This window comes from Pelodiscus sinensis, chromosome 30 (genome assembly GCF_049634645.1).
Source record: "Pelodiscus sinensis isolate JC-2024 chromosome 30, ASM4963464v1, whole genome shotgun sequence".
In the NCBI taxonomy this organism is placed as follows: domain Eukaryota; kingdom Metazoa; phylum Chordata; order Testudines; family Trionychidae; genus Pelodiscus; species Pelodiscus sinensis.
The window spans coordinates 296,431-365,091 of record NC_134740.1 but is presented as its reverse complement, the minus strand read 5'-3'; the positions used below and the strand labels follow the sequence as shown (position 1 = coordinate 365,091).

Genomic DNA, 68,661 nt, shown 5'->3' with positions numbered 1-68,661 from the left:
GCGCGCACACACACACTCACTGCAGAGCAGCATGGGCCAGTAGGAGTCACCCACAGCCCAACACTACAACCAGTGACTGCAAAACCAAAGTGGGCCCAGGGCCATGGCACATGGCCACCTGCTGGTGGCTATATAAAGCAGGTTGTCACTGGGAACCCCTCTATGCTCTAGTGATCTTCCCCAACACTGTGGCTGAGGGCAAACGCAGCAGAGGCAAGAGGCAAATAATGTACAAGACTCATTCTTTCGAGGGTCCTGCTGCGTGTTTCCAAGGAAGGTCACAGATTCGGGCCTCACCGCGCTGCATTTTCCTTGTGGTTACCCCCCAGATATTTTTGGGAATTGAACTCACACGCCTTCTCCATCCCGATGACCCCCGGGGGGGGGGGGGGGCTCAAGAAATATCAAGAGCCCCGTAGAAATTAGAACGCCCCTCTATCTTGTGCACCTAAGGAAACTGAGGCACAACGGATTAACCCTAGTCATACACACACCTTCTGCGGCACAGCCGGATTCGGACCCTAGATCAGACCCTGTCCCTGATGCCCAACCTCCTCCCCCATTCGCGTTTCCTGAATCTGGGGGGGACCCTCAAACTCCTCCCTCGGCTTCCTGTGAATTTCCTCCAGGTGCCGCCGCTCGCACAGGGGGCAGGTTGAATCTCGCTAGTCTGAGAAGAGACGATGGAGCCGCGGTTCATTCTCAGCCTTTGGGTGTTCCAGCTGCTAGGTAACTGGGCTGGTCGGGGGAGGGGAGATTGGTTCTGCAAGGGGATGGGCGCAGGCGGGTACCGAGCAGGGGAAAGAGGGGCGCCCGACTGGGCAATTTACCTCATCTGTTCACCACCCTGTGGTCCCGTTGCAGGTTCCGCGCTGGGCGACTCCATCCACTCCAAGGTCCCCGCCGTGTCGGGCTCGGCTGGCGGGTCTGTGACTCTCAGCTGCGACTACACCACCAGCGATAGCTCCGTGTATCTCTACTGGTACCGGCAGTACCCGAACGGGGCCCCGCAGTACCTGCTCTGGCGAGGAGCCAGGACCTACAGCCAGCTCAGCGACACGGCGGGGTTCGCCCAGAGCAGATTCGCGTCCCAGGCAGATGACAACGCCACAGCGTTAACCATCACTGAGCTGGAGCTGGCGGACACCGCGGTGTATTTCTGCGCCCTGCAGCGCGCACAGTGACTGAGTCGCGTAGCAGCGCCGCGCAAAAACCCGCCTTCTCTCTCCTCCCCCCGACGGTTTCTGCTGTGGGATGCCTCCTTCGTGGTCGCACCAAGTCGATGAATTATGAAGAGAAAATAAGAAAACGGAGTTTTCAGTCTGGACAAGACTTGACTAAGGAGGAGGGACAGGAAAGAGGCCTATAAAACCATGTCTGGTGTGGAGAAAGTAAAAAAAAAGAAGCTTTATTTAGTCCTTTTCATCAGGCAAGAACTAGAGGCCTCCCCACGAAATTAATAAGCCACGGGTTTAAAAGAAACAAAAGGCAGGATCTCTTCACACAACGGTAACGGACAACCCGTGGAACTCCTTGCCAGAGGATGTTTTGAAGACCAGAATGGGGGATTTAATTATTCCCTTTTCTGTTTATTCCAAGAAAGAAAGAACGAAAGGAAGAAATATCCTTACTTCCTGGTACAGGAAAACAACATAAGTACAAATGGATACATAAAATAATGGTATTAAAATAGTAATTTTCAGTGAAACGTGGCAAAACGTGGGGGGAAATATACAGTTCCATAGGGTGGTATAGGCGAGTGCTGTGTGAAAGACCTACACTTTTGACTCTGATTGAGACATATGGCTATCCACATTTAAGAGAAAAAACTCAGTTCTGACCGATTTTTGTACAAGGAGACCATTAGATCCTTTGTGTTAACATAACAGAAGGTGAAAGGAACCGGCTCTGTGCGGGGTGTGCGCTAAAGTAATGGCAAAGGAGCCCCCTGCCGGTGAAAAGTGTAAATACACATCGTCGTTGCCCACGGCCTGCACTAGCCAACCTGGAGAAGCCTCGGTCCGTGGTGGGCCAATGAGCCATGGACTGCTTCAGTGTCTGGAGCAGATTCTGGTGGGCCACTCACAGGGCTGGAGCAGCCCCTTGCTCACAGAAGGGAGGGAGCTGCTCCAGCCTCCACCAGCCAACCAGTTACGCATTCACTTCCCTACAGGGAACTTCTTGCCCCTTCAGAAGCAGCAATGGAGCCAGACTCCTGTTGAGAGCAATAGCAAAGGCTGCCATAGGATGTAACCAGACTACCTTGGCCTGCCCCACCGGTCCTAGTGGAGGGTTGCCTCATTAGGAAGGCAGGATAAGGGAGGCCCTCAAGGGAGCGAGGTGGGGTGGGTTCTGGATTGTCCAAGGGAAAGGGGCATTGAGCAAGGGATCCTAGGATTGTGGATTTGAGCCCCGCCCACCCAGGGAGCGACAACACTTCCTGCCCAATTAGGAAGGCCAGATAAGGGACACCGTGAAGGTATTCTGAGGGCTGAAGAAGAGGGCACAGGAAGAGAGGTGCCCTAGTGCACAATTCTTCCCAGAAATGGGACGGACACTTTTTTCATTATTATCTTTGGGAAAACTCAGCTCTAAGTCCGGAGAGACGTTTCCGCGTCCTGTCCCGAAACGCAAAACCATTGTCCAGGGGCTCAGTGCGGCTGTATTAACGCCTCACGTGTGGGGCACGGAGATCGCATGTCACAGCCGGGGAACCCAACGAGCAGAAGTCAGGGAGGCCGGTGGAAATTGAAACACTCCCCTTCCCTTCCCCCAGACCAGAGCCTCCATCGCAAACCTCTTCCTACAAGCCCAGCCCAGATTTACCCGAATCCAGCCTATTTCCGGAACCTGTGCGGAGTCACTCCCCCCGCGCCGCCTCTCCGCTAGCCTCGAACAACTTCCCTCCGCTGTAGCTTCCTGCAGAGACGTGGAGTGGGTCCCGCTTCGCAGCCGGCTCCGAGAGGCTCAGAGCTGGTGCGGGCGGCGACACCATGCGGACGCGCTGGGCGCTCACCCTTTGGCTGTTCCATCTCCTGAGTGAGCGCGGCGGGAGCTTTGGGCTGTTCGGGGTCAGGCTGCAATGGCCCCTGAGGCTCGTTCTTTTCCTCACCCTCCTACTCACCTTCACTCTGCCCCCGACCCCGACCGGGGCCGCTAATCCTCCTCCTAGCGGCGAGCGCGAATTGCGACCTGAGCCGTGAACCCGAGCCCTGCCCCTACTTCTAAACCCAACCGGGTCCGATTCCCTTTCCAGCGAGCAGCCTCGATCCGCAGGTTCCTTTCTCCCCTCAGTGCGCCTCGCTCCGCGCCCAGGGCCAGGCGCAGCTGGGATCTGTCCTTACCGGAGACTCTCTTCTTGCAGGGGCTGGGCTGGGGGACTCGGTCGAGCCCCGCGAACTCCAAGTGCCTGGAGTAGAAGGAGCCTCGGTGACACTCTCCTGCCGGTACCGCACGGACTATACTGGCGGGGTCTATCTCTACTGGTACCGGCAGCACCCGAACCGGGCCCCGCAGTACCTGCTCTGGCGAGAAGCCAGGTCCTTCAGCCAGCTCAGCGACACGTCAGAGTTCGCCAAGGGCAGGTTCGAATCACAGGCGGATGGGAACTCCACAGCGTTAACCATCACTGCGCTGGAGCTGGCGGACACCGCGGTGTATTTCTGCGCCCTGCAGCGCGCACAGTGACTGAGCCGCGTAGCAGCGCCGCACAAAAACTTTCCCTTCCTTGATGCAGGGGAAACTCGGCAGGATGAGGCCGGAAACAGCGAACCCGGGGAGAATTGTTGGACTGTAACAATTTGCTCCTTTGCTGGCAAGGCGCTGGTGCCAAACTAACCCTCCTTCGTCAAACCAAATGTTTGTAGTATCAACGTTGAGTCAGAAAATGGGCGTGATGTTAGTCTGTTATGATCCCAGAATTTTGTTTTATTGTCATACGCCAGGACAGTTTGCACTGAAAAGAAAACCTGGAGTAAAAACACCTTTAACAAAAAAGGTCTGTTGCAATCTTGACCTTCAATTATTGAAATGAAAAGTGTCTATTTCTGTGTGGGCGTGGTAGATTTAGATGATCGGTGGCCAGTCTGCGATAGTCACAAACTATAAAGCACCTTCTGGAAACCGTAATCCTAAAGCTAACTCTGTACCCGAACCCTAAATTTAAATCCAAAATCGAAGGGCACATTCCAGTCATTTGGATATGTCTGCACAGCAAAGTTATTTCTGGATACCAGATATATCCCAAAATAGTTTCACGGTGTCCTTTGAACTCATCCGCCCGCTATTTTGAAATGTAACAGATGCGCTATTTTGGCATCCCTGTAAACCTCATTTTTAGGCTTAGACTACAAGTTTTTGCCCAAAAAAGGTACACAAAATGTGCTCTGCATTTTTTGAACCTTTTTGGATTAGTTTGTCAGAAGAGATTTTTCCGACATTTGTCCTGACTAGACTAGGCCAAATGTCAGAAAAAGAACCTCTTTCAAAACCCCCTTTCTTCCTTGAGGAATACAGGGGCTTCCAAGGCTACATTTACACTGCACGGTTTCTGGGAAAGAAGGCTTTTGCAGAGGAGTTCTTACACAAAAATGTCTTGTGCAAAAACACACCCACACCTCAAAGCACATTGCAAAAGCTATGCACTTTCGTGCAAGAGAGCATCCACACTACATGGATGCTCTTGCACAAAAAAACCCTCAGGAGTGTCCATGCTTGAGTTTTTGCAATAGCTGTAGCAAAAGGTAGTTATGCCTCATAGAAGGAGGTTTACCTACACCAGCAAAAGCCCTCTGTTCTGCCGTTTTACTGCTGTTTTACTTGTGCAAAAATGCATTTGAGGTGTGGATGCTTTGTAGGTTTTTGCGTAAAAACCTTGCTGTGTAGACATAGCCAAAGAGCGCATTTGTTCTTCTGAAAAAAAGTGGAAGAGCAAACTCTTTCCCTGGACAGGGCTGGTTTTTTCAGGATACAGCCAGTATCCTGAACCTCCCTCCCTCCCTCCCTCCACTGTCTAGCCCTCCCTCTTAGGAGGAGTAAGGGATGGCTTGAAATAGTGCTTTATTTCAAAATTTGGCACTGTGTAAACACTGCCAAATTACAAATAAGCTATTTCAAAATAGACTCATATAATGAATGAATGAGAAGACCAGGAAAGAAGAAATTTATGCAACAGCGCCACCTTGCTACGAATCTTCATAACAACACTACCTACGTTCAGAACTGCCTCCTTCTCTGATCGTTTGATGCTTAAATGCCTCTCTCTGGGATCTTATTGGTTGCTGCTCTTTGGCTCTGATGCTGGTGTTGAATTGAGAAGCTCTCTTGTCAGGATAACGTAAGTTTAAGCATAAACAGAGCTCACCGTCTTCTTTCTCCCTTTCCTCCTTCCCCCTCCAAAAAAGATGAAGTAAGCCATATTGATATGAAGGATATTTTGATTTGTCATAATTTCGATCTCCATTCTCTGTGCATATTCTTGTGAATTATTCCTCTCACCTGGTGTTGGAAGATACTGTATTGTGAGAAAAAAGGAGCAATTTGTGCAATGCAATGACATTTAAGGAGTTAAAGGAATGGAAATAAAATCTATCCCCTATCTCTCTCTCTCTCTCTCTCTCTCTCTCTCTCTCCACACACCCCCTCTATATCTATCTAATCTATCTATCTATCTATCAATCATATTTTCTTCTTCACTTTTATGTCTTCAGTGCCTGATTATATTTAGCTCACTGGGGTAGATGTTATTAACACGTTTCCAGTGGCGCAACCTGCGGGTAGAATCTGCCTTCTTGACTTCTGCCTTTTCTCAGGGAAACTTGGCCCTCTCCATGGGACGCCCCTTCCCCGCCGCTGCTCAGAAAAGGTGGCTTCCGGTCTCCTTTTCTCCTTGGGCAGGCGCTGAGACTGACTCTAAAGCCAGCTCTACACTAGGGCGAAAAGCCAACGTGGAGATACGCAACTACAGCTGCAAGACTAACCTAACTGGGGTTGACATTTCCGCGCTGTTCCCACTGTGGGAGGTCTTTGGGAGAACCCCTCCCATCGATTTCTGTTACTCCTGCCAAACCTCTGGAATAATGGGATCGGCGGGGCACCAAGAGAAGCCAAGTCCTTACTAGCCTGAGCCAGCCCAAGACCACGCAGGATAATTTATGAAGTGCCTCCCCTACAAAACTCTCCCCTACCTCATGCAAGGCCGTGGGAGGTAGAGAACAGTAAATGTTTGGGCTCGTCTGGGACTTGAACCCAGGACCTCTCACACCCGAAGCGAGAATCATACCCCTAGACCAACGAGCCAGACAGTCAATGGCTCTCATTTTACCGTATTTCTGCTATGGGGAGCCCAATCGTTTTTGTTGGACTAAATGTCTCTTGTTATCACGTGTGTGTTATCCCACCAAGTAAAGGTAGAGATTTGTTCTTTTCCTTCCTCTTCCTCTTCGCATTGTCTCAGAACTGGAGCCTCGCAGCCAGATCTAGCAAACGCACTGAAATGTTTCATTCCCTCTCACGTCATGGGGCTTGTCTCCCTACCTTTGAGGCTGTCCACTGATATAATCGCAATACACGTGACCACCAAGCAGCCGCCTGCGGCAGCCCAGCCGCCCTCCGGCTGCAGAGGATGGCGGGGCCCTTAGATCAGCAACGGCTTGTGATGTGCTCAAATGCCTCCCTTCTTTGACTGTCCCCTTCCCCCCTCCCCTACTTCCTGCCTTCGCAGCTGAGCTGCCAGGCGCCCTTGGCAGATAAGGGGAGAGGCGGGGAGGGGCTGTTTGCTCGGGTTATCTCCCTGCCGCCAGCGCGCGAGGAGGCCGCGGGGCGCCATGGCGGGGCGCAGGTGGCTTTTCCTGCCTCTGCTGTGTGAGTAACCCCGCGCACGGCCTGTTTTCGGGCCCCGTTGTCTCTGCCAGGAGCCGGGTAGGTTGGGTTGCAGAGAGCGGCTGTCCCGGCCCGCAATAGATACAGACAAGCTATTTCCCCAGCGTTACAGAGAGATGCGGGAAGAGCAGAACTGAGAGCTGACAAGGGCCAAATTCCTGCTGTTCTTAATGGGAACTGGGTGTCTAAATCCTTTAGCTGCCGGCTGTTCCCGCTTAGAGGCGGTGCTGACCGGCAGCAGGTGGGTTAGGAGCAGGTCTCGAAATCAAAGCCAGTGTCTTGTGCCTGGGTTCAAGACTCGCTTTGTCCTCCACCCTGCAAGCTCATCGACCGATCGCTCCTGTTGCGCTACGCGTCTTTCGCCCACATTGACTGTCTATTGCTCCATGTAACACTTTCTCTCTCTCTCTCCCCCCCCCAACCCTTCCCTGTCTCTCCCTCCTCCCTTCCCTGTCTGTCTCGGTCTCTCTTCTTCCTTCTTTCCCTTCCCACTCTCTCTCTTCCCTCTGTATCATTCTTTCCCTTGCTCTCTTCCTACCTCCTTCCTTTCTTTGTCTCTTTCTCCCTCCTTCCTCTCTGCCTCTCTCCTTCCCTCCCTCCCCTTTCTTTCTCTTTTACCTGACTCTCTTTCCTCCTCTCTCCTTCCTTCCCTCCCCCTTCTTCCTTCCCTTCCTCTCTCCGTCCCTCCCTCCTTCTCTCCCTCCCTCCTGTCCTCTGTCTTCCTCTTCCCTCTCTCTCCCCCACCCAGGTGGTACCTGCCTGTCCGAAATCACCCAGCCCCCCGGCCAGAGTGGGGCGCAGGGCTCGGATGCTACGATCCCATGCGCGCATGATGTTGCCGATGGGATTTACGACTCCGTTTACTGGTACCGCCGCGAGGCCGGCAGGGCACTGACCTACCTCGGCCACAGCTACCGCGGGGAGCAGAAGTCGGGGCGCTTCGGGGTCTACGTGGACCGCGCCAACCGCTCCAGCCTTCTGACCATTCGCGCTTTAGAGCCGGGGGACCGGGCGGTCTACTACTGCGCCCTGCAAGGCACGGCGCTCCCCCTGCACTGGCCCGCCCTACAAGAACTGCCTGTGAAGGAGACTCGCTCCAGAGACCCCCGGGAGGACACAGAAGTTGGAGTCAGCGGCGCGATGTTTTCCTGTCTCCCCCCCTCTCCATCCGGGGCGGCCTCACCCCAAGCCCCGCTACGTGGGCGCAAGAGGCCAGCCCGGTCCAGGGAGCTTTGACTCAGGCCGCAGGGAGGAGCCACCTTCCATCCGCAGAGGGCAAAGCACCAATTTCCGGCGCGAGGTTCACACACCACAGGGCAGCGAGACACACACGCGGGGGCTCAGCATGTCCGCGCTGCTCCTGGTCCTCACCCTCGCCCTGAGCTGGCCCGGTGAGTGTCTGCGCCCCACGAGGCTCGATTCCGGCTTCTCTTTCTCTCCTTGCGGGACGGTTGCTGTCACGAGCCAGACCCGCGCGTACTGGGGGGAAGGGCCGGCGCTGACTCCTCTGTTCCTTGGCTGTGTTTACAGGGCTCTCCCAAGCGCAGTCGGTCAGCCAGCCGGCGGGAGAAACCAAGGTGAAGGAAGGGGGGAATGTGACCCTGGAGTGCGGCTACGATTCCGGCTTCCCGACGCTGCTGTGGTACAGGCAGGAGCCCCAAGGATCCCCACAGTTCATCCTGCACGAGGGCTCCAGGCCACAGGATTTGGGAGCGAAGTTCAGGAACCGTTTCGCAGCCAGGATTAATAAAACCAGCAGGGTTTTCCCTTTGGACATAACGTCGGTTCAGCTGTCTGACTCCGCCACCTATTACTGTGTGTTGAGGGACACCGCGAGGCAAACCATAGGGCTTGCTTTACAAAATCCCTCCGCCCAGCAAAGTACAAAGATCCAGCACTCAGAACCAGTGCGAAACTCTGTCTTGTCTACACGGGGAAATGAATGCGGATTAAGGGAGGGTGTGCATTTAAAGTGCATTAGAAATGCCTGAAATATCAATGCGTGGGCACCCTTATTCCAGAATAAAGATGCTTTGTTGTAACCTACTTTCAAAGTGCGTTGGGGCACCCGTGTATTTGTCCTGAAAAACTCTTTGACACTGAAAAAACAGCAAACCCTGTAATGCCTTATGTCACGTAGTGGGGGAGGGGGGTACCTTGCTGGTTGCTGTGCTGGGCAGTGGGTTGTGAGTGACCTCCACTGGTTGCTGGCTGCAGCAGGGCAGGGGATGAGTCATTATGCAAGGGGGCTCCAAACCTGTCTGACGAGTTATCTCCCAGGGAGCAGAACAATGGGAAGAAGGGGAATGGAGGCCTGGCTGGGGGCAGGGCTGGAAGTGAGTTCGTTAGGTTTCTGTCTGGGAAGCAGGGGACAAGGAGCTAGGGAGAGGGGCTGGGGTTCTAGGGCCCAGCCACCCCCCATTTCAAGGGGGATCACTGAAGCCTCCTAGCCCCAGTTCCTATAACCAGATTACATGTGTGTTGTGCTGTATCCTGGAGAAGCAATAAACTCCCTCTATTATACTGGCTGGTGGAGTCTGTCCCTGCCGCTACGGGGGTGCAGGAGACGGAAAACCCCAACACGCCGTCACACTGGTGTCAGCAGTGGGATGCACTGCACTCCGTGGATGGAGCTTCCAGCAGCGAGTGTGTCGGCGCGTTGGGGTTTTCCCTATTTAAAACTAAATCGAAAGGGAGTTGTTATTGGAATCTGTACAGTGTTTAAAGCAAGAGAGAGAAAAGTTTGCCACTAATAAGACTATTACAACGAAAAGAAAAGAAGGAAGCAACAAAGAGAATACAGAGAACAAGAAAACAAATAGAGGAAAAATCCAAAAGCTCAGAAAACAAGAACGTAACCGCAACATACAAAAATATGAACAGAAACAGAATAGATTCACACACACCAACATCTGAAAGCCCACACAATAAAGGGAAAGACAAGAAAACCTCTCCTTAGACGGAAAGAAAGAAAGAAAGAAAGAAAGAAAGAAAGAAAGAAAGAAAGAAAGAAAGAAAGAAAGAAAGAAAGTTTCTTTCCTCTCTCAAAACGTACCATAGTCTGTAAAAATATGTTTCAGGATCAAAACAGCAGCTGCAGTAACATACATTTCAGGATGAATTTCAGGGGGATGTAGGTAACTAATTCCTTTAGACTCCCTCTGTAACCCTGCGGCCAGCAAAGGCTGGCGGGTCCCACTCGCACGCGTTTGGAGCTGCACCTACCCAGAAATGGAACGCGCATTCGCTCTGGTGCGCGCGCTCCCGTGTGCGCGTGGCCGAACGCTTTGCATTACACAAGGGAAGACTGAAAAGCGCCGGGCGATTCGTGTCCTCGCTGAGATGATCCGGGGCTGCTGCCTTCTGTTGTTTCTCGGCAACCTCTGCAGAAGTAAATAAACCCCCCCAGTCCAGAGCCCCGCGCCTGCCCTCGCTCCCCGCGGCTGGGTTGTTCTGGGGTTTGCTCCTCTGCCTTTTGGTTCCCGGGTTTTTGTGATTGCGTATTTTTGTCTTTTCTGTCTTTAGAGGTTTTTGTTTTGTTTTTGTCGTTTCTCTTTAGTTTGGTTCTCGGGTTCCTGGTTTCTTCCCCTTTGTCGGGCTTTGGAGCCATTACATCCTCTCCAGGTATTCAGATACTCAGACTAGTTTTTCCTTTGTTGTATCCTCTCGCCAGCAGCCCGGAGCGATGTGATCCTGGACCAAAGCCCCCAGGACCTCACAGTGCGGGAGGGAGAAGAAGTGACTTTCCCCTGCAGCATGAAGGGAGGGCGCATGAGCAGCTACTGGATGTACTGGTACAGGAAGGGGCAGTCGGGCCCCCTCACCTGGATTTACCGAGAGGGCGGGGACTATGGGGAAGGCTTCCAGGGCCGCTTCGTAGGGACAGATGACAGCTCCAACAACAGGTTGACTCTCACGATCCGGACTGTGGAGCTGCGGGACCGGGCGGTCTATCTCTGCGCTGCCAGGGTCACACGGTGCCCCAGCTGTGCTGCGAGGCAGAGCAAAAACTGACAGGGCGCGGGCGGGGAGGGCGAAGGAAGAAGACGTAGCTTACAAACTGAAAAGCTTGACAAGATCTGGGGCACCGGGACAGGGGATTGGGAGGGGCCCGTGTATGTCTGTCATTCTTTCTGTCTGTGGATGCAGCAGTCTGGGAAGCCAATCGGACAGAACTGTAAAGGGACCATTTCCCAGACAATGACACAGAATTTACTGCTGTTTATGCCACGTAGCCTAGGCTGGGACCTTTCCAAGGGATATGAATAATTAAAAGCAGTTGTGACAGGTCCACACGTCTGTAGTCTACCCCAGAAGAGGGGGAAGGGTATAAAGGATTTTAAGCTTCAGGCTGTAACGCATATATATGGCCACAAGGGGATGCTCTTCACTCAGTACAACAAAACAATCTCCCCCTTTTGCTATTGCACCTTCTCCTCAACTGCTGGGAGAGGCCACCCCTGTGTCTGTGTCTGTCTCTGTCTCTCTCCAGCTATGTAATCCTCTGACAAGGTGGCTCAGGTAAAATCTTCTATTGAACGAACTTTTGTTCGCGGAAAGCGCAAGGTTTCGATCCGCAGAGAGCTCCCCCTAGCGCTGCCTCCCTTCCTCACTCTTGGGGGGCCGCTGGCTGGGACACTTCAAGGCCCCGTTTAGAGCAGGAGGGAAGCGTTTGTCCCCGAGATTTTTAAGATGAACAGGAAAGGGGAGAAATACCGAAAACACCCGCACAAAGAGAGGGAGAAAGGAACCCGCGCAAACACGCACCGGGCCAACGCACAGCACAAGCCTCCAGGACGCAAGCGCAGCGCGCGCAAAATAATCAGAAACGGAATAAAATATTTTACAAGCGCTTTGCCGAGCGCCAGTGGCAGCGCCCAGCGCTGGGCGGGGAGCTGGGACGCTTTATATCCCCTTTCCCGCTCCTCAGGAGGTTCTGGCTCCGTGTGGTGTTGGGCAGGGCACCTCTTCAGAGGGGGCGGAGCTCTCTGGTCTCGCGGCGCCCCGTGTCTAGTTGCAGGGCTCTGGGGCTGCTCCTCTGTGACCCCGCGCGAAGTGACCGTCAAAAGCTGGCGGGTCCCACCCAGGCGCATTGGGAGCTCCGCCTACCCAGACAGAGAACTTGTGCGCGCGCTCTCGTGAATGAGGGTGACAGCTTCCGGTGTCAATCCCCCCCTGCCCAGCCCGCCCCTGGAACCCCCCACCCACCCAACGCCCGGTGTCGGGTGGGCACCAGTCACTCGCCCGGAGACCTTTTCCCTCCGGCACCAGCGACAATGCGGCTCCGGCTCCTTCTCACGGTCACGGCGACGGCGCTGGCAGGTTCGGTTCCCCCCGAGTCTCTGGCAGCGCCGAGCGAATATCGCGTTCGGTTCGTGCCCCCGTTTTTAACCCGTTTGTGTCCGCAGGGGTCCGGGCCCAGGTGCAGCTGGTGGAGTCCGGAGGGGGCGTGACGAAGGCCGGAGACTCTCTGCGCCTCTCCTGCAAAGGCTCCGGGTTTGACTTCAACAGCTACTGGATGTATTGGTACCGCCAGGCCCCCGGGAAGGGGCTGGAGTGGGTCGCTTACATCAGCAGTGGCAGTGGGAGCAACACGCAATACGCGAACGTCGTCAGAGGCCGATTCACCATCTCCAGGGACAACCCCAGCAGCCTGCTCTACCTGCAAATGTCGGGCCTTAAGCTCGAGGACTCCGCCAGCTACCACTGCGCAGCGCACAGCGAGAGAAAACCTAGGGGCGCTGGAACAAAAACCGGAGCGGAAGGAAGGGGCGCCGCTTTCCCCTGCGCCACTAGGGGGCTGCAGAGCCGCACAAAGCGCCGCCTCGGGGCGCAACAGTGAGAAACTGGGAACATTTTAACCCCGCCCATTTCTCCAGCTCTGTGCGCCGTGGGATTGAAAATTGCGGCGCAAGCTTTTGGATTTGCGCCAGTGACAGAGCCCAGCGCTGGGCGGGAAGCTGCGCCGCCGCGTTTCTTTTGTTTCCCAACCCTTCGGCTGCCTTGTGCCGTTGCGGAGGGCAACTCGCAGGAGGGGGTGGAGCTGCCTGGTTCCGGGGAGCCCCGTCTGTGGCGGCAGGGCTCCGGGAGAGGCTCCTCTGCCCCTCCCCCACCGTGGGCTGCCTACCCAGGCAGCAAACGGCTGAGCGCGCTCCCCTGTGCGCGTGGCCGAAAGCTCTTTATTACACAGGGGAAGAGTGAGAAGCTCCGGGCATTTTGTGTCCTCGCCGAGATGATCCGCGGCTGCTGCCTTCTGCTGCTGCTCAGCAACCTCTGCAAAAGTGAATAAACCCCCCAGCCCAGAGCCCCGCGCCTGCCCTCGCTCCCCGCGGCTGGGTTGTTCCGGGGTTTGCTCCTCTGCCTTTGCTTCCCGGGGCTCGGGCTGTGAATTGTCGGTGTCCGAGTGTCTTGTGTTTTCTGCGTTCATGCAGATTTTGTGCGTCTGGGCTCCTTCTGTTTTCTAGGCAGGACTTTTTCATTTCATTTCCCCCCCCCCCCTCGTTTTTCTTTTGTTTTTCTGGGTTCTTGTTTTTGCTTTTTGATTATTTGGGGAGGTGTGTTTTCTCGGTCGGTGACAACATTGCATTGAGGGTGTCCTGACTTTGTGTTTTTATTATCCTTGGTTTCTTTTTTTTAGGGGGGGGAATCCTTAAGATTAGCTTCTCTGTCAGAAGCCTTTGTTTTAGTTTGTGTTGCGCTGCTTTTTTGTGCGCTTCAGATGGTTTTCCGGGGTTTGTGTGTGAGTATTTTTGTATGGCGTCTGTTTAGGTTAGTTTCGGGGATTTTATGAGCTCTCTATTTAGGTTGAGGGTTTTTTTTAAGGTTTTTGTGTTTTCAGCTCTCTCTCCATTTCTCCCCATTTAGCTGGCTGTGAGGCGGTTACATTTTCTCCAGGCCCACAAATACACAAAACAGTTCGGACTAGTTCACCTCCCTCCTCCCCTTTGCTTCTTTACTTGTGTGTTTATTTCTGTTTTTGCTTTGTGGTATCCTCTCCCCAGCGGCCCGGAGCGATGTGCTGCTGGACCAAGGCTCACAGGACCTCGCAGTGCGGGAGGGAGAAGAAGTGACCTTCCCCTGTAGCATGAAGGGAGGACGCATGAGCAGCTACTGGATGTACTGGTACAGGAAGGAGCAATCGGGCCCCCTCACCTGGATTTACCGACAAGGGGGCGAGTATGGGGCAGGTTTCCGGGGCCGCTTCGTAGGGACAGATGACAGCTCCAACAACAGGTTCCCCCTCAGGATCCGGACTGCGGAGCTGCGGGACCGGGCGGTCTATTTCTGCGCTGCCAGGGTCACACGGTGCCCCAGCTGTGCTGCGAAGCAGAGCAAAAACTGACAGGGCGCGGGCGGGGAGGGAAGGGGGCGGAAGGAAGAAGGCGACGCTTAGAAACTGCCGAATATGGACAGCTGTGGGGCACAGGGGGTGGGGGAGGGGCCTGTGTTTGTCTGTCTGTGGGTGCAGCTCTCCGGAAAGCCATCCGGACGGAAGTGGAAGGGAAACATCTCCTAGACTATGGCACAGAATTTAGTGCTGCTTGTGCCAGGCGGCCTGGGCTGGGACCTTCCAAAGGAATATAATCAACTGAACGCAGTTTTATGGCTCCAGACGTGGTACTGCGCATACTACAGACAGACAGACAGACGGGTTGTGCTTGACGTGCGGAGAGAGAACTTAAGCTTTTTGCCCTACAGCACATACATGGCGCCAAGCCAAGTCTGTGCAGGGAGCGGGATCTCTAGGCCCCACTAGCCCCATATAATTCCCCATCGTCTTCCATCACTCTGGGGCACCGGGCATTGGCCGCTGCCGACAGACGGGACACGGGGACGGACGGACCTTTGGCCTGATGCAGCTTGGCCGCTCCGATGTTCTCCCAGGTTAGAAATATGACATTATTACAGAGACATTCCCATCGATGCCACGGCCAGGAGGAGCCCTTGTGACCCGCTCCTCTGACCTTCTGCAACTCGCAGGCTACAGAGATTTCAGCCTATGGGTCTTAGGCCCCCAGCAGCAGTGTGAACTTAGTAGTGATTGGGCTCCCAAATCCCTTAGCTGCCTGTGTGGTTGGTGTCTGCTATAAACCACCGGATCAGATGGATGAGGTAGATGAGGCTTTCTTCGGACAACTGAGAGAAGCTTCCAGCTTGCAGGCCCTGGTTCTCGTGAGGGACTTTAATCACCCTGACATTTGTTGGGACACCAATATGGCAGTACACAGACAATCCAGGAAGTTTATGGAAAATTTTGGGGATAACTTCTTGGTACAAGTGCTGAAGTAACCAACCAGGGGCCATGCACAGCTTGGCCTGCTGCTCACAAACAGGGAGGAAGTAGTAGGGGGCGCAGAGGTGGGTGACAACCTGGGAAGCAGTGATCATGAGATGGTAGATTTCAGGATCCTCACCAAAGGAAGAAAGGAGAGCAGCAAAATACACACCCTGGACTTCAGAAAAGCAGACTTTGACTCCCTCAGAAAACTGTTGGGCAGGATTCCCTGGGATGCTAACATGAAAGGGAAAGGAGTCCAGGAGAGCTGGCAGTATTTTAAGGAAGCCTTATTGAAGGCACAGGAAGAAGCCATCCTGATGTGCAGCAAGAAAAGCAATTATGGTAGGCGACCAGTCTGGGTTATCTGGGACATCCTTGGTGAGCTTAAAACATCTTCCCAGCCCGTGAAAGGGGAAGAATCTGAGAACCAAACTAAAGTGAACTGACAAAAACCTAAAAAACAACCTAAACACAGAAAACTGAAACACAAAAGCCAACCCTAAACAGAAACACACACATAAAGAGAAAAGAAATCATCACGTTACCGCTCCCCTGTCACCTAATTCAGGCCTCAGAGTTCTTTTTTGATGCCTGTTCTGGTCTTCACAACATCCTCTAGCATAGAGTTCCGCAGGTTGTCGGTGCACTCCCTGAAGAAAAACTTCCTTGTGTTAGTTTTAAACCTGATGCCTGTAAACATTTGTGATGACTGCACTGAAGTTCAAGTCAGGCACTAAAAGACTTTGCTTTGAGGCTATAGCAGGCGATGGGGGATTTCCCGCTTCCTGTTTTCATGAGACTGGGGCCCACTCCTGTTACAGTCGCTCCGGTGCCCAAGGACAGATGCGCGCCGCTTATACAGGGGGAAATATATAAATGAGGGTGACAGCATTATGCGTCAATCCCTGCCCAGCCCGCCCCTTGGAACGCTCCTCCCCCCCTCCCAGCGCCTTGTGTCTGGCGGGACCAGCCACTCGCCCGGAGACCTTTCCCCTTCTTGTGGTCACGGCCGCGGCGCTGGCAGGTTCGGTTCCCCCCGAGTCTGAGGCAGCGCCGAGCGAATGTCGCGTTCGGTTCGGTTCGTGTCCCCCTTTCTTACCCGTCTGTGTCCGCAGGGGCCCGGGCCCACGTGCAGCTGGAGGAGTCCGGAGGGGGCGTGACGAAGGCCGGAGACTCTTTGCGCCTCTCCTGCAAAGCCTCCGGCTTCAGCTTCAGTGACGGATACATGTATTGGTCCCGCCAGTTCAAAGGCAGGAACGCTCTGTGTCCGAGGCGGCGCTGTGTCCGGCTCTTCTCGCCTTCTCCCCATCACAGGCCACCGGGCTATGTCTACACTGGCGGTTCCTTGCGCAAGAACCCGCCAGTATAGACATAACCCGAGAGTTGAGCCTATTGGAGTTAGGCACCCAAAGCCCCCCCATCAGTAGGAGTTGGGTTCCTAAATCCCTTGGTTTCCTCTATTCATCCGAGCCCCAAAGCAAAGGGAGTCTTTCCAAATGTTCAGACACCCACAGAAAACCTCTCCCCAGGAATCTTACTCTGGGGGCTGCCCAAAGGGAAGTGACCGTGGCGGGATTCTCAAGGGCACTAGGGGAGTCAGCTGCGGAAATCGTGTTGAAACTGGAGGCAAGACACTGAAACCCGCATTTGCCTTGTTCTGTAGCCTAGAATAGTGAGCTCCTTTGGAGAACGAACCAGCGTCCTCTAAACGCACATAGAATATGAGAACGGCGAGGCTGGGTCAGCGGAAAGGTCCAGCCAGCCCAGCGTCCTGTCTGCCCACAGTGGCCATTACCTGGAGCCCCAGAGGGAGTGAACAGAACAGGGAAATCTCAAGTGATCCCTCCCTTGTCAGGCATTCCCAGCCTCAGAAACAGAGGCCTGAGAAAACACCCCTGTCAATCCTGGCTAATAGTCATTGATGGACCTTTGATCCATGAACGTATCTAGATCTTTTTTGACCCCTGTTCACTTTCTGGTCTTCACAACATCCTCCGGCGAGGCGTTCCACAGGTTGGCTGTGTGCTGCGTGCAGAAAAACTTCCTTTTGTGTGTTTCGACCCTGCTGCCTGTTAACATTTTGGTTGATTACAGTGAAGTCCCAGTCGCTGCTACGATTTTGCTTTGAGGTCCCAGTGGACGACTGGGGATTTCTGGCGTCCGGACAAGCCTTTCCATGATTCCTAGGCCCACTCGGACCCAGCCCCCGCAACGCCCCCAGCCCAGTCGCTCCAGTGCCCAAGGACAGAGGCGCGCACGGTTTATACAGGGGAATATGTAAATGAGGGTGACAGCTTCCCGTGTCAATCCCTCCCTGCCCAGCCTGCCCTTGAGAACAAGAGTCCAACCCTCTCCCTTTCCCCCTCACCCCACTGCCTGTGTCGGGCGGGCACCAGCCACTCGCACGGAGACCTTTCCCCTCCGGCACCAGCCACAATGCGGCTCCGGCTCCTGCTCACTGTCACGGCGGCGGCGCTGGCAGGTTCGCTTCCCCCCGAGTCTGTGGCAGCGCCGCGCGAATGTCGCGTTCGGTTCGGTTCGTGCCCCCGTTTCTAACCTGTCTGTGTCCCCAGGGGCCCGGGCCCAGGTGCAGCTGGTGGAGTCCGGAGGCGGCGTGACGAAGGCCGGAGACTCTCTGCGCCTCTCCTGCAAAGGCTCCGGCTTCACCTTCAGCAGCTACAACATGTATTGGTACCGCCAGGCCCCCGGGCAGGGGCTGGAGTGGGTCGCTTTAATCAGCGGTAGTGGGGTTACCATACGCTACAACGATAAAATGAGCGGCCGATTCACCATCTCCAGGGACAACCCCAACAGCCTCCTGTTCCTGCAACTGTCCGGCCTGACGCCCGACGACACCGCCCGCTACCGCTGTGCCAGAGAAGCACAGCGAGAGGAAACCTGGCGGCGCTGGTACAAAAACCTGAGCAGCGGGAGCGCCGCTTCCCCCTGCGCCACTAGGTGGCGGCAGAGCCGCACAAATCGCCGCCTAGCGCAGCAACAGTGAAAAAGAACAAAGGTTTCTTAACCTCGCCCCCTTGCCACGCCCTGTGAGCACTGAAAGCTTTGCATTCCGCAGGGGCAGACTGGAAACCACCGGGAGGTTCTTGTCCTCGCCGAGATGATCCGCGGCTGCTGCCTTCTGCTGCTTCTCGGCAACCTCTGCAGAAGTAAATAAACCCCCCAGCCCAGAGCCCCGCGCCTGCCCTCGCTCCCCGCGGCTGGGGTTGTTCTGAGGTTCTCTCCTCTCCCTTTGGTTCCCGGGACTCGGGCTGTGAATGGACGGTGTCCGAGCGTCTTGTGTTCTCTGTGTTTCTGCAGCTTCTGTGGCGTCTCCGCTTTTCGAGTTTTCGGGGCATCACTTTCTATTTCATCATCTCCCCGTTTTTCCTTTGTTTTTCCGGGTTCCAAAATCCCCCCCCCCCATACTATATTTGCGAGGGGAGGGTGTTTTCTCACTTGGGATCTATGTATCGCAATGAGGGATTCCTGTCATTGTGTTCTTATTTTCTTTTCTGTTTGTTTTTCTGCGCATGGGTCCTTAATATTGGCGTCTCTATCAGAGGCCTTTGTTCTTGTTTCTCTTCAGATGGTATTTGGGATTGAGATTTTTCGGAGCTTCAGTTGATTTTCAGGTCTCTGTGTCTGAGTGTTTCTGTGTCTGAGTGTTTTTGTTTTGTCTCTGTTTAGGTTCTTCGCTGTTGAGGTTGGGTTTCTTTTAGGATTTTGTGTTTTCCATGTTGACTTCTATTCTTTTCTGATGTCTGTTTATTTTCTCGTTTCTCCCCCTTTAGCTGGCACTGAAGCTGTAACATTCTATCCAGGCTCGGAGATACACAGACTCGTTCTGGCCCTGCCGGATACTTTCAGTTCGCGTATCTGCCTCCTCCTCCCCTCTCCTCGCCCCGTCCCCTTGTTCTTTTCCCTGTGTTTTTATTTCTGTTTTTGCCTTGGTGTATCCTCTCGCCAGCAGCCCGGAGCGATGTGGTGCTGGACCAAGGCTCACAGGACCTCGCAGCGCGGGAGGGAGAAGAAGTGACCTTCCCCTGCAGCATGAAGGGAGGGGACATGAGCAGCTACTACATGTACTGGTACAGGAAGGGGCAGTCTGGCTCCCTCACCTGGATTTACAAAGAAGGGGGCCTGTATGGGGCAGACTTCCAGGGTCGCTTCGAAGGGACAGATGACAGCTCCAACAACAGGTTCCCCCTCAGGATCCGGACTGCGGAGCTGCGGGACCAGGCGGTCTATCTCTGCGCTGCACAGTACCACAGTGCCCCAGCTGTGCTGCGAGGCAAAGCAAAAACTGACAGGGCATGGGTGAGGGGCGGGGAGCGAAAGGAAGAAGGCATCGGTTAGAAATTGCAGAGTGTGGACAGCTGTGGGGCACAGGCACCGGGGAGAAAGGAGCCCGTCTCTGTCTGTCTCCCTGTCTGTCTGTCAGTCTCTGTGTCCTGCGGTCTGGGAGGCCATCCGGACAGAACTTGAAGGGGAGCATGGCCCAGACGAGGGCACAGAATTTAGTGTTGCTTGTACCAGGCAGCCTGGGCTGGGACCTTCCTAAGGGATAGAATCACATAAAAGCAGTTTTATGGTACCCACGTGCCTACTACAAATACTGTGTACAGACACAGACAGGTTGTGCGTGATGTGTGGGGAGAGGGAAATTAAGCTTCTTGCTCTTACGCACATAGATGGCTCCAAATCAGACCTGTGGAGGAAGCGGGATCTCTGCGCCCCTCTCCCCTCATATAACTTCCAGTTGTGTTCCCTGCTCTGGAACACCGGGCATCGGCCGCTGCGGCCGACAGAACACGGGGCGGGGCAGAGCTTTTGTCAGACCCAGCCTGGCCGCTCCATTGTCCTTACAGGTTGTGACATTATTGTCCAGTGTGGACCATTGGTGGGTGCTCCACAAAAACGCGGACCGAGACCATAGGGAGACCCTGCCCCAGTAACTGCAGTGCCCAAGGGTAGGTTTGTGTGCCACGTACACAGTAATCACTCATTTAACACGCGCTGGCTTAACATGTTTTCGCAATAGCACAATTTTTGCTTAGGGGATGTTTTTCGAATAACAGGGCTGTGCCCGAAATAACATGAAAATAGTCAAGTGGTGGACTACTTTCCGCAGTGGTATAAGTTGGTGAAAACAGTGGTAATAGCATGAGCGGATGAATACAGGTGGTCACAGCTGTCCTCACTCACGTATTTATCTTTGTGTTTTAACTTGTGTTGCTAGATATCCTGTGTTGCTAGATTTCTAATGTTGTCTTTCACCACCCAGCACCAACAAAATATTGACTGCCACAACCACCTGAAACGCAACCCCCCACCTTTTTCATTGTTTTCAATGGGAAAATTGACCCCGCATAGCACGTTTTCGCTTAGCACGAACATTTTCAGAAACGCATCTATAGTAAGGAGGAATTATACAGGGGAATATGTAAATGAGGGTGACAGCTTCCTGTGTCAATCTCTCCCTGCCCAACCCGCCCCTGGGAACCGTACCCCCCCCCCAGCACCCCTGTCCCGGGCGGGCACCAGCCACTCGCAGGGAGACCTTTCAACTCCGACACCAGCCACAATGCGGCTCCGGCTCCTTCTCACGGTCACGACGGCGGCGCTGGCAGGTTCGGTTCCCCTCGAGTCTGTGGCAGCGCCGAGCGAATGTCGCGTTCGGTTCGGTTCGTGCCCCCATTTTTAACCCGTCTGTGTCCGCAGGGGTCCGGGCTCAAGTGCAGCTGGTGGAGTCCGGAGGGGACGTGAGGAAGGCCGGAGACTCTCTGCACCTCTCCTGCAAAACCACCGGGTTCACTTTCAGAGATTACTGGATGTATTGGTACCGCCAGGCCCCCGGGCACGGGCTGGAGTGGGTCGCTTACATCAGCGTGTGACGGCGTGTTGGGGGTTCCCCGTCTCCTGCACCCCGAAATGGCACAAACAGACTGCACCAGCCAGTGGAATTGAGGGTGGTTTATTGCTCCTCCAGCACAGCGCAGCACAGATGTAATCTGGTTACAGGAACTGGGCTAGGATGCCTCAGGCCCCCTTGAGATGGGGGAGACTGGGCCCCTAAACTCCAGCCCCTTCCCCTAGGCTCTCCTCCATGCTCTTCCACAGTCTAACTAAATTCCCCTCCAGCCCTGCCCCCGCAGTCAGGGCAGCATTCCACCTTCCTTTGTTCCTCTCCATGGGGGGTGTCTGGCCACTGGTTCAACCAGTTTGGCCTTATCTCTGCCTAGCCAGGTTTTCCCTGCTGGGTCTTGCTCCAGACAGCAGGGGTCACCACAGCCCAGCAATTACCCCCACTACGTCACAGTTCTCCCCCCTCCGAGAGCGAACTGAGCAGGGTCACTCCGCTCGTGACCTAGGGAAGTTCGGGTCCTCTGCGTGGGAACCCGCCCTGGGGACATGGGTGCTCCCCTTGACTCAGGCCGGCCGTGGCAAGGCCCCACATGAGCTGGCTTCCCTCTGTCCACTCGCCGCCCCGCTCCAGGGCGACTGGCGCAGGCCTGTCCTCGGGGGTCACACCCACCCTTCCGCTGGCCTTGATCTCTGGCCAGGGTCTCTCGGGCCGGGGCCATGAGCCCAGCGAGCCTTCTCTGGACAGCCAGGGCGGCTTCCACCCCCGAAGCTCCATCCAGGGAGGTCTTCCCCTCCCATAACTCTCTCAGCAAGCCCAGAGGGTCTATCTGGGGTAGAGACCTCCAAGCCGCTTTCCTCCTGTCTTGGGCCTTCCCGCCCCTCTGGCAGGAGTCACAGGACCGGCAGTACCGCTGCACGGCTGTAAAGATTCCCGGCCAATAGAAGTGCTGGAGCAGCTTCAGCCGGGTGCTCCGGATCCCCCGGTGGCCCCCAACGGGGACATCGTGGGCCAAATACAGCAGCTTGAGGCGATACTTTCGGGGGACGACCAGCTGCCGCTGGACACCCCATGCCCTCGCCTTCCTGGGGGGGAGCCACTCACGGAACAGGAGCCCACGCTCCCGCAGGAATCTCTCCTGGCCACCTCTCCCCCGGGGCTGAGCTGCATGGAGGCCAGCCTGGTCCCTCAGCCTCTGCAAGGAGGGGTCTGCCTGCACCTCAGCCTGGAATTCAGCTGCTGAGGCAGGGATCGGGATCTGTCCCCCACCTCTGCCTAGGTCCGGAGTCCCAGCCTGGCTGGACCCCGGGTCCACTGGGATGGGACCCTGAGGACGCTGCCAGGAGTCCTTCCCTGGACCCACGTTGTCGGCCCCCCGCTGGCTCTGGCTCCGGGTAGGGACTAGAGCCCGCTGGGATCCATGGGGCCACTCCTCTAGGTCATTCCCCATCAGCACCTCGGTGGGCAAGTGCGGGTGCACCCCCACTTCCTTGAGGCCCTCCTTGGCCCCCCATTTCAGATGCACCCTGGCTACAGGCACCTTAAACGGGGACCCGTCTATGCCCTTCAGGGTCAGCTGCGCGTGGGGTAGTATCCGCTCCTGGGCCACTATGTCGGATCGGGCCAGAGTCACCTCCGCCCCCGTGTCCCAGAAGCCCGTCACCTTCCTACCATCCACCTCCAGGGGTATGAGGCACTCGCTCCGCAGGGGCCGTCCTGCCCCCACCCGGTACACGGAGAAATCCGCCTCCTGAGAATCAGACCTCCCAGGGGAGGTGCACTGAGCATCCTTCCCCTCTCTCTGAGCTGAGGTTTGCCTGCCAGCCCCTGCCTCTGGGGCAGCCTGCCCTTCCTCCCGCCCCAGCCAGTTAACCCTGGAAAGTCCCCGGTCCCGGGACCTGGTGCACTGAGCCCTCTTGTGGCCTTTTTGCCCACAGCGCTGGCAAGTTAGGCTTTGGGCTGTCTCTGTCCAGGCCCTGGCTGGTTCTCTGGGGCGCAGACGACCTGTTCCTTGGTCTCGCCCCGTAGTTGACTCCCTCCGTCGCTCAGCCGAGATCCGATCTCTGCGCGGTTCCCTTTCTCTCCGGGACTCCCGTTCACACCCGGACCGGCTCTCCGTGAACTCATCCGCCAGCCTCCCGGCCTCCTGGGGGTTCTCTGGTCTCCGGTCCTTGAGCCACAGCCTCAGTTTGGGTGGGCACGCTTCATAGAACTGCTCCATCATGACCAGCTTGAGCAGCTCCTCTGGGGTCTGGGCTCCGACTCCAGACACCCACTTGCGGCAGTATTGCGCCAGGCGGGAGGCCAGATCCACATAGGTCTCCCGTGGCCCTTTCTGTACCCCCCGGAACTTCTTCCTGTACATCTCGGGGGTCAGCCCGAACTTGTGCAGCAGGGCCTCCTTGACTCGGTTGTAATCCCCGGGCTGTAGGTCCTCCAGCTGACTGAGCACTCCGGCCGCCTCCTGGCTCAGTGCGGGGATGAGCTCCTGCAGCCAGTCAGCTGGGGGAACCCGTTGCAGTCCACAGGCCCTCTCAAAGGCACTGAGGAACCCATCTATGTCACCCATGTCCTTCAATTGGGCCACCACGGGCCTCTCCAAGCATCTGGCAGTCCTGGGACCCTGGGGCCCATCCGCACTTGGCGCAGCCGGTGCCCCGCCGGTTCTCCGCTCTGCCATGGCCAGCTCATGCTGCCGCTGCCTCTCTCGATCTTGGCGATCCCTTTCTCGGTCCTGGCGATCCCTCTCTCGGTCCTCTACTTCCAATTCCTTGATCCGCAGCTGGATCTCCAGCCGCCGCAGCTCTGCTTGGCTGGCCCCTGCCCTAGATGGGCTGCAGCTTGCAGGCCTCCTGGGGGAAGCTGTCTCATCTCTCCTGTGGGTTCCAGCGCTCCTCCCCCTCTCCGAGCCTGACACACTCTCAGGGGGGGTCTGGCTGCTTCCCCTGGGGACAAGATCCTGGCCCTGTGGCTGGTCGTTCTCTTCTAGCTGAGCAATCAGCTGGGCCTTGGTTGCTTTCTGCACAGGCAAGCCCCTCTCTCTGCACAGCCCCACCAGCTCTGCCTTCAAGAGTCGGGCGTAGGCCATCTGCCCGCTGGGCCCCTCGGTGCAGACTCACCAGTCTAGTGCTGCAGCGCCCCACGATTCCCAGGAACCGCTTCGCTCTGTCTCCAGCACGCCTGGCTCCAGGGCTCTTGCTTCTACTGCGCCTTGTCGCTCGCCGCTGGAAGCTTCATCCACGGGGTGCCGTGGATCCCACTCCTGACACCAGTGTGACGGCGTGTTGGGGGTTCCCCGTCTCCTGCACCCCGAAATGGCACAAACAGACTGCACCAGCCAGTGGAATTGAGGGTGGTTTATTGCTCCTCCAGCACAGCGCAGCACAGATGTAATCTGGTTACAGGAACTGGGCTAGGATGCCTCAGGCCCCCTTGAGATGGGGGAGACTGGGCCCCTAAACTCCAGCCCCTTCCCCTAGGCTCTCCTCCATGCTCTTCCACAGTCTAACTAAATTCCCCTCCAGCCCTGCCCCCGCAGTCAGGGCAGCATTCCACCTTCCTTTGTTCCTCTCCATGGGGGGTGTCTGGCCACTGGTTCAACCAGTTTGGCCTTATCTCTGCCTAGCCAGGTTTTCCCTGCTGGGTCTTGCTCCAGACAGCAGGGGTCACCACAGCCCAGCAATTACCCCCACTACGTCACACAGCGATACTGGGAGTTCTGTACGCTACAATGATAAAATGAGAAGTCGATTCACCATCTCCAGGGACAACTCCAAGAGCCTGCTCTACCTGCAACTGTCCCGCCTGACGCCCGAGGACACCGCCCGCTACCACTGCGCCAGAGGCGCACAGCGAGGGGAAACCTAGCGGCGCTGGTACAAAAACCTGCGCGGAAGAGGCGCCGCTTCCCCACCGCGCGACTAGGGGGCGGCCGAGCCGCACAGATCGCCGCCTAGGGGCACAACAGTGAGAAAGAGGAAACGTTTTTAATCCCGCCCCCTTCCTTCGCCCAGTGTGCGCTGCAATTGAGAATCGCGGCCCAAGCGTGGCGCCATTGGCACACCCCGGCGCTGGGCGGGAAGGGGGGCCGCGTTTCTTTCGCCGCCCTGCCCCTGCGTCTGCTCGGGCTCCCCGTGGCGCTGGGCAGGGCCCCTCTCCGGAGGGGGCGGAGCTGCCTGGTCTCGGGACGCCCCGTGTGTGGCTGCGCGGTCCGGGGGCGGCTCCGCTCTGTCACGCGGCGGGCTGCGACCAGCAAAGGCTGGCGGGTCCCGCCCGGGCTCGTTTCGAGCTGCACCTACCCCGACAGGGAACGTGTGCGCGCGGCCGAAAGCTTTGCATTATACAGTGAAAAACTCGGGTTCTTCGTGGCCTCGCCGAGATGATCCGCGGCTGCTGCCTTCTGCTGCTTCTCAGCAACCTCTGCAGAAGTAAATGAACCTCCCCAGCCCAGAGCCCCGCGCCTACCCTCGCTGGCCGCGCCTGGGCTTGTCCTGAGGCTTGTCCTCTGCATTTAGTTCCCAGAGTTCGCGGGAGAGGGGTGTGTGAATTGACAGTGTCCGAGTGTCTTCTGTTTTTTGTGTTCATGCAGCTTTTATGGCGTTTGTGCTCTGTGCGTTTTCTGGGCAGGTGTTTTCCAGTTTCCTTAGTTGCCCCCTCTTCATTTTGTTTCCTGTTTTTGCGTCCCGATATTTTTGATTATTTGTCGTTCTGCGTTTTCTCGTTGTTTATTCTGGTTTGAGGGTTCTCCTCCTTTTCTGTTTTCTTTTCTGTTTAAGTATGTGTGTATTTAATGGTGGCTTTTTGTTTGATTTCCCCCGTTTTCTGTGTTTGACTTGGTTTTAGGTTTTTCTCGTTTCTCATTGGTTTGGTTCTCGGGTTCTTCCCCTTTCCCTGGCTGCGAAGCTGTTACATTCTCTCCAGGCTCTGAGGAACATAGACTAGTGCTCGCCTTGCCGGATACTGTCAATTCGCCGATCAGCCTCCTCCTCCGCTCCCCCCCGCCCTTGCTCCTTTACCTGTGTGTTTATTTCTCTTGTATCCTCTCGCCAGCATCCCGGAGCGATGAGCTGCTGGACCAAGGCCCCCAGGACGTCGTAGTACGGGAGGGAGAAGAAGTGACCTTACCCTGCAGCATGAAGGGAGGGGACATGAGCAGCTACCTAATGTACTGGTACAGAAAGGGGCAGTTGGGACCCCTCACGTGGATTTACCAAGAAGGGGGTGACTATGGGGAGGGCTTCCAGGGCCGCTTCCTAGGGACAGATGAGAGCTCCAACAACAAGTTCCCGCTCACGATCCGGCATCCGGAGCTGCGGGACCGGGCTGTCTATCTCTGCGCTGCCAGGGGCGCACGGTGCCCCAGCTGTGCTGCGAGGCAGAGCAAAAACTGACAGGGGGGGGGGGGGAAGTCGAAGGAAGACGGCGTCGCTTGCAAACTGCAGAACGTAACCAGCTCTGGGCCACAGGGACAGAGGTTGGGAGGGGCCGGTGTCTGTCTTTCTATCTGTCTCTCTGTTTGTGGGTGCAGCGGTCCGGGAAGCCATCAGGACCGAAGTGGAAGGGGAGCATCTCCGAGACGATGGCGCAGAATTTAGTGCTACTTGTACCAGGTAGCCTGGGCTGGGAACTTTCCAAGGGATATACATAATTAAAAGCAGTTGTGACAGGTCCTCTCCTTTATAGTCTACTCTGAAAGAGAGGGGGTGTGTGACGGCGCGTTGGGGTCCCCCGGCTCCAACACCCCGAAATGGCACGAACAGACTCCACCAGCCAGTAGAATGGAGGTAGTTTATTGCTTCTCCCGGATATAGCACAGCACAGATGTAATCTGGTTACAGGAACTGGGGCTAAGAGGCCTCCGTGCCCCCCTTGAGATGGGGGAGTCCCAGCCCCCTCCCCAGCTCCTTCTCCCCTGCTTTCCAGACAGGAACTAACCACCTCTCCTCCAGCCCTGCCCCCCCCCCCTCCCCAGCCAGGGCAGCCTTCACCTTCCTTTGTTCCTCTCCATGGGGGGAGGGGGTGGCTGATCAGATAGGTTGAGACACCCTTTGCATAATGACTCATCCTGTTTTGCTGGGCCGTGGTATCAACTGCAGCCAGTGGGGGTTACCCCAGAGCCAGCAGCATAGAAACCAGCCAGGTACCCCCACTACGTCACAGGGTGTGAAAAGGATTTTAAGCTTAACGGTGTAACGCACGCACATGGCCAGAGGAGGTGCTCTTCACTTACTACACAGAGTAATTTTCCCCCTTTTGCTATTCCAGCTTCTATTCAAGTGCCGGGAGACACCATGTCTGTCTGTCTCTGTCTCTCCCCCACACCCCACTCCGAGCTCTAGAACCATCTGTCAAGTTGCCTTAGGTAAAATCTTGTATTTAATCAGCTTTCGTTGGCGGAAAGCACAAGGTTTCAATCTGCAGAGAATTTCCCCTGGTGCTGCCTCCTTTCTCCACTCTTGGGGGAGCTCTTCCTGGGGCACTTTAAGGCCCCGTTTAGAAGAAGAGGGTGACAACAATCTGCCACCGAGATTTTTAAAATAAGACGCAAAGAATGAATCATGAAAGGGGAGAACTACAGAAAACATCCGAACGAACAGAGGGAGAAAGGAACCTGCGCAAACACGCACGATAACAACGCACAACACAAGCATCCAGGATGCAAGCGGAACACGCGCAACATAAACAGGAAACAGTATAAAATATTATACAAGCGCCCAGCCTTGGGCGGGGAACAGGGAGACGCTTTATATCCCCTTTCACGCTCCTCCGGAGCTTTGGAGCTGCGCCTACCCAGACAGCGAACGTGTGCGCGCGCTCTCGTGAATGAGGGTGACAGCTTCCTGTGTCAATCCCTCCCTGCCCAGCCCGCCCCAGGGAACCGCCCACCCCCTCCAGCGCCCTGTGTCGGGCGGGCACCAGAAACCCCCCGGAGACCTTTCCCCTCCGGCACTAGCCACAATGCGGCTCCGGCTCCTTCTCACGCTCACGGCGGCGCTGGCAGGTTCGGTTCCCCCCCGAGTCTGTGGCAGCGACGAGCGAATGTCGCGTTCGGTTCGGTTCGTGCCCCCGTTTCTAACCCGTCTGTGTCCCCAGGGGCCCAGACCCAGGTGCGGCTGGTGGAGTCCGGAGGAGACGTGACAAAGGCCGGAGCCTCTCTGCGCCTCTCCTGCAAAACCTTCGGGTTCACCTTCAGCAGCTTCTACATGTATTGGTACCGCCAGGCCCCCGGGCAGGGGCTGGAATGGGTGGCTGGGATTCGACCCGATGCATCCTATCAGTGGTATTCTAAGGCCGTGGAGGGGCGATTCACCATCTCCAGGGACAACCCCAACAGCCTGCTCTATCTGCAACTCTCCGGCCTGACGCCCGAGGACACCGCCCGCTACCACTGCGCGAGAGGCGCACAGCGAGAGGAAACCTAGCGGTGCTGCTACCAAAACTGGAGCGGAAGAGGCGCCGCTTCCCCCTGCGCCACGAGGGGGCGCCAGAGCAGCAGAAAGTGACGCCTCGGGTCCCAACAGTGAGAAAGAGCAAAAGTTTTTTACCCCTCCCCCTTCTCCCGCCCCGTGCTCGCTGCAACTCAAAATTGGGACCCAAAATCTGGGCCTGGCGCCACTGGCAAAACCCAGTCGCTCAGGTGCGCAAGGACTGATGCGCGCATCGCTTGTACAGGGAAACGTGTAAAAGAGGGTGACAGCTTCCTGTGTCAATCCCTCTCTGCCCAGCCCCCCTCTTGAAACTCCTCCTTCGCCCTCCCCTCCCCCATCGTCTCGGGCGGGCACCAGCCACTCGCCCGGAGACCTTTCCTCTCCGGCACCAGCGACGATGCGGCTCCGGCTCCTTCTCACGGTCACGGCGGCGGCGCTGGCAGGTTCGGTTCCCCCCGAGTCTGTGGCAGCGCGGAGCGAATGTCGCGTTCGGTTCGGTTCGTGCCCCCGTTTCTAACCCGTCTGTGTCCGCAGGGGCCCGGGCCCAGGTGCAGCTGGTGGAGTCCGGAGGGGACGTGACGAAGGCCGGAGACTCTCTGCGCCTCTCCTGCAAAGCCTCCGGCTTCACCTTCAGCAACTACTACATGTATTGGTACCGCCAGACCCCCGGGCAGTCGCTGGAATGGGTGGCCGCTATCAGCAGCGGCAGTGGGAGCAGCATTAAGTACGCGAACGCCGTCAGGGGCCGATTCACCATCTCCAGGGACAACCGCAACAGCCTCCTGTACCTGCAACTGTCCGGCCTGAAGCCCGAGGACACCGCCCGCTACCACTGCGCCGCCCACAGCGATTGGAAAGCTAAGGGCTCTGGTACAAAAACCGGAGAGCAGGAGGCGCCCCTTCCCTCTGCTCCACCAGGGGGCAGCAGAGCTTCACAAAGCGCCGCCTCGGGTCACAGCAGAGGAAAACCGCGAAAGTTTTCACCCACCTTTCTACCGCCATCTCTGCGCTGCTCAAATCGATAGGGGTGCACTGCGCTGCTGGGCGAAGGGGAGAGGGAGGAAGGCAGGACAGACCCTTCTCGGGGCATAACTGGGGGAAGAATTCGGAGTCTCTTGGAAGGCGGGGTATGGGCAAACGGGAGGCGGAATCATTTTCTGGTTTGAGTCTTTCATCTCGCTCCCTGTCCACATCTGGGAGCCTCCGTATCCGGGCAATCTCCCTCCTCCCCCCCCCCCCCCGACACACACACACGTCCCATGCTCCCGGCAGCTTCCCCACCCACCTCTGGTAGCAGGACACGATGTCTCCGCGGGCGGGTCTGTGCCGGGGCTCAGGGAGCGATTGACCCGGGTTAAAGGCAGGAGAATGTTAGGTCCGCGCGCGGCTGGGGGGCTGTGGACTCCCCTGGAAACGGCCGCAGCTCCCAAGAGATTTCCATGGATTGCAAGCGTGTCCGTCCTTCTCCCTATAACAGGCCACCGGGCGTTGTTCCTAATGGAGTTAGGCACCCAAAGCCCCCTGGGATCGGTAGGAATTGGGCTCCCAAGCCCCCGGGTTCCCTCTATGCATCCCAGCCCCCAGGAAGAGCGACTCCTTCTCAATGTTCAGACACCCACAGAAAACCTTTCTGAAGGAACGTTACTCTTGGGGGGGAGGGGGGAGTGTCCGTGGCCGGGATTCTCAAAGGCACCAGGGGAGTTAGCTGCGGAAATCGTGTTAAAATCGGAGGGAAGCCACTGAAACCCGCATTTGCCTTGTTCTGTTGCCTAGCTCCTGAACCAATTGCCTCTAAACCCAAGTAGAACCTCAGAGCGGCCAAGCTAGGTCAGACCAAAGGCCCATCCAGACCAGTGTCCTGTCTGCACACAGTGGCCAATGAGAGATGCCCCAGAGGGAGTGAACAGAACAGGGAATCATCACGTGATTCCCTCCCCTATCGCCCATTCCCTACCACTGAGAAACAGAGGCCAGGGCACCAATCCTACCCCTCCTGGACCTACCTCCCCATGAACTGATTTAGCTCTTTTTTTGAACCTTGTTAAATTTCTGGTCTTCACAACATCCTCTGGCAAGGAGTTCCGCAGATTGACAGTGTACTCCTTAAAGAAAATATTCCTTTTGTGGATTTTAAACCTGCTCTCTGTTAGCATTTGTGCTAAATGCACAGAATATCGAGTCCCCCGCTTTTCTTTGAGGCCATGGTAGGCGACGGGAGTTTTCCCCATTCCTGACAAGTGTTTTCATGACACGGAGGCCCACTGGCGGGCAGTGCACGAACACCCGGACCGAGACCCCTGCGGAGCTCCTGCCCCAGTCACTTCGGTGCCCAAAGACAGGTGTGTGCGCCGTTTATGGAGAGGAATATGTAAATTAGGGTGACAGCTTCCTGTGTGAATCCCTCCCTACCCAACCCGCCCCTCAGAACCGCCTCTCCATCTCACAGCGCCCGGTGTCGGGGGAGCACATGCCACTCGCCCGGAAACCTTTGCTCTCCGGCACTGGTCACAATGCGGCTGCGGCTCCTCCTCACGGTCACCGCGGCAGCGCTGGCAGGTTCGGTTTCCCTCCAAGTCTGTGGCAGCGCCGAGAGAATGTCGCGTTCGGTTCGGTTTGTGCTGCCGATTCTAACCCGTTTGTGTCCCCAGGGGCCCGGGCCCAGGTGCAGCTGGTGGAGTCTGGAGGTGGCGTGAGGAAGGCCGGAGACTCTCTGCGCCTCTCCTGCAAAGCCTCCGGGTTCGACTTCAGCAGCTACCGGTTCTATTGGTACCGCCAGGCCCCCGGGCAGGGGCTGGAGTGGGTCGCCTACATCACGAGTGGGAGCAGCACGCAATACGCGAACGCCGTCGGAGGCAGATTCACCATCTCCAGGGACAACCCCAATAGACTCCTGTCTCTGCAAATGTCCGGCCTGACGCCCGAGGACACCGGCCGCTACCACTGCGCCACCCACAGCGAGAAAAAACCTAGCGGCGCTGGTACAAAAACCGCAGCGGTAGCCGCGCCGCTTCCCCTGCACCACTAGGGGGCGGCAGAGCCGCACAAAGCGCCGCTTAGAGTGAGAACAAGGCAAAGTTTTTAGCCCTTACCCCGCCCCCGTGCGCGCTGCAATCGAGACTACAGGCTTGTCTCCGTGTGGCATTGGGCAGGGCACCTCTCCGGAGGGGGCGGAGCTGTGTGGCCTCGGGGCGCCCCCTGTGTGGCTGCAGGCTTCCGGGGGCGGCTCTGCTCCCTCCCCCCGCGGGCTGCGGCCAGCAAAGGCTGGCGGGTCCCAGCCCAGCGCAGCGCGTTTGCAGCTGCGCCTACCCAGACAGCGAACGTGTGCGCGCATGCGGGAGTTTGTGCGCGCTCCCGTGTGCACGTGGCCGAAAGCTTTGCATTACACGGGGAAGGGTGCAAACCTCCGGGCGGCTCGTGTCCTTGCTGAGATGAACCGGGGCTGCTGCCTTCTGCTGCTTCTCAGCAACCTCTGCAGAAGTAAATAAACCCCCCAGCCCAGAGTCCCGCGCGGGCCCTTTGGCCTCGTCTAGGTTTGCTCCTCTGCCTTTGGTTCCCGGGGCTCGGGCTGCGAGTTGAGGGTGTCTTTGTGTCTTGTGTGTTCTGTGTTCATGCAGCTTTTGTGACGTCTGGGCTGCTGCTGTTTTCTGCGCAGGGCCTTTCCAGTGTGTTCCTCCCGGAACAGTGTGTTTTGTCTCTCTCTGTGTTTTATCGGTTTGTCTTTGTGTTCTTCTTTTCTCTTTTCTGGGTCTGTAATACCGGCTTCTCTGTGTGAGGCCTTTGTTCTGAGTATGTTTGTGTTATCTCTGTTGAGGTTTTTTGTGTGTTTTTCTGATTTCTCTATGTAGGTTGGGTTTCTTTCAGGATTTTGTGTTTTTCCTGTTGAGTTACATTCTTTTCTGCTCTCTGTTAACTTCCTCTGTTTTTCCACCTATTATTGGCTATGAAGCTGCTAAAATGCTCTCCAGACTCTGAGATAAACAGACTAGTTTGCCAATCCGCCTCCTCCTCAGCTCCCCCCTTGCTCCTTTCCTTGTGTTTTTATTTCTTTTTCTCCCTTCTTTTATCCTCTCCCCAGCAGCCAGGAGCGATGTGGTGCTGGACCAAGGCGAGCAGAATTTAATAGTCCGGGAGAGAGAAGAAGTGACCTTCCCCTGCAGCATGAAGGGAGGGCGCATGGGCAGCTACCTAATGTACTGGTACAGGAAGGGGCAGTCGGGCCCCCTCACCTGGATTTATAAAGAAGGGGACCGGTATGGGGAAGGATTCCAGGGCCGCTTCGTAGGGGAAGTTAAGAGCTCGGAGAACAAGTTCACTCTGAGGATCCGGGCTGCGGAGCTGCGGGACCGGGCGGTCTATCTCTGCGCTGCAGAGTCGCACGGTGCCCCAGCTGTGCTGCGAGTCAGAGCAAAAACTGACAGGGCTCGGGCGGGGGATGGAGGGAGGGGCGCGGAAGGAAGGAGGCGTCGCTTGCAAACTGCAGAGTATTGAGAGGCGCGAAACGGGGCTGGACTGACCTTTGGCCTTAACCCTGCCTGGCCGCTCCGATGTTCTTACAGGCTGTGACATTACTACAGGGACATTCCCATGGGTGCCACGGCCAGGAGGAGCCCTTGAGATCCTCTACTCTGACCTTCTGCACCTCGCACGCCACAGACAGTTGGCCCCCCAACAGGTGTTTGAACTCAGTGGAAATGGGCCTCTAAAATCCGTACGTAATCCCAGCCACGAGGCACCGACACTCTGAAATTTTCAGAGATCCCCAGTAAAAAATTCTCTATTTTCGGGGCGGTTCGCCAAAGGGAGGAGAGAGGGGGTCTCAAGGACACTAGGGTTGTTAGGCGCGGTAATCAGTCTGAAATGGGCGGCCAGGCAGGAAGATAAATAGCTTTGAGGCTTTTTATTAAAGTGAGAAGGGATCCCCATACGCCCAACAGCATCCCCAACATCCCCGTTCTCTCTCCCAGCGCTCTGACCACCCCCACTGGCCTCGTTCTCCGGCGGGCTCTGCTCCAGCCCCCCTGCCCAAGTGCAACGTTTGTGTCCATTGCGGGGCACGTCGAACCTAGAATTTCCCCCGGGGCTCTGGGCCCTCAGCAAGCCACTGGGGATTTCCCGCTTCCGGACCAGTGTTAGGCGGCCCATTGGTAGACGCTGCACAAACACCCGGACCGAGCCTCCGCGCAGCCTTCGATCCAGTCGCTCAGCTGCCCAAGGAGAGAAGCGCGCGCCGCTTATACAGGGGAATATGTAAATGAGGGTGACAGCTTCCTGTGCCAATCCCTCCCTGCCCAGCCCTCCTCTTAGAACCTCTCCCTTCTCCTTGTCCCCCACCCCAGCGCCCTGTGTCGGGCGGGCACCAGCCATTCGCCCGGCGACCTTTCCTGGCCGGCACCAGCCACAATGCGGCTCCGGCTTCTTCTCACGGTCACGGCGGCGGCGCTGGCAGGTTCGGTTCCCCCCGAGTCTGTGGCAGCGCCGAGCGAATGTCCCGTTCGGTTCAGGTTGCGCCTCCAATTCTAACCCGTCTGTGTCCGCAGGGGCCCGGGCCCAGGTGCGGTTGGTGGAGTCCGGAGGGGGCGTGACGAAGGCCGGAGACTCTCTGCGCCTCTCCTGCAAAGCGTCTGGCTTCACCTTCAGCGGCTACGACATGCATTGGTCCCGCCAGGCCCCCGGGCAGGGGCTGGAATGGGTGGCCAGTATCAGCAGAGGCAGTGGGAGCAGCACTGGGTACGCCAGTGCCGTCAGAGACCGATTCACCGTCTCCAGGGACAACCCGAAGAACCTCCTGTCCTTGCAAATGTCCGGCCTGACGCCCGAAGACACCGCCCGATACCACTGCGCGAGAGGCGCACGGAGAGGGGAAACCTAGCGGCGCCGGTACAAAAACCGGAGCGGAAGAGACGCCGCTCCCCCCTCTGCCACTAGCGGGCGGCAGAGCCTCAGAGAGCGTCACCTCTGGCCGCAACAGTGAGAAAGAGGAAAATATTTTAACCCCGCCCCTTTCACCACTCAGTGCGCGCTGCAACTGAAAATCGCTTTGCCTGGAGCCATTGGCAGACCCCGGAGCTGGGCGGGGAGCTGCGCCGCGTTTCTCTAACTTCCCGGCCCGGTTTTGGGCAGGGCACCTCTCCAGAGGTTTCCTGGTGTCGGGGTGCCCAGTGTGTGGCTGCAGGGCTCCGGCAGCGGATCCGCTCGGTGCCGCTGCGGGCTGCGGCTAGCAAAGGCTGGGGAGCCCCACCCGGGCATGTTTGCGCCTACCCTGGCAGCGAACTGGCGCGTGTGCCTGCGTCTGTGCGGGAGCGCGCGGCTTTGCGCGCTCCTGTGTGCGCGTGGCAGAAAGCTTTTCATTACACAGCGGAAGACAGAAAAGCTCCGGGCTCTGGGTGTTCCCGCCGGGCGGTTCGTGCCCTCGCCAAGATGATCCGGGGCTGCTGCCTTCTGCTGCTTCTCAGCAACCTCTGCAGAAGTAAATAAACCCCCCAGCCCAGAGCCCCGCGCCTGCCCTCGCTGCCCGCGGCTGGGTTGTTCTGGGGTTTGCTCCTCTGCCTGTGAATTGACGGTGTCCCAGTGTTTTATTTTTTCTCTGTTCATGCAGCTTCTGTTTTCTGGACAAGACTTTTCAAGTTTGTCTCCTTTTTATATTGTTTTCCCTGTTTTTCCTGATTCTTTTTTTCCCGTTCGGATATTTAATCATTTGTGTGTGAGTTTTCTGCGTGCTCATTGTGGATTGAGGGGCTTCTCTGGTTGTGTTTTCTTTTCTCCTTACGTGTGTTCTGTTAATGTTGACTTTTTTATTTGAGTTTTTCCACCTACTTTTCTGTATTTAGGTTTTCCGTTTTTGGTACTTCGCTTTGGTTTGGCTCTCGGGCTCTTCCCCTTTAACGGGCTGTGAAGCTGTTATATTCTCTCCAGGCTCTGATCATGGTCAGAACACAGACTAGTTCTGGTTCTGCCGTATACTGACCGTTCACCGATCAGCCTCCTCCTCCCCTTCTCCCGCCATTGCTCCTTTAGCTGTGTTCTCAGTTCTGTTTTTACCTTGTTGTATCTTCTCTCCAGCGGCCCGGAGCGCTGTGGAGCTGGACCAAGGCTCACAGGACTTAATAGTCCGGGAAGGAGAAGAAGTGACCTTCCCCTGCAGCATAAAGGGAGGGAGCATGGGCAGCTACTACATGTTCTGGTACAGGAAGGGGCAGTCGGGCCCCCTCACCTGGATTTACCGAGAAGGGGACCTGTATGGGGAAGGATTCCAGGGTCGCTTCGTAGGGGAAGTTAAGAGCTCAGAGAACAAGTTCACTCTCAGGATCCGGGCTGCGGAGCTGCGGGACCGGGCCGTCTATCTCTGCGCTGCCAGAGTCACACGGTGCCCCAGCTGTGCTGCAAGGCAGAGCAAAAACTGACAAGGCGCCGGCGGGATATGCAGGGGGGGCGGAAGGAAGAAGGCGTCGCTTCCAAACTGCAGAGTATGAACAGCTGTGGGGCACAGGCACGGGGAGGGAGGGGCCCCTGTCTGTCTGTCTGTCTGTGTGGGTACAGCGGTCCGGGTAGCCATCCGGACAGAACTGGAAGGGGAGCATCTCCCGGACCATAGCACAGAATTTGGTGCTGCTTCTATCGCGCTGCCGGGGATGAGACCTTCCCAAGGGATAGAATCAACTAAAACCAGTTTTGTGGCGGCCACACGCGTACTACAGACAGACAGACGGGTTGCGCGTGGCGTGTGGAGGGAGGGAACTTAAGCTTCTTCCCCTGACGTATATAAATGGTCCCAAGCCAGAGCGAGTTAACCCGAGCTCCGAAGCACACTTACCCCCGGCAGGCACCCTAACTATCAAAACCCCCGAACACTCCTAGTGAAAATATCTCCAGCAGCAGACTCTGTTAGGGGCCTTGCCCAAGGGGGAGTGACTCCGGCTGGGATCCTCAAGGGCTCTAGGGGAGTTGGGCGCTGAAATCTGGTTGAAACTGGCCGCCAGGCTGGACCCTCAGCACCTCTGAGGGTTTATTTAAAAAAGGGAAGCCGACCGCATCTTCCGCGGCCCCGTCACCTCTCCCACCGCTCTGACCATGCGCAGTCGCACCCACATTGGTCTTCTCCACCAACCAAACCGCGCTCTCCGGCGGGGTCGGCTCCAGCGTCCCCCCAGCCCACGTGGAACGTTTGGGTCCATTGCGGGGCAGTTCCAGTCTAGGATTTTGCCCGGGACTCTGGGGCCGCCGCAGGCGACGGGGCATTTCCCGCTTCCGGACACGGGGGCCTATTGGTGGCCGCGGCACAAACACCCGGACCGAGGCCCCGCGGAGTCCCCGGTCCAGTCGCTCCGGTGCCCAAGGACAGGTGTGTGCGCCGCTTCTAAAGGGGGAATATGTAAATGAGGGTGACAGCTCCCTCTGTCAATCCCTCCCTGCCCAGCCTCCTCCCCCGGAACCTCTCCCTTCGCCCTCGCCGTGCCTCCCCTCCCCCCAGCGCCCTGTGGAGAGCGGGCACCAGGCACTCGCCCGGAGACCTTTCCACTCCGCCACCACACACAATGCGGCTCCGGCTCCTTCTCACGGTCACTGCGGCGGCGCTGGCAGGTTCGGTTCTCCCCGAGTCTCTGGCAGCGCCGAGCGAATGTCGCGTTCGGTTCGGTTCGTGCCCCCGTTTCTAACCTGTCTGTGTCCCCAGGGGCCCGGGCCCAGATGCAGCTGGTGGAGTCCGGAGGGAACGTGACGAAGGCCGGAGACTCTCTGCGTCTCTCCTGCAAAGCCTCCGGCTTCAGCTTCAGCACCTACTGGATGTATTGGTACCGCCAGGCCCCCGGGCAGCGGCCGGAGTGGGTGGCCAGTATCAGCGGTAGTGGGAGCAGCACTGAGTACGCCAGTGCCGTCAGAAGCCGATTCACCATCTCCAGGGACAATCCCAACACCCTCCTGTTCCTGCAAACGTCCGGCCTGAAGCCCGAGGACACCGCCCGCTACCACTGCGCCACCCACAGCGAGAGGAAACCTAGCGGCGCCAGTACAAAAACCTGAGCTGAGGAGGCGCCGCTTCCCCTCTGCGCCACTAGGGGGCAGCAGAACCGCACAAAGCGCCGCCTCTGGGGACAACAGTGTGAACTAACATAAGTTTCCACACACCACACACACACACACACACACACACCCTCCCGCCCTTCTCCCGCTATGCCTGCTGCACATACCCAGCTGGGGCGCAGGTCAGTGCGGGGGGAAGAAGGGGAAGGCGGGACAGACCCTTCTCGGGGCATAACCGGCGGAAGGAGTCTGACTCTCTTGGAAAGAGGGAGATGGGCAAATGGGAGGCGGGATCAGTTTCCCGTTCGAGTCTCTCATCTCGCTCCCTGTCCAGGGTGCGGGCACAGACACATACAGGAGTCCCAGTGTCAGGGCTGTCCCCCTCCCCTCCCGGACCCACACACACATCCAGTTTCCCCGACAGCTTCCCCACCAGGCTACGGCAGCAGGGGACGCTGTCTGAGAGGCCGGGTCTGTGCTGTAGGTCGGGGAGCGATTCCCCCGGTTCAAAGGCAGGAGAAGGTTGGGTCCGCGTGCGGCGGGGAGGGGGGTCTGTGGACTCCCCTGGAAACGGCCTTCGCTACCAAGAGATTTCCATGGATTGCCAGGGTTGGGGCGGGGGGCCCTTGTGTCCGGCTCCTCTGGCCTCCTGCTTATCACAGGCCACCGAGCGTTGGGCCCATTGGCCTTAGGCACCCAAACCCCGAGGAATGAGTAGGAATAGTGCTCCCAAATCCCTGGGTTGCGTCTATTCATCCCAGCCCGAGCTAATCTTTCTAAAGGTGCAGACATCCTCAGAAAGCATTTCTCCAGGAGCGTAACTCTGGGGGCTGCCCAAGGGGAAGTGACCGTGGCGGGATTCTCAAGGGGACTAAGGGAGTCAGCTGCGGAAATCGTGTTGAAATTGGGGGCAAGATCTTGAAACCCGCATTTGCCTTGTTCTGTAGCCTAGAAAAGTGAGCTCCTTTGGGTCCTGAACCAACATCCTCTAAACCCATGTAGACCATGAGAAAGGGGAGGCTAGATTAGGCCAAAGGTCCATGTATCCCAGTGTCTTGTGTGCCAACTGTGGCCAGAAGCCCCAGAGGACGTGATCAGAAAAGGGTATCATCAGGTGATCCGCCTCCTGTCGCCCATTCCCAGACTCTGAGAAACAGAGGCTAGGGATACCACTTCTGCCTGTCCTGTCTAGCGGTCATTGATGGAAGTCTGGTTCATGAACTTATCTGGCTCTTTTTCCAACCCTGATAAATTTCTGGTCTTCAAAACATCCTCCCGCAAGGAGTTCCACAGGTTGGCCGCACGCTGTGTGAACAAAAGTCTCCTTTCCTGAGTTTCAAACCTGCTCCCTGTTAACATTGATGTTGATTCCAGTGAAGTTCGACTCCCGCGCTAGGACTTTGCTTTGAGGCCATGGTAGGAGACACGAGATATCTCGCGCTACAAAAACACAGGGACCGAGTCCCGGAGGAGCCCGCGTCCCAGACCCTCCATTGCCCAAGGACAGATGCGTGCGCCGCTTATAAAGGGTGAACATGTAAATGAGGGTGCCAGCTTCCGGAGTCAATCCCTCCCTTCCCAGCCAGCCCCTGGAACGCCCCCTCCAGCACCCTGTGCTGGGTGGACACCAGCCACTCCCCGGAGACCTTTCTCCTCCTGCACCAGCCAAAATGCGGCTGCGGCTCCTGCTCACTGTCACGGCGGCGGCGCTGGCAGGTTCGGTTCCCCCCGAGTCTGGGGCAGCGCGGAGCGAATTTCGCGTTCGGTTCGGTTCGTGCCCCCGTTTCTAACCCGTCTGTGTCCGCAGGGGCCCGGGCCCAGGTGCGGCTGGTGGAGTCCGGAGGTGGCGTGAGGAAGGCCGGAGACTCTCTACGCCTCTCCTGCAAAGGCTCCGGGTTTGACTTCAGGAGCTACGAAATGCACTGGTACCGCCAGGCCCCCGGGAAAGGGCTGGAGTGGGTCGCTTACATCAGCAGCCTTAGTGGGAGCAGAACTGACTACGCGAATGCAGTGAGAGGCCGATTCACCATCTCCAGGGACAACCCCAGCAGCCTCCTGTCCCTGCAAATGTCCGGCCTGACCCCCCAGGACACCGCCCGCTACCACTGCGCGAGAGGCGCACAGCGAGAGGAAACCTAGCGCTGCTGGTACAAAAACAGGATGCGAAGAGGCGCCGCTTCCCCCTGCGCCACTAGGGGGCGGCAGAACCGCACAAGGCGGCGCCTCGTTCCAATGGTACAGAGTTTAGTGCTGCTTTTATCAGGTGATTTAGGCTGGGACCTTTCCAGGGGAAATATAAATAATTAAAAGCTGTTTTATAGATAGTTTTAGAGGTGGTGGTTCGTCCCGCGCCAGTCTCTGAGAGCGCCTGCCAGCTGTCCAAGGTACCCACTCTCCCTTGGCGGTTAAAAGGGAAAAGTACATGTGGCTGCGCTACAGCTCCACAGAGCCCCCTGAAGCGAACTGTCTGCCTCTGTCTCCCTCCCTTTCTCTCTGCCCCCTTTATCTGTCTCTGTCTCCCTCTCTTTCTCTCTGCCCCCTCTATCTGTCTCTGTCTCCCTCCCTTTCTCTCTGCCCCCTCTATCTGTCACTGTCTCCCTCCCTTTCTCTCTGCCCCCCTCTATCTGTCTCTTTCTTCCTCTCTTTCTCTCTGCCCCCCTCTATCTGTCTCTGTCTCCCTCCCTTTCTCTCTGCCCCCCTCTATCTGTCACTGTCTCCCTCTCTTTCTCTCTGCCCCCCTCTATCTGTCTCTTTCTTCCCCTCTTTCTCTCTGCCCCCCTCTATCTGTCTCTTTCTTCCTCTCTTTCTCTCTGCCCCCTCTATCTGTCTCTTTCTTCCTCTCTTTCTCTCTACCCCCTCTATCTGCCTCTGTCTCCCTCTCTTTCTCTCTGCCCCCTCTATCTGTCTCTTTCTTCCTCTCTTTCTCTCTGCCCCCTCTATCTATCTCTGACTCCCTCCCTTTCTCTCTGCCCCCTCTATCTGTCTCTGTCTCCCTCCCTTTCTCTCTGCCCCCCTCTGTCTCTTTCTTCCTCTCTTTCTCTCTGCCCCCCTCTGTCTCTTTCTTCCTCTCTTTCTCTCTGCCCCCCCTCTATCTGTCTCTGTTTCCCTCCCTTTTTGTTTGCCACCTTCTGTCTGTCTCTGTCTCCCTCTCTTTCTCTCTGCCCCGCCCCGCTCTCTGGTTGTTTGTCTCTCCCTCTCTCTCTTGCTGTCTCTCCTCCTTTCTCTCTGACTCCTTCCTTTCCTCTTCTCCTTCTCTCCCTCTTACTGGGTGGGCCAGGTAATATCCTGTATTGAACGGTGGCGCACAGCACAAGCTTTCGAGCTTCAGAGACCTCCTTGTCCTCTCCCATGCTGGGGATGAACCTCCTGCCGGAGCTCCGAGTCTCTCTGTCTGTCTCTCTCTGCACTGCAAGGCTCCTGTCTCCGCCTGTTTGGATGGATCGCTCTCTTCTGGAGAACAGGCCGCCTCGCTTAACCGGCTGTAGTAACGCAAGGGGGCGACACACCTGCGCCGAGGAGATGCAGTTACACAAACAACACCCCTCCCCTTCCCTCTGTTCCCGGACGGCTCCCCGCTGGCAGACTCGCCCCTTCTGTGTGCTGGCAGCCCGCCCGCGAGGGGGAGGGCGCCCGGGACTATAAACAGCCCCGAGAGGGCAGCGAGCGCCCCACTGGGTGCGTGAAGGCGGCGCAGACAAGATGCGGGTGGCCCTTTGCCTCCTTCTGGCCAGTAAGTGGTGTAAACGCTGCGCTCCGAATCCGAACGTTCCCACCACTCGGGTCTCACTCCGCTTCCCTCCTTCCTCGCTAGGTGCCGCGGCCGGGAATTCGGTGACACAGCTCCGAGCCGATGTGTCAGCTCAGGTCGGGCAGCCGGTGAGGCTGAACTGTCGGTACAGCACCACGTACACGTACTACGCCCTGGGCTGGTACCAGCAGCGGCCGGGGCAGGGCCCGGTGCTCCTGCTCTACAGAAACCAGCGGGGAATTGAATACAAGCCCGGCGCCGAGGCCTCGCGCTTCTCCTCCGAGCTCCGCGCCGACACCAGCTCGTTCACACTGGCCCTGGACAGCGCGCAGCGGGCGGACGCGGCGCTGTATTTCTGCGCGCTCTGGGATGCACAGCGGTACAGCGCGCGCCGGGTTCCGTACAAAAACCGCCCGGGGGCGGGGCGGGAACAAAGAGCCGGAAACGATTCATTTCCTCCCTGTGCAGCGAGACCCCCCACCGGCTGGGTGCTGTCAGTTTTGGCGCTAACCTCTGAGAGGCGACGGGGGATTTCCCGCTTCCGGACCAGCGTTTTCCTGGCACCGGGGCCCATTGGGGGGCGCTGCACGAACCCCCGGACCGAGCCCCCAGACTAATGACAGATGCGCGCGCCGCTTATACGGTGGGGGGGATATGTAAATGAGGGTGACAGCTTCCTGTGTCCATCTCTCCCTGCCCATCCCGCACTTGGGAAACGTCCCCTCCTACCTCCCCTCGCCCCTCAGCGCCCTGTGTCGGCCGGGTACCAGCCACTCGCCTGGAGACCTTTCCCCTCCCGCACCAGCCACAATGCGGCTCCGGCTCCTTCTCACGGTCACGGCGGCGGCGCTGGCAGGTTCGGTTCCCCCCGAGTCTGTAGCAGCGCCGAGCGAATCTCGCGTTTAATTCAGTTCCTGTCCCTGTCCCTAACCCGTCTGTGTCACCAGAGGTCCGGACCCAGCTGCGGCTGGAGGGCTCCGGAGGGGGCGTGAGGAATGCGGAAGACTCTCTGCACCTCTCCTGCAAAGCGTCCGGCTTCACCTTCAGAGTTTACTACGTGTATTGGTACCGCCAGGCCCCCGGGCCAGGACTGGAGTGGGTCGCTGTAATCAGCGGTAGTGGCTACCATGCTGGATGCAAAGACGGATTCAACATCTCCAGGGATAATGAGAACAACCTGCTGTCCCTGCAACTGTGAGGCCTGAGGGCACCGCCCGCTGCCACTGCGCCAGAGGCGCACATCCAGATCAAACGTAGCGCCACTGGTATAAAACTCGGAGCGAAGAAGGCACCGCTTCCCCGTGCGCCACTAGGGGGCGGCAGAGTCGAACAAAGCGCCTCTTGTGGCCGCCAAACGCTGGCGAGTCCCATCTGGGCGCGTCTAGAGCTGCGCCTACCCAGAGAGCGAACGCGTGTGCGCGCTTGTGCGCTCTTGCGCGGGCGCGCGCGTCTCCCTCCCGGGTGCGCGTGGCCGAAAACTTTGCATCACGCAGGGGAAGGCTGAAAAGCTCCGAGCGGTTCGTGTCCTCGCCGAGATGATCCGGGGCTGCTGCCTTCTGCTGCTTCTCGGCAACCTCTGCAAAAGTAAATAAACCCCCCTTGTCTCGAACCCCTCGCTGGCCGCGTCTGTCCTGGTGTTTGCTCCTTTGCCTTTGGTTCCCGGGACTCGAGCTGCGAATTGGCGGTGTCCGAGAGACTTGTGTGTTGTGTGTTCATGCAGCGTTTGTGGCATCTGGGATCTTTGTGTTCTCTGGGCTGGACTTTTCCAGTTTGTTCCGTTGCCCCCTTTTTATTTTACTTTCTCCATCCTTGGTTTCGTGTCCAGATATTTACTCATTTGTGTGTGAGAGTTTTCTCCGTGCTTATTTTGGATTGAGGGGTCCTGTGTTTGTGATTTCTATTCTCTTCACTTGTGTGTTTCTGTTGAACGTTGACTTTTTTCTTTGCTCCCCCCCTCCCCCGTTTTCTGTGTTTAGTTTGGTTTTTAGGTTTGTCACTTCGCTTTAGTTTGCTTCTCGGGTCCTGCCGGACACTGTCATTTCGCGGATCAGCCTCCTCCTCCCTCCCCCCTTCCTCTTTCCCTGTGTTTTTAATTTTGTTTTGCCTTCTTCTATCTTCTCTCCAGCGGCCCGGAGCGCTGTGGAGCTGGACCAAGGAGCGCAGGACTTAATATTCCGGGAGGGAGAAGAAGTGACCTTCCCCCTGCAGCATGAAGGGAGGGAGCATGGGCAGCTACTACATGTTCTGGTACAGGAAGGGGCAGTCGGGCCCCCTCACCTGGATTTGCCGAGAAGGGGACCGGTATGGGGAAGGATTCCAGAGCCGCTTCGTAGGGGAAGTTAAGAGCTCGGAGAACAAGTTCACTCTGAGGATCCGGGCTGCGGAGCTGCGGGACTGGGCCGTCTATTTCTGCGCTGCCAGGGTCACACGGTGCCCCAGCTGTGCTGCGAGGCAGAGCAAAAACTGACAGGGCGCGGGCGGGGGGTAGAGGGAGGGGCGCGGAAGGAAGAAGTCGTCACTTACACGCTGCAGAGTATGGAGAGCTGTGGGGCACAGGCACAATGGGGGGAGGGGGTCGTGTGTGTCTGTGTGTACACAGTGGTCCGGGAAGCCATCCGGCACAGGTCATTGGCCTCTGCCGGCAGCCAGGACACGGGGCTGGACTGACCTTTGGCCTGACCCAGCCAGGCCCATCCACTCTTCTTACAGGCTGTGACGTTATTACAGAGACATTCCCATCGATTCCACGGCCAGGAGGGGCCCTTGTGATCCGCTCCTCTGACCTTCGGCACCTCGCAGGCCACAGAGAGATGGGCCCATGGGACTTAGGCCCCCAACAGCTGTGTGAACACAGTAGGAATTGGGCTCCTAAACCCTTAGTTGCCTTTGTTAACCCGAGCTCTAAAGCACAGTTACGCGTTCTGAAAACCCCGCAGCAAACACCCCCAGTGTCCGGACACCCAGACACTCCCAGTAAAAATGTCTCCAGAAGCAGAATATATTAGAGGTGTTGCCCCAGGGGTAGTGACTCCGGCTGGGATCCTTTAGGGAACCAGGGGAGTCGGGCGCTGGGATCAGGTTGAATTTAGCGGCCAGGCAGGACCCTCAACACCTTTGAGGCTTCTTATTACAGTGGGAAGCCAGTTGCAAAGTGCTGAGCATTCCCCTTGGCCTTGCTCTCCAGCCACACCGCGTTCTCCGGCGCGGTCTGCTGCAGCGTCCCCCCCAGAGCGTTGGGGTTCTCCATTGCGGGGCAGTTCGAGCCTAGGACTTTCCCCGGGGCTCTGGGGCCGCAGCAGGGGACGAGAGATTTCCTGTTTCCAGATCCGTGTCTTCCTAACACCGGGGCTCATGGGTCGGGGCTGCACAAAGACACGGGCGGAGCGCCAGGCCCAGTCGCTCCGGTGCCCAAGGACAGATGTGCGCGCCGCTTATACAGGGGAATGTAAATGAGGGTGTATGCAAATGAGGGCGACTGCTTCCTGTGTAGGATCCTCGCTGCCCACCCAGCCCCTGAGGACATCCCCCTCCCCCGCACCCCAGCGCCCTGTGTCGGGCAGGCACCAGCCACTCGCCTGGAGATCTTTCCCATCCGGCACCAGCCACAATGCGGCTCCGGCTCCTGCTCACGGTCACGGCGGCGGCGCTGGCAGGTTCGGTTCCCCCCGAGTCTGTGGCACCGCGGAGCGAATCTCGCGTTCGGTTCGGTTCGTGCCCCCGTTTCTAACCCGTCTGTGTCCCCAGGGGCCCGGGCCCAGGTGCAGCTGGTGGAGTCCGGAGGGGACGTGACGAAGGCCGGAGACTCTCTGCGCCTCTCCTGCAACGCCTCCGGGTTTGACTTCAGCAGCTACTACATGGATTGGTACCGCCAGGCCCGCGGGCAGCGGCCGGAGTGGGTGGCTAAGATTGCGGACGATGCATCCGACCAGTGGTATTCTAAAGCCGTGGAAGGGCGATTCACCATCTCCAGGGACAACCCCAACAGCCAGCTGTACCTGCAAATGTCCGCCCTGACCCCCGAGGACACTGCCAGCTACCACTGCGCCGTCCACAGTGATAGGAAACCTAGTGGCGCTGGTACAAAAACCAGAAGGGACGAGGGTTCGCGTCCTGTCCCCCGCGCGCCTGTAGGGGGCAGCAGAGCCGGTCACAACAGTGTGAATGAGCAAAAGTTTTAAGCCCCCTTCTCCCAGTCTGTCGTCTCTGCGGGAAACCAGCCTGGGCGCAGGGCACTGTGGGGGACAGGGGAGGAGGGCTGGGGACAGAATCTTTTCCGGGCATCAGGGAGGGAAGGGGTGTCATGGCTCCTTCCCCACTCTGGCATGATAAAAGCAGAAGTGGGGGCCAGCAAGTGTACCCCAAAACCTTATCTACCAGGCTTTGGTATAAAACTTCCCCCAAAATCTTAAAAACCTAGATCTTAGGAATAAAACTTCCGCTGCCACCACCCAAATATTAATAAGAGATTAGGGGAAAGACCATTTGGGAAATCTCACCCCTATTATAAAAATCAGGACACACAAGTAACCAATGCCAGGTTAATAAAAAGAAAGGAGAAAACGTTTATTATTGCAACAATATTCCTGTTGCAAACATAAGGATCAGATGAAAAGGTAACAAAATATACTCATGGATGAGTTACACCATGTGCTAGAACTTAGCTAAAAATAAAAGCCAAATCTCTCTTAATCAGTGCCAGATCTCAGATCCCATACCCAACCTTTAAAACAATAAAGCCTAACGAAACTACCTAAACTTTACCTTACCTACAGAAAGTGAAGAATTGTTTCTTGGAGAGAGAGAGAGACATGCTTGTCCCTGCCTGTAGCTGCAGAGGACTTACCCAGAGAGACAAAAGGAGAAAGGAAAAAAACCTAAATTCCTTTGTCCCAGTTTGAAAGTCCCACCTACATTCCTACTGGTCACTCCATCTGTCTAGGTGTAGTTAACTCCTTAATCCCCAGGATGCTGGCTAACCCTCATAATCATGACAAAGGGGTTTGTGCCTCTTAGAAGGAGGGGGATGGGTACTCGGCAGGCAGAATCAGTTTCCCGTTTGTCTCTCTCATCTCACTGCCTGTCCCGGGGGTGGGCACAGACACAGGCAGTGTCCCTCCCCCCCACCCACCCACACACATCCCGCCACCCCCAGTAGCTACCCCACCCACTTCCGGCAGCAGGGGCCTGTCTGGGCGAGCGGGTCTGCGCTGGGTTAGGGTTAGGGTTAGATGACCTGGAGGAGGAAGGTGCCCACAGCTCCCAGGAGTCGGACAAGATGCATGGAAAAGAAGCCAAACAGGTAAATGAAAGATTGAAGTTGGGGCATCATGGGGTTAGGAAACCGGGATTTTGTAAATTAAAAAAAAAAAAGACCAGAGCGTCTTACATTATTTCTTTCTAGCAATCTCTCAACAGCTTGACGATGACTTTCTAGCTGACCCTCAGACCCAGGACAGCATTGCATCGGACAAGGCAGATGAACCGGGCCCACCTTGTTTTTGCTCAACACCGATACAAAGCATTGAAGAGAACACCAAGGATGACGGCCGTGAAGAATTCAGGAGGTGGCTTGGCATTGACCTAGTTGAGCCAGTGCCACATCATAAGCGTAAAAAGTCATGTGCTCTATTGTATGCATTGGTGTTTATACCGTCCTTAGTCACTGTCTTAGGGAAAAGCTTTTTGAGGACTGGGAGGGTTGTGTCATAGATGCGCCAGCCCAGCGACACCATGACTGTGTGACTTGGACTCCAGAGGATATAAACTGCAAGCTCCGGGTCCTATGTGCTGAACTGTGTTTGGAAAGCTTATTAAATACTGTTATTGCCGTAGGTTATGCTATGCAATGTCTGTGCTTAACTCAAGAACACTTAGCACAAGGGGTGACTTTGGTAAATGCAGTGCAATTCAGTCAAGATCCTCACAGTGTTTTAAAGACCATGACCAAGCCAAAAGGCGCCTGCTTAGAGCGTTATATTGAACGTTTGGTGCGTACAAAAAGTTACAGAACCCTGCTTAAGAAAAAGACTATTTGTAAGATGTCTAAAAGGATGAAGTTAGAGAATGGTGAGGGGACACACATGAGATATTTACAGCTACCAAGTTTTATATCTTTTGAAAAGGGACTTTTGTGACTATCTTCTCTCAGAAGGTTTGTGTGATCCTTACATGAGTAAAAGTTGTGGTGGAACACATGGTCCGTATGTCTTTTAAATAAAATCATTTAAAAAAATAAAGTTTGTGACAATCCATTTTGTATAAAGGGGCCCATTTACTGAAAACCCCCTGAAAGATGTATGGTAGAAACCCGGGGGAAGGAAAAACCCCTCAAATGTTTTGTTTTTTAAATAAAAGGAAAAAATTACCACCACCACCACCACCCAGTTAGGATTTATTAGACATGAACTCAATGGTTTAACCACACCTCACTGAATAGCCAGGGGGCTCTAGTCAATGGTTATGTTTAGGTGAGACCGCTTACCCTTGTTGAGGTTAATGTTTAGTAATTAAATTTGATGGGTTGGATGGGTGGGCTCTGATGAATATCTAATTAAATAACACCTCAGGAGTTTGCAGATGCTATTGGACAGTTTAAATATAACCCCTGGGGCTGGTAGAGTGCTATTGGACAGTTTAAAGGACACAGGCATTGGTAGAAATGCTATTGGACAGTTTAAATATGACCCAGGAGCTGGTTGAATGCTATGGGCTACTTTTTCTAGCCCTTAAAAGTTAAACAAAAAATTAAGGGTCTAACCCAAAACTGAAATGTTTCAAACTTTTACCCATACTTTAGAACAAGCATTTGCTCTAAAGACAATCAAACATTTAAAAGCATTTTATTTAAACCCTAAGCCTTAAGCATGAAAGAAGCATGTTTAAAAAAACAAACCCCTAGGCATGTATTGATATCTGCAAAGGGTCTCCACATGGAAATGGGTACAGCTACATTAAGGATTGGTGCTTTTACTGTTAATACTGTAAGGAAGCCCTACAAAAAATGTATTTTAACTAAAAGAAAAAAAATGTAGCCAAAAGCAACTCAGTTGTGGAGACAGCTTAACTCTTCCACCCCCAGATCACAAAAGGCAATGCTAGGGAGGGGTGCCTATGTCTTTAAGGATCTATTATTTCAGAGTTGCAGTGATCAAATTCACCTGCTAGCTACTACATTGAGGTTGATTGAAACAAAGGGTTAGGAGGGTATAAAAAACCTAGGTATGGTAGCAACTGACCTTTTCAACAGAAACTTTCTTGAATGGCTGCTGGACTGCAATAGGAGAAGGTATGTTCCCTGTTTGTAACTTTGAAAATATATATTCTATAATGCCACTCTTTGGCCATGCTCTCTCAGTAAAATAATGGTGGCTATCTTTATTGCAGTGTGATCTGTTTAACATGGAACCAGTAATTTTAAGCTGCAGTTCACCACCAGGCCAAGGTAAAAACCATTTTAACTGTAGTTGTGCTTAATACTGTTTAAAAAAAAAACCTGGGTAATACTAACTAACATTTGTGCTTATTCTTTAACCTTAAGGCCCAAGCACACATGGGGGTGGGGAGGAGGGGGAACAGAACAAGCATGTGCCTGCAACACTTTATCCCATAGTAACTTTTTTGCAATTGGCTTTTAAATGTATGTGGGGCTTGTGTGTGTGTGTGTGTGTGTGTGTGTGTGTGATTTGTGTGAGAGAGAAATGAGGTTTGTGCAAGACCTAGGTGTGTTTTTAAAATGGGGTTTGCAGCATTTGGGGGTAATCCTAACTCACATTTTTTTTGCTTGTTTTTTATTCCATAGTCGCAAATATACAAAGGGGGAAACAGAATAGCCCTGTGCCAGCATGCCTTTACCCTGTGGTACAAGGTAACTATCCATAATCATTTTTAAAGCATGTGGGTTATTTTTTTTAACTCATTGTAATGTTTAAATTGTGAGTTGGTTTTTTTTCAAAACTTAATTGTGGGGGAGCTTATTGGTGTTTGTAAACTATATGTTGGCAAAACTGCTGGTATAGAGTGTTTGGTGGGCTGCTCTTTCTGTGCAAAATGTGGTGTGTTAAATGCATGTGGGTTTTGAAAAGTCTATGGCTGCAAACTTGGTTTGGTGTGTTTTATAAATCTGCTGTTTAGTGTATGTGTGTGGAGGGAGGGGGGAGGGGCTGTGCAAGGCACAGGTGAAGGGTTTTTTTAAGTACTTGGCTTGTTTAAACTAACAAGGGGTTTTAAAAGCAGTTTTGGCTTTTATTCTGCAAAATGAGATGTATTTTAAAAAACGTGGTGGGTTTTTGTTGCTTGTTTTTTTAAGTGGCAGAAATAAACCCAAAACTGGTGTTTGTTGTACAGCCTGAAATGGATTATTTTGTTTTTAAAGCTATAACTTTTTAAATAGAAAAACCCCCTAATGATTTTCAAGTTTACAAGAGGGTTTCATGTGTTTTATAATAATGTTGTTTGCTCCACAGTACAGTAAAAATCTGAGAGGTCCTTAGACCAGAGGGAAAACAAGCTCAAAAGAAAAAGGAAAGAGACAGCTGAAAAGGAAAATTCACCAGCATCAGTGACTGATGGATCGATGAAGCCCAGTAAATATATTTTGCTTATTGGTTTGGTTGTTCTATGAGGTTTTAAGTAAATACATAGGTGTGGGTGAGAGAGATGGTAAAGTATACGTGTGTGGGTTTTTTTGTAAATGTTTTTCCCCCACCTCATAGGCATGGACATCTTTTCTGACAATGCTGTAGTCAGAGCTACAAGGACACCTCCTCCAGAACGGCCAAAGAACCAGGAATCTGCTTTGAGACCCTTAACAACGCAAACCAGCACAAGAGTGCAGATGAAGCATCCGGGCGGTCCAAACCTCACATACATCAAACCCGAGGACAAAACAAAAGACTCTGGTAAGAAACAACCATGCAACCACAACTCCAGTTCCTCAGCGGCCACTGCCACACCAAGCCCTGAGAGAACTGTGAGCAAAAACGCCCACATTCACAAACCCGGAGCATGCGCTCTAGGGGTTCTGAACGTGCACAAAACCACACACATTCACAAACCCGGAGCATGCGCTCTAGGGGTTGTGAATAAAAAACCAAGGACTGAAAACTCCTGCAATGCCGAGGTGTTGCAGCCACACAAACACAGCTCCACTTCCTCAGCGGCCACTGCCACACCAAGCCCTGAGAAAACTGTGAGCAAAAATGCCCACATTCACAAACCCGGAGCAAGCGCTCTAGGGGTTCTGAACGTGCGCAAAACCACACACATTCACAAATCCGGAGCACGCGCTCTAGGGGTTGTGAATAAAAAACCAAGGACTGAAAACTCCTGCAATGCCGAGGTATTGCAGCCACACAAACACAACTCCAGTTCCTCAGCGGCCACTGCCACACCCAGCCCTGAGAACTGTGAGCAAAAACGCCCACATTCACAAACCCGGAGCACGCGCTCTAGGGGTTCTGAACGTGCGCAAAACCACACACATTCACAAACCCGGAGCACGCGCTCTAGGGGTTCTGAACGTGCGCAAAACCACACACATTCACAAACCCGGAGCAGGCGCTCTAGGGGTTGTGAATAAAAAACCAAGGACTGACAAACCATTCTCCCAAAACCAGAAGCTCATCACAGCTCCCCCATATTCTCGTATGGGGGAAGAGTTTGATGCTTCATTCAGAAAACTGGTGAACTCTGTATCCTCGATGCCTGAAAGAAAGGGTCCTGGGCAAAAGGGGCATCCTCAGGGGGTCCCATCAGATAAGATGTAAACAAAAGGGGGGACAGCATTTGGTGGATAAATGGGTGGCTGCCAAAAAGTTCCAGGCCAAGATGACTGCAAAATTTTGAAAAAAGGCTAAAGAGGTGATGAGGAAAAAATACCAAAAAGATGCCCCCTACTGGAGGCTCACAAAATGGCTTATCTGACCTGCGGGGTGGTGATGAGCAGTGGCTTTAAAAAGCCAGAGCAGTGCAACCAGGGGAGCGAAGCGGACAGGGGACTGCAGACAGGGGAGTTGAAGAGGGAGAGCAAAGTGACCCCACCGCCGAAGAGGCTACCCGGTGAGTGTGAGTGTGTGCGCCTGACTGTTTGAATTTTACAGTTTGAAGTGTGAATTGAGTCTGATTCCAGGTGAGTGCTAGCAGTTTCAGTTTCAGCTTCTGTGGCAGTTGGGACTGAGAGGTGCATCCTGGAGGTGAATGCCTGGCTGCGAAGATGGTGTCGCCAGGAGGGATTCAGCTTCCTTGACCACGGGGTGCTCTTCCAGGAAGGACTGCTTGGCGGAGATGGAGTTCACCTTTGCAGGAGCAGGAAGGCCTTGTTTGGACACAGACTGGCTAACCTTGTGAGGAGGGCTTTAAACTAGGTTCTATGGGGACAGGTGAGCAAAGCCCACAGGTAAGTGCTGAATGTGCGGGACTGGGAGATGGGTTGGAAATGCGGGCGACTATGGCCTATAATGGCAAGGAGAAAGGAGGGTCAGGGCACAACAGGGAGGTAAGATCAAATCAGTATCTTAGATGCCTATATACAGATGCAAGAAGTATGGGTAATAAGCAGGAAGAACTGGAATTGCTAACCAATAAATACAACTATGATATCATTGGTATTACAGAAACCTGGTGGGATGGGACGCATGATTGGAATGTTGGTATGGAAGGGTACGGCTTGCTCAGGAAGGACAGACAGGGAAAAAAGGGAGGAGGGGTTGCCTTGTATATTAAAAATGTACACACTTGGGACTGAAGTGGAGATGAACGTAGGAGATAGCTGTGTAGAGAGTCTCTGGGTTAAGCTAAAAGGGGGAAAAATGAGGGTGATGTCATCCTAGGAGTCTATTACAGGCCACCTAGCCAGGTGGAAGAGGTGGATAAGGCCTTTTTTAAACAATTAACAAAACTATCCCAAGCCCAAGATTTGGGGGTGATGGGGGACTTCAACTATCCAGACATATGTTGGGAAACGAACACAGCGGGGCACAGGCTATCCAATAAGTTTCTGGACTGCATTGGAGACAACTTTCTGTTTCAGAAGGTTGAGAAAAATACCAGAGGAGAAGCTATTCTAGATTTGGTTTCAACAAATAGGGAGCAACTAGTTTAGAACTTGAAAGTGGAAGACAGTATAGGGAACAGTGATCATGAAATAATAGAGTTCATGATCTTAAGGAAAGGTAGAAGGGAGACCAGCACAATTGAGGTAATGGATTTCAGGAAGGCAGATTTTGATAAGCTCAGAGAACTTGCAGGTAAGGTCCCATGGGAAGCAAGACTGAAGGGAAAAACAACTGAGGAGAGTTGGAAGTATTTCAAAGGGACGTTAAGGGCCCAAAAGCAAACAATTCTGCTGTGTAGGAAAGATAGAAAATATGGCAAAAGACCAGCTTGGCTTAACAAGGAGATCTTGCATGATCTCAAAATAAAAAAGGAGTCCTATAAAAAATGGAAACTAGGACAACTAACAAAGGATGAATATAGGCAAGCAACACGGGAATGCAGGGGCAAGATTAGAAAGGCAAAGGCACAAAATGAGATCAAACTAGCTACAGGCATAAAGGGAAACAAGAAGACCTTTTATAAATACATTAAAAGCAAGAGGAAGACCAAGGACAGGGAAGGCCCACTGCTTAGTGAGGAGGGAGAAGCAGTAACAGGAAACTTGGAAATGGCAGAGATGCTCTGTGACTTCTTTGTTTCGGTCTTCACCGAGAAGTCTGGAGGTGGGCCTAACGTAGTGAATACAAGCAGAGAGAGGGTAAGTTTAGAAGATAGGATACACAAAGAACAAGTTAAAAATCACTTAGGAAAGTTAGATGTCAGCAAGTCACCAGGTCCTGATGAAATGCATCCCAGGATACTCAAGGAGCTGATAGAGGAGGTATCTGAGCCTTTAGCTATGATCTTTGAAAAATCATGGCAGACGGGAGATTCCAGAAGACTGGAAAAGGGCAAATATTGTGCCCATCTATAAAAAGGGGAATAAGAATAACCCAGGAAACTACAGACGGTCAGTTTAACGTCTGTCCCAGGGAAGATAATGGAGCAGGTAATTAAGGAAATCCTATGCAAACACTTGGAAGGTAATAAAGTGATAGGGAATAGCCAGCATGGGTTTGTGAAGAACAAGTCATGCCAAACTAATCTGATAGCTTTCTTTGATAGGATAACTAGCCTTGTGGATAAGGGAGAAGTGGTGGATGTCATATACCTAGACTTTAGTAAGGCATTTGATACGGTCTCGCATGATATTCTTATTGATAAACTAGGCAAATATAACTTAGATAGGGCCACGATAAGGTGGGTGCATAATTGGCTGGATAACCGTAGTCAGAGTTGTTGTTAACGGTTCTAAATCCTGCTGGAAAGGGATAACAAGTGGAGTTCCTCAAGGGTCTGTTTTGGGACCCGTACTGTTCAATATCTTCATCAATGATGTAGATATTGAGATTGCAGATGATACCAAACTGGGTGGGGTTGCAACTTCTTTGGAGGATAGGGACACAATTCAAAATGACCTTAGCAAGTTAGAGAAATGGTCAGAGCTTAACAGGATGAGGTTTAATAAAGAGAAATGCAAAGTGCTCCACTTAGGAAGGAACAATCCCATACATACAAGATGGGAAGCGACTGTCTAGGAAGGAGCATGGCAGAAAGCGATCTAGGGGTCATAGTGGACCACAAGTTGAATATGAGTCAACAGTGTGATGCTGTTGCAAAAAAAAAAATATGATTCTAGGTTGTATCAACAGGTGTGTTGTAAGCAAAACTCGTGAAGTCATTCTGCCGCTCTACTCTGCACTAGTTAGGCCTCAGCTGGAGTACTGTGTCCAGTTCTGGGCGCCACATTTCAAGAAAGATGTGGAGAAATTGGAAAGGGTACAGAGAAGAGCGACAAGAATGATTAAAGGTTTAGGGAACATGACCTATGAAGCCAGGCTTCATGAACTGGGCTTGTTTAGTTTGGAAAAAAGAAGATTAAGGGGGGACATGAGAGCGGTTTTCAAATATCTAAAAGGGTGTCTCAAAGAGGAAGGAGAAAATTTGTTCCTCTTGGTTTCTGAAGACAGGACAAGGAGTAATGGGCTTAAAGTGCAGCAGGGGAGGTTTAGATTGGACATTAGGAAAAAGTTCCTAACTGTCAGGGTGGTCAAATATTGGAATAAATTGCCAAGGGAGGTGTTGGAATCTCCCTCTCTGGAGATATTTAAGAACAGGTTAGATAGACATCTGTCAGGGATGGTGTAGACGGAGCTTGGTCCTGCCTTGAGGGCGGGGGGCTGGACTCGATGACCTCTCGAGGTCCCTTCCAGTCCTATTATTCTATGAGTCTGTAGACGGGTCCCTGGCTAGTCCTGATGACTTTCACAGAGACCGCTCTAACTCTGAAATAGCATCTGAGGTAGAAGATGCCCTTGATGGTCCTGTAGAGGAATCCCTAAGTACCCCTGAAAATCCAGAGTTGTATATGGAGAGTGAGGAGTTGGCAACGTGAAGTACCTAGATTTGGGGGGTCAGTGTATTGTGAGGAATTTCGTTTTGTCAATCTTGAGCAAATAAATTCAGCTGAACAGGTTATTGAAGACATACGTAGGGGAATACAGTTAGTTCAAGATGATGTTAATGGTAGGGTAGGCTCTGATGATCATGTTCAGTTACGTTTAGAGAGCCGTAATTTAACTAACCCTTTGTTTTCGGTCAGAAGAACTAGGGAGAAGCTGTCTGCTGAGGATTTTTTAAACCAGACCTCAAAGCTGTTCCAGAGTAATAGTTGCACCTCAATGGAACATTGCGCCTCGTTGTGACAGTTGTAAAAAACGGGTGGGAGCGCTCGTAGAGTGTTAAATTCTATCCTTAGTAGTCAAATTATTCATAAAAAGAGACCATGTTTAGTAGACCTGGTTTACACGGGTACCAATCTGTGTTTTGCGAGCAGGCTCTTGGCCGTCATGTCCGATCGTAAATCTACAGACACCGAATTGTTAGAGGGGGCGAGAAAGCTTCACGAGAAACTGGGGTGGTCAGATCAAAAAAAGGTTATGCTCAGCATATGCTCAGCTAACCCTAACCCTTACAAAATCCTGGTTTCCTAACCCCATGATACCCGAACTTCGATCTTTCATTTACCTGTTTGGCTTCTTTTCTATGTGTCTTGTCCGACTCCTCCAGGCCATCTAGCTCATCAGGCTGCCTTGTGAGCGGTTAGCTTTCAGTGTCAGATACTGGTGTATCCATCAGTGGCTTGGCCAAAGGGCTTCCTTCAACTTCTCCTTCCTCCTCGGAACTGTTGCTGATGTAGCACTTTCTTCTCGGCAGCAAAACAAAATTGGTGAAAGAAGCCATGTTTCCGCTCAGCGTTTGCACGCTCTCTGAAACACGCGCTCTTGGAACAAGATGGCCTCTTTTGTGTGGCGCTAGAACGTATGGGTAAGTGCTATGCTCTGATTGGAAGAGGGTGTCATGGGAAGCTCTTAGAGGGGTCACATGACCCATTTCGAGTCTGGTCAAAGGGTCCCGGAACTGCACCTCCCCGATTGGTCAAAGCGATCGTGGGGTGGTCCTACAGGGGAAAAACCCTTCCTGATGCGTAGAGGGAGGCAGGGTGAGTTCTTAGAAGGTCACATGACCCCCCTTACTTCCAGTCACCTGCCCCTCTTGACCCCGGATGTACTACCCTCCAGGGGCGGGACTTCTGGGGACAGGGGCGGGACTTCCAGGGTCCGGGGGCAGGGCTAACATTTGATTGATGGTAGGGCCCTTATACTACTAGTAGGTATTGGGCTCCCAAATCCCCCGGTTGCCTCTATTCAGCCCAGCCCCAAGGAAGAGGGAATCTTAATGTTCAGACACCCACAGAAAACCTTTCTTCGGATCATTACTCTGGGGGCTGCCCAAGGGGAAGTGACCGTGCCCGGGATTGTCAAATGCACCAGGGGCGTCAGCTGCTGAAATCGTGTTGAACTTAATGGGAAATGAAACCTGCATTTGCCTTGTTCTCTAGCCTAGAGTAGTGCGATTTTCTGCGGCCTGAACCAATGTCCTCTACCCAGGTAGAATATGAGACTGGCCTGACCCAGTCTGGCCAAAGATTCATCCAGCCCAGTATCCTGTCTGTCCACAGAGGCCAAGTGCCCCAGAGGGAGTGAACAGAAGAGGGAATAATCACGTGATCCCTCCCCTGTTGCTCATTCCCAACCGCTGAGAAACAGGGATCAGGGACACCATGCCTGCCAGTCCTGACTAATACCCATTGATGGACTATGGTTCCTTAACTTTTTTGAACCCTGTTAAATTTCTGGTCTTCACTACATCCTCTGGCGAGGCGTTCCACGGGTTGACTGTGGGCTGCATGTTACAGTTTGTGTTGGTTGCACTGAAGTTCGAATCCCGCGCTCGGACGTTGCTTTCAGACAATAGCAGGAGATGGGGGTTGCTCAGTTCCAGGCTAGTGTTTTCATGACACCAGGGCCAATAGGTGGGAGCTGAACAAATACCTGCACTGAGCCCCCGCGGAGACTGAGTCCCAGTCGCTCCGTTGCCCAAGGACAGATTGGCGCATCGCTTATAAAGGGGAATATGTAAATGAGTGTGACAGCTTCCTTTATCAATCCCTTCCTGCGCCCCCTAGCGCCCTGTGTCGGGTGGGCACTAGTCACTCGCACGGAGACGTTTCCCCTTCTGCACCGGCCACGATGCAGCTCCGACTCCTCCTCACGGTCACGGCGGCGGCGCTGGCAGGTTCGGTTCCCCCCCAGTCTGTGGCAGCGCCGAGCGAATGTCGCGTTCGATTCGTGCCCCCGTTTCTAACCTGTCTGTGTCCGCAGGGGCCCGGGCCCAGGTGCGGCTGGAGGAGTCCGGAGGAGGCGTGACGAAGGCCGGAGACTCTCTGCGCCTCTCCTGCAACGCCTCCGGGTTCGACTTCCGCGGCTACTACATGGATTGGTACCGCCAGGCCCGCGGCCAGGGGCTGGAGTGGGTGGCTCAGATTAGACCCGATGCAACCAGGGAGTGGTATTCTAAGGCCGTGAAGGGCCGATTCACCATCTCCCGGGACAACCCCAACAGCCAGCTCTACCTGCAAATGACCGGCCTGACGCCAGAGGACACCGCCCGCTACCACTGCGCGAGACGAACGTACACACACAGCGAGAGAACCCAGCTGCGCCCGTACAAAAACCTGAGCAAAACAGGCGCCGCTTCCCCTGGGCCACAAGGGGGGGACAGAGTCGAACAAAGCGCCGCCTGGGGCCTCAGTAGTGAGACAGAGCTCAAGTATTAACCCCGCCCCCTTTCCCCACCCCGCCCGCTCAGCCATTCAAAATCCCGGCTCAAGCGCTTGGCCTGATGCCATTGGCAGAGCCCGGCGCTGGTCGGGGAGCTGCGACGCGTTTCTCTCGCTTCCCCGCCCCTGCTGCGGCTCTGTCTGTGTGTGGCGTTGGGCAGGGCACCTCTCCGGAGGGGGCGGAGCTGCCTGGTGTCGGGCCGCCCCCTGTGTGGGTGCAGGGCGCCGGGGGCGGCTCCGCTCCCTGCCCCCTCGGAGCTGCGGCCAGCGGAGGCTGGCGGGTCCCACCCGGGCGCGGTTGGAGCTGACAATACCCAGAGAGCGAACGGGTGTGCGCGCCTTTGTCCGTGCGCGCTCCCGTGTGCACTTGGCCGGAAGGACAGAGAGGCGGACGGAAAAGCTCCGAGCGGTTCGTGTCCTCGCTGAGATGATCCGGGGCTGCTGCCTTCTGCTGCTTCTCGGCAACTTCTGCAGAAGTAAATAAACCCCCCAGTCCAGAGCCCCGCGGTTGCTGTCCAGGCCGGGTCTGGGTTATTCTCCGTTTTGCTCTTCTGCCTTTGGTTCACGGGGCTTGGCTGTGAGTTGCCGCTGTCCGCGTGACGTCTGTTTTCTGTGCTTTTGTGGCCTCTGTGCAGCCTCCTTCCGTGTGTTTTTATTTCTGTTTTTCCCTTGGTGTATCCTCTCCCCAGCAGCCCGGAGCGATGTGGTGCTGGACCAAGGCCCCCAGGACCTCGCAGTGCGGGCGGGAGAAGTGACCTTCCCCTGCAGCATGAAGGGAGGGGACATGAGCAGCTACATCATGTTCTGGTACAGGAAGGGGCAGTCGGGCCCCCTCACCTGGATTTACCGAGAGGGCGGTGACTATGGGGAAGGCTTCCGGGGCCGCTTCGTAGGGACAGATGACAGCTCCAACAACAGGTTCCCCCTCAGGATCCGGACTGCGGAGCTGCGGGACCGGGCGATCTATCTCTGCGCTGCCAGTCACACGGTGCCCCAGCTGTGCTGCGAGGCAGAGCAAAAACTGACAGGACGCGAGGCGGGGAGGGCGAAGGAAGAGGTGCCCTCCCCAGCAGCTGGGGCGGCGGGAGGCCATCCGACAGAACTGGAAGGGGAGCACCTCCCCGACCCTGGCACATAATTTAGAGCTGCTTGTACCAGACAGCCTGGGCTGGCACCTTTCCAAGGGACAGAATCAACTAAAAGCAGTGGTGTGGCGCCACACCTGCATCCTACAGATAGCATGGAGGGAGAGACAGACAGACAGTCAGGCTGTGCGTGGCGTTCGGAGAGAGGGAACTTACAGCAAGAAGCTTTAACTCACAGAAATGGCCACAAGCCAGGCCGGAGCAGGGAACGGCATCTCTGCGCCCCACTCGCTCCCATATAATTCCCTCTTGTGTTCCCTCGCTCCAGGGCGCCGGATATTGGCCGCTGCCGAACGACAGGACACGGGGCTGGACCGACCTTTGGTTTGACCCAGCCTGGCCCCTCCGATGTCCTCACAACCTGTGACATTACTACAGAGACATTCCCATCGCTTCCACGGCCCGGAGGAGCCCTTGAGATCCTCTACTCTGACCTCCTGCACCTCGCCGGCCACAGGAAATCGGGTCTATGGGTCAGCTGTATAGACTCAGTAGGAATTGGGCTTTCAAATCCCTCTGTTAACCCGAGCTCCAGCGCCCAGTGACTGTTCCTGGAACCCCCCCCCCCCCCCGCAAACACCCCCCGTTTCAAAACCCCCGGACACTCCCTATAAAAGTGTCTCCAGCCCCAGATTGTTGCTCAAGGGGGAGTGACTCTGGCTGGGATCCTCAGGGCACGAGGGGAATTGGCGCTGGAATCAGGTTCATACTGGCGGCTAGGCTGGACCCTGAACACCTTTGAGGCTCTTTATTAAAATGGGAAGCCAACCGCGATGTGCCCCCGTCACCTCTCACCCCTCTGACCATCCGCACTGGCCTCGTGCTCCAGTCAAACTGCGATCTCCGGCGGGGTCTGCTCCAGCCCCCCAGCCCAAATGGAACATTAGTGTCCATGGCGGGGCACGTCGAACCCAGGACTTAGCCCGGGGCTCTGGGGCCGCAGCAGGCGACAGGGGATTTCCCGCCACCTGACCGCTGGTTTCGTGACACCGGGGCCCACTGGGCGGCGCTGCACAAAGACACGGACGGAGCCCCGGGTCCAGTCGCTTCGGTGCCCAAGGACAGATGCGCGCCGCTTATACACGGGAATATGTAAATGAGAGTGACAGCTTCCTGTGTCAATACCTCCCTGCCCCCCCCCCCCCCCCCCCCCCAGCGCTCTGTGCCCGGCGGGCCCCAGCCACTCTCCCGGAGACCTTTCCCCTCCGGTACTAGCCACAATGCGGCTCCGGCTCTTTCTCACGGTTACTGCGGCGGCGCTGGCAGGTTCGGTTCCCCCCGAGTCTGGGGCAGCGCTGAGCGAATGTCGCGTTCGGTTCGGTTCGTGCCCCCATTTCTAACCCCTTTGTGTCCCCAGGGGCCCGGGCCCAGATCCAGCTGGTGGAGTCCGGAGGGGACGTGACGAAGGCCGGAGACTCTCTGCGCCTCTCCTGCAAAGGCTCCGGCTTCACCTTCAGCAGCTACAACATGTATTGGTACCGCCAGGCCCCCGGGCAGCGGCCGGAGTTCCTGGCTTGGATTCAATACGATGGATCGGACCGGCGCTATTCCCCGGCTGTTCAAGGGCGATTCACAATCTCCAGGGATAATCCGGACAACCTGCTGTTCCTCCAGTTGTCGGGCCTGACGCCCGAGGACACCGCCCGCTACCACTGCGCCACCCACAGCGAGAGGAAACCTAGCGGCGCTGGTACAAAAACCGGAGTGAAAGAGGCGCCGCTTCCCGACCCTCCCGCTGCTCTAGGTGGCAGCAGAGCCGCACAAAGCGCCGCCTTCGGTCACAGCCGTGTGAATGAGCAAAAGTTTTAACTCCCCCCCCCCCCCCCGTCTGCGCTGCGCAAACCCAGCGGGGGGGGCAGGGTTCTGCGCTGGAGGACGGGGGCTGGGGACAGACCCTTCTCGGGGCATCACAAAGGGAAGGAGTCTGAGTCTCTTAGAAGCAAACGAGAGGCTGAATCAGTTTGAGCCTCTCCTCTCGCTCCCTGTCCCGGGGGCGGGCACGGACACATCCAGGAGCGCCCGTATCAGTGGAATCCCCCCCCCCCCCCCCCACACACACACATCCTGCGGGTCCGGCAGCTTCCCCACCCACATCCGGCAGCAGGAGACGCTCTCCGCCAATCACAGGCCCCCGAGAGTTGGGCCTCTTTGACTTAGTGGGTGGGAAGACATTGGAACCAGCATTTGCCTTGTTCTCTAGCCTCGAAAAGTGAGCTCCTGCGGGGTCTGTGACAATGTTCTGTAAACCGACTTAAACCATGAGAAGTGTCAGGCTGGGTCAGGCGAAAGGTCCATCCAGCGCAGTGAACTGTCTGCCCATTCTGAGCCTCTGGGAAAGAGAGGTCAGGGCCACCATTCCTACGCCTCTTAGCTAACAGCCATTGATGGACCTAGGCCCCATGGACGTATCTAGCTGTTTTTTTGAACCTTGTTTAATTTCTCGTCCTCACAACATGCTCTGGCAAGGAGTTCCACAGATTGACAGTGTACTGTGTGAAGAAAATCTTCCTTCTGTGGGTTTTAAACCTGCTGCCTGTTCACATTTGTACTGGATGCAGTGAAGATTGAGTCCCCCGCTAAGATTTTGCGTTGAGGCCACGGTAGGCGACGGGGGATGTCCCGCTTCCTGACAGGGGTGTGCGCCTTTATACAGGTGAAATATATAAAGGAGGGTGACAGCTGCCGGTGTCAATCCCTCCCGGCCCAGCCCGCCCCTGTGAACCGCCCCTCCCCCTGCTAGCGCCCTGTGTTGGTTCTCTGAGAGCGGCTGGACCGAGGGAGCTGTGCGAGGTGCCCCCTGCCTCCTGGCTGTTAAAAAAGAAAAGTGCAGTGTGACGGCGCGTTGGGGGTTCCCCGTCTCCTGCACCCCGAAATGGCACAAACAGACTGCACCAGCCGGTGGAATAGAGGAAGTTTATTGCCTCTCCAGGATACAGCACAGCACAGATGTAGTCTGGTCCCAGAGCTGGGCTAGGATGCCTCAGGCCCCCTTGAGATGGGGGAGACTGGGCCCCTAAACTCCAGCCCCTTCTCCTAGGCTCTCCTCCATGCTCACCCACCGTAACTAACTAAATTCCCTTGCAGCCCTGCCCCCGCAGTCAGGGCTGCATTCCACCTTCCTTTGTTCCTCTCCACGGGGGGGTGTCTGGCCCCTGGATCAACAAGTTTGGCCTTACCTCTGCCTAGCGAGGTTTTCCCTGCTGGGTCTTGCTCCAGACAGCAGGGGTCACCACAGCCCAGCAAGTACCCCCACTACGTCACATGCAGCCACACGGAGTCCCCTGAACCGAAATCTCTGTCGGTCTGTCTCTCTCGTTCTGCCCCCCACCCTGTTCGTCTCGGTCTGGTTCTGTCTCTCCCTTCCTCTCTCTCTGTCTCCCGCCCTCCCTTCTCCATCTCTCAGTTCTCTCTCACTGAGTGGGCCAGCTAATATCTTTAATTGAACCTTGGCGGAAAGCAGAAAACTTTCGAGCTTCAGAGAACTCCTTGTCCTCTCCCATGCGGGGGTGGAACCGCCTGTGCGTCTCTGTCTGTCTGTCTGTCTCCGGACATCAAGGCACGTGCCTCCTCCTGTTCTGATGGATCGCTCTTCTCTGGGGAACAGGCCGCCTCGCTAAACTGGCTGCAGTAACACAAGGGGGCGACACACCTACGCCGAGGAGTCTCAGTTACAGAAATAACAGCCCGCCCCTTCCCTCTGTGCCTGGATGGCTCCCTGCGGGCAGACTCGCCCCCTCTCTCTGCTCGCAGCCCGCCCGCAGGGGACAGGGCGCCCGGGGCTATAAACAGCCGCTTATACAGTGGAATTTGTAAATGAGGCTGACTGCTTTCCGTGTCAATCGCTCCTTGCCAAGCCCCCTCAATCCTCCCCCCCCTTCCGCGCCCTGTGTCGGGCGGGCACCAGCCACTCTCCCGGAGACCTTTCCCTTCTGGCACCAGCCACAATGCGGCTCCGGCTCCTTCTCACGCTCACGGCGGCGCTGGCAGGTTCGGTTCCCCCCGAGTCTGTGGCGGCGCCGAGCAAATGTCGCGTTCGGTTCGGTTCGTGCCCCCGTTTCTAACCTGTCTGTGTCCCCAGGGGCCCGGGCTCAGGTGCAGCTGGTGGAGTCCGGAGGCGGCGTGACAAAGGCCGGAGACTCTCTGCGCCTCTCCTGCAACGCCTCCGGGTTTGACTTCAGCAGCTACTACATGGATTGGTACCGCCAGGCCCCCGGGCAGCGGCCGGAGTGGGTGGCTCAGATTAGACCCGATGCATCCAATCAGTGGTATTCTAAGGCCGTGAAGGGCCGATTCACCATCTCCAGGGACAACCCCAACAGCCTGCTCTACCTGCAACTGTCCGGCCTGACGCCCGAGGACACCGCCAGCTACCACTGCGTGAGAAGCCCACGGCGAGGGGAAACCTAGCGGCGCTGGTACAAAAACCGGAGCGGAGAAGGCGCCGCTTCCTCTCCTGTGTCACTAGGGGGCGGCAGAGCCGCACAAAGCGCCGCCTCGGGTGACAACAGTGAGAGAGAGGAAAAGGATTTAACGCCGCCACCTTGTCCCGTCCCTGCGTCCTGCAATTGAGAATCCCGGCGCAAGCGCTTGGCCTGGCGCCTTCGACAGAGCCCGGCGCTGGGCGGGGAGCTGCGCTGTGTTTCTCTCGCTTCCCCTCCCCTGCGGCGGCTCGGGCTCGGTGTGGGGCTGGGCAGGGCACCTCTCCGGAGGGGGCGGAGCTGCCTGGTCTCGGGGAGCCCCGTGTGTGCCTGCAGGGCTCCGAGGGCGGCTTTGCTCTCTCTCCCCCACTTCCATTTCCACTCTGTCTCCTCTGCGCAAATACAGCGGGGGCGCAGGAGGCTGCGGAGGGAAGGGCTGGGGACAGACCCTTCTCGGGGCATCACCGGGGAAAGGAGTCTGAGTCTCTTAGAAGGCGGGGGATGGCACAGACACATCCAGGAGGCCCCATATCAGTATAATCTCCCCCTTCACACACATCCCGCGGGCCGGCAACCTCCCCACCCACCTTCGGCAGCATGAGACGGTGTCTGCCAATCCTAGGCCACCGAGAGTTGAGACTATTTGACTTAGGCACCTAACCCCGGTGGGATGAGTAGGAACTGGGCTCCCTGGGCTGCCTCTATTCATCCCAGCCCCAAGTCAGAGCGAGTCTTTCGGAATGTGCAGCCACCCACAGAAAACCTTTCCCCAGGAAAGTTACTCTGGGCGCTGCCCAAGGGAAAGTGACCGTGGCGGGATTCTCAAGGACACCAGGGGAGTTAGCCGAGGAAATCGTGTTAAAATTACTGGCAAGACACTGAAACCCGCGTTTACCTTGATAGACCTATCCTTCATGAACTTATCGAGCTCTTTTCTTTAACGTTGTTAAATTTCTGGTCTTCACACCATCCTCTGGCAAGGAGTTCCACAGATTGACTGTGTACTGCCTAAAGAAAATCTTCCTTTTGTGGGTTTTAAACCTGTTGCCAGTTAACATTTGAAGATCGAGTCCCGCGCTAACACTTTCCCTTGAGGCCATGGTAGGGAACGGGAGCTTTTCCGCTTCCGGACAAGTGTTTTCATAATAAGGGAACCCATTGCTGGGCGCTGCACAAACACCGGGGCCGGACCGAGCCCCCAGCCCCGTCGTTCCGTTGCCAATGACAGATGAGCCACTACTTATAGAGGGCGAAATATTTAAATGAGGGTGACAGCGTCCCGTGTCAATCCCTCCCGGCCTACCCCGGCTCTGCGAACCGCCCCCTCCTTCGAGGGCCCTGTGTCAGGCGGGCACCAGCCATTCGCTCGGAGAAGTTTTCCCTCCGGCACCAGCTACAATGCGGCTCCGGATCCTCCTCACGGTCACGGCGGCGGCGCTGGCAGGTTCGGTTCCCCACGAGTCCGTGGCAGTGCGGAGCGAATGTTCGTGCCCCCGTTTCTAACCCGTCTGTGTCCGTAGGAACCCGGGCGCAGGTGCAGCTGGTGGAGTCCGGAGGGGGCGTGAAGAAGGCCGGAGACTCTCTACCTCTCTCCTGCAAAGCCGCGGGCTTCACCTTCAGCAACTACGACATGCTTTGGTACCGCCAGGCCCCCGGGCAGGGGCTGGAGTGGGTCGCTTACATCAGCTACAGCGGGGTTACTGTACGGTACCATGATAGAGCGAAAGGCCGATTCACCATCTCCAGGGACAACTCCAACAGCCTCCTGTCCCTCCAGATGTCCCGCCTGACGCCCGAGGACACCGCCCGCTACTACTGCGCCAGAGGCGCACAGCGAGAGGAAACCTAGCGGCGCTGGGACAAAAACCGAAGCGAGAGAGGCGCCGCTTCCCCCCCACCCCGCGCCACTAGGGGGCGGCAGAGCCGCACAAAGCGCCGCCTCGGGCGCAACAGCGAGAAAGTGGAAACGCTTTAACCCCGCCCCCTACCCCCCCCCCCTCCCCCGCCGCGTGCGCGCTGCCATTGAGAATTCCGGCCCAAGAGCTTGGCCTGGCGCCATTGGCAGAGCCCGGCGCAGGGCGGGGAGCTGCGCCGCGTGTCTCTCGCTTCCCGGCCCTGGCGCCGCCTCGCGCTCTGTGTGGGTTCGCTTGCAAAGTGCAAAGTATGGACAGCTGTGGCTCACAGGGGCTGGGAGGGGCCGCATCTGTCTGTCTGTGGGTGCAGCGGTCGGGGAATCATCCCCCAGACCATGGCACAGAATTTAGTGCTGCTTCTACCAGGCAGCCTGGGCTGGGACCTTTCCAAGGGATAGAGTCAACTAAAAGCAGTTCTGTCGCGCCAGACCTGCCTACTGCAGATACTAAGGACAGACAGATTGTGCGTGGCGTGCGGAGAGAGGGACTTAAGATCCTTGCTCTAAGGCACATAAATGGCCCCAAACCAGGCCAGTGGAGGGAGCGGGATCTCTGTGCCCCACTCGCCCCATATAGTTCCATGTGCTGTTCCCTCCCTGTGGGGCACCGGGCATGGGCCTTTTGACTTTTGGTCTGACCCAGCCTGGCCGCTCCGACGTTCTTACAGGCGCTGGCAGGTTCGGTTCCCCGCGAGTCTGGGGCAGCGCCGAGCGAATGTCGCGTTCGGTTCGGTTCGTTTCTAACCCGTCTGTGTCCCCAGGGGTCCGGGCCCAGGTGTGGCTGGTGGAGTCCGGAGGGGGCGTGACGAAGGCCGGAGACTCTCTGCGTCTCTCCTGCAAAGGCTCCGGCTTCACTTTCAGCAGCTACCGGATGTATTGGTATCGCCAGGCCCCCGGGCAGGGGCTGGAGTGGGTGGCCCGTATCAGCAGCGGCAGTGGGAGCAGCACTGAGTACGCCAGTGCCGTCAGAGGGCGATTCACCATCTCCAGGGACAACCCCAACAGCCTCCTGTCCCTGGAAATGTCCGGCCTGTAGGCCGAGGACACCGGCCGCTACCACTGCGCCACTAGCCCACGGCGGCAGGAAACCTAGCGGCGCTGGAACAAAAACCAGGGGGGAAGAGTCGCTGCTTTCTCCTGCGCCACTAGGGGGAGGCGGAGCCGCACTAAGGGCCGCTTCGGGCCGCAACATTGAAAAAGAACAAACGTTTTAACCCTCCCTTCTCCTGCGAGAGTTTCTCGAGGCCACCCGGGTAGTTCGTGGCGCAGCGCAGAGAGAAATTTCCTGTCCTGTGGCGCAGCGCAGAGAGAAATTTCCTGTCCTGTGCGCCCCGGCCAAAGCCCTTCTCCGCCGGGCCAACTCTACTTGACGGTCCCTTTCCGAGCCTGGAGTTGCCCAGCCGTCCCGAGTGAAGACACAAACCTCCCGGACCCGGGACGCGAGATGCCAGGCCTGCTGGTCACAGCCAGTTTCGTGGGGATGTGGGGGCGGGGGTCTGACCGCTCAGGTCGGGAGGAGCCGGGGCCTGGTGTCTCCGTATCAGGGAACCGGGACATGCGACCCCCACGTTGCGATACTAGAACCCCTCCGGCCGGGTTGCCAACTGCTCCCAGTCCCCAAACAGGTCGGCCCCGCCCTCGACCTTGTCTTCTCCTCCGTCTCCCCGCTTCCTCCTCTGTAACGGCCTGTGAAAGTGGCCGAGACGGGGACCAGAAGGGGCCGTGGCACATCCTCATTACAAAGCCCCGCCCCCCTTGGCTCCAAACCCTTCCCAGCCCGCGTCCCGGGCCAGGGCGGAGCCGGCGACACGGGGCGGGGTTGGAATTTCTCTGTTGTGTGTTGTAGACAAGTGGAGGAGAAGGGGGCGCGCGCTCAGAGAGGGACACGCACACACGGACTGACACACACGGACACACATAGAGCTAAGGGATAGACGCTCACAACTGCCCACAGAACCTTCTCACACCCTCACCCCGCACAGGAAGTGGGTCTGGCCCACGAAAGCTCATCATCTAATAAACCATCTTGTTAGTCTTTAAAGTGCTACATTGTCCTGCATTTTGCTTCACCCCGCACAGGGCCGTGTGAGCGCCACCCCACCGCGGAACCGCAACCCGGGTTCACACAGCGGCGGGGGCTGTTCCCGACTCGCTCAGTTTCCCTCAGAAACCGAACCGGTGACTTTTGGATTTTCCATCGCCCTCTCCCATGCCAGCCATGCCGGGGTCCGTGTGGCTCTGTCTCTGCGCGCTGCCGCTCTTCCCAGGTGAGCTCTGGTCGGAGGCGCGGCCCGTCTGTCAGGGGGCTCCCCTCGCGCCCTGACTCGCTCCGGATTCTCCCCTCCCAGGTGCGGTGTCCGGGAACTCGCTGAGCCAGAGCCCGGCTGCCCTGCGGCCCAGGGAAGGGGAGCGGGTGGAGATCGATTGTCAATACAGCACCTCGTACCGCAGCTTCGCCCTGGACTGGTACCAGCAGCGGCCGGGGGCGCCGCCCGTGTTCCTGATGGGCAGATATTCCGACGGCTCAGAGCACAAACCGCGTTCTGTGCCAGCCCGGTTCTCCTCGCAGCTGGACACCGGAGCCAAGTCTTTCCGGCTCCGCATAGCCTGGGCGCAGCGGGCGGACTCAGCGGTGTATTTCTGTACGCTCAGGGAGAGCACAGTGGTAGAGAGCGCTCCGGGCACCTTACACAAACTGCGGGGGAGGGGCTCTCTGTGCCCGCCTCCTCCCTGTCGGAGTCTCCCGCCCTGTCCCCCTCCTCATCCCTCGCCCCCCATCCCAGGGTCCTTCAATATTTCCCCACCGCGGGGTCTTTGCGGGAAAACCCGTTAGCACTTACCCTGCGCTGCACTCCTCCCTGCGCCCCAATCCCTTCTCCGCCCTGACCAGCGTCCCCCCATCAATCCCCACGCCAGGGCCTGCTGCCCCCTCTTCCCAGAGCACCGCCCCCGTGTGAAACCCGGGGCACCAGACTCCACAGCCCAGGTACTGACCGGTCCGGGGTGGGGGGGAGGTGAATGGCAGCCCCGCATGCACCCCATTTCCAGCCCAGCTGAGCCAGACCTGCCTGACTGGATACCCCCATGGGCTGCCCCCTCCTCCCCCCCCCCCCCCCCCCAGTGCTGGGAAAGAGGCCGCGGCAGGAACTCGCAGGGGGCGCTGCGCACCCTCATTATAGAGTCCCACCCCCCTAGTCTCTAAACCCTTCCCAGCCGGAGCCCCGGGGAAGGGCGGAGCCAGGGATGCGGGGCGGGGTTGGAATTTCCCTGTTGTGTGTTGCAGACAAGTGAGGGAGAAGGGGGCGCGCACTCAGACAGGGACACAAAGACACACACACGAACACGGACACACGCAGAGGCAAGGGATAGACGCTCACACCTTCCCACGAAACCTTTTCGCTCTTCCTCACCCCGCACAGGGCCGTGTGAGCGCCACGCCCACCCCGGCTCCGCACCCCCAGCTCACACAGTTCCCGACGCGCTCTGTTTCTCTTAGAAACCGAAACGCTGATTTTGGGGTTCTTCACACACACACACACCCCTCCGCCAGCCATGCCGGGGTCTGTGTGGCTCTGTCTCTGCGCGCTGCCGCTCTTCTCAGGTGAGCTCTGGGCGGGGGGGTTCGGCCCGTCTCTGCAGGGGGCTCCCCTCGCGCCCTGACTCCCTCCGGATTCTCCCCTCCCAGGTGCGGTGTCCGGGAACT

General features: G+C 56.1%; 1 non-coding gene and 10 gene segments (V, D, J or C); 10 read left to right on the top strand and 1 right to left on the bottom strand.

Annotated features, from left to right (window-relative positions):
- The window catches only part of LOC142821076 (T cell receptor delta variable 1-like), a 1,524-nt gene extending 1,178 nt beyond the window's left edge, over positions 1 to 346 (top strand). Inside the window, 1 exon segment of the V gene segment in view lies at positions 330 to 346. Within this exon segment, the coding sequence occupies positions 330 to 346 (17 nt within the window).
- A 282-nt stretch (positions 347 to 628) lies between these two features.
- LOC112545952 (immunoglobulin lambda variable 2-23-like) lies at positions 629 to 1,512 on the top strand. The segment is given in 2 exon segments: positions 629 to 729; positions 865 to 1,512. Coding segments are annotated over 2 exon segments (366 nt in total).
- A 4,713-nt stretch (positions 1,513 to 6,225) lies between these two features.
- On the bottom strand, positions 6,226 to 6,297 carry TRNAP-CGG (transfer RNA proline (anticodon CGG)). The gene has a single exon. It is a non-coding gene; the product is annotated as a tRNA-Pro (tRNA).
- An 11,172-nt stretch (positions 6,298 to 17,469) lies between these two features.
- Positions 17,470 to 20,730, top strand: LOC142821157 (Ig heavy chain V region 3-like). The segment is given in 3 exon segments: positions 17,470 to 17,639; positions 17,731 to 18,324; positions 19,125 to 20,730. Coding segments are annotated over 2 exon segments (477 nt in total).
- Positions 20,731 to 26,598: 5,868 nt separating this feature from the next.
- Positions 26,599 to 28,441, top strand: LOC142821075 (Ig heavy chain V region C3-like). The segment is given in 2 exon segments: positions 26,599 to 26,629; positions 28,113 to 28,441. Coding segments are annotated over 2 exon segments (360 nt in total).
- A 376-nt stretch (positions 28,442 to 28,817) lies between these two features.
- Positions 28,818 to 29,538, top strand: LOC142821155 (Ig heavy chain V region 3-like). The segment is given in 2 exon segments: positions 28,818 to 28,890; positions 28,982 to 29,538. Coding segments are annotated over 2 exon segments (537 nt in total).
- Positions 29,539 to 30,922: 1,384 nt separating this feature from the next.
- On the top strand, positions 30,923 to 31,776 carry LOC142821158 (Ig heavy chain V region 3-like). The segment is given in 2 exon segments: positions 30,923 to 31,003; positions 31,096 to 31,776. Coding segments are annotated over 2 exon segments (423 nt in total).
- A 10,057-nt stretch (positions 31,777 to 41,833) lies between these two features.
- LOC142821156 (Ig heavy chain V region C3-like) lies at positions 41,834 to 47,382 on the top strand. The segment is given in 3 exon segments: positions 41,834 to 42,794; positions 43,336 to 44,863; positions 44,955 to 47,382. Coding segments are annotated over 2 exon segments (480 nt in total).
- A 14,694-nt stretch (positions 47,383 to 62,076) lies between these two features.
- Positions 62,077 to 63,255, top strand: LOC142821159 (Ig heavy chain V region C3-like). The segment is given in 2 exon segments: positions 62,077 to 62,615; positions 62,707 to 63,255. Coding segments are annotated over 2 exon segments (372 nt in total).
- Positions 63,256 to 64,220: 965 nt separating this feature from the next.
- LOC106731830 (Ig heavy chain V region 3-like) lies at positions 64,221 to 64,953 on the top strand. The segment is given in 2 exon segments: positions 64,221 to 64,490; positions 64,567 to 64,953. Coding segments are annotated over 2 exon segments (375 nt in total).
- A 720-nt stretch (positions 64,954 to 65,673) lies between these two features.
- On the top strand, positions 65,674 to 65,994 carry LOC142821074 (Ig heavy chain V region 3-like). The segment is given in 1 exon segment: positions 65,674 to 65,994. A coding segment is annotated over 1 exon segment (321 nt).
- The last annotated feature ends 2,667 nt before the right edge of the window (positions 65,995 to 68,661 follow it).